The sequence below is a fragment of the Eleginops maclovinus genome, chromosome 9 (genome assembly GCF_036324505.1).
Source record: "Eleginops maclovinus isolate JMC-PN-2008 ecotype Puerto Natales chromosome 9, JC_Emac_rtc_rv5, whole genome shotgun sequence".
Classification (NCBI taxonomy): Eukaryota; Metazoa; Chordata; class Actinopteri; order Perciformes; family Eleginopidae; genus Eleginops; species Eleginops maclovinus.
The window spans coordinates 18,248,698-18,320,786 of NC_086357.1; the positions used below are offsets into that span (position 1 = coordinate 18,248,698).

Here is a 72,089-nt window from a genome sequence, read left to right on the forward strand (position 1 = left end):
CTCTGTTTCCGTGGTCTCGGTTGAGATCAATTTCATCCCATTTTCTGAGGACGCTGGAGCCCCGATAACTCCATCTGTGACTACTGGACCTTCACCACCAGGACTGTCGGGGTCTAACAACTTCCTTGCTTGAACTCTGGTGAGGATTGCCGAAAAGGCCTTTCTCTGGAGTTTGCTCACCATCTCTCTAGCATCGGTTGCCACTTCTGAAGCGGACTTCATGGGCCAATCCTCGACTGGACTAGACAGGAACTTGGGACCCTCCTGCCACTCAGAGTCCCCACCCAGCAGTTCAGGAGAGCACCCCCTCGTGACTAGATCAGCGATGTTGACCTCACCTGGTATCCACCACCAGTCAGTCACGGGTCCAGCCTTCTGAATCTCTCTGATTCGGTTTGCGAAGAACGTCTGGAATCCATAACTCTCTTTCTGGATAGCTCCCAGCACCGTCTGACTATCAACAAAGTGGTACCACCTCTCCACGTCCAATCGCCCATGCTTCAATACGTATCCCTTTAGACGTGTGGCGAAGACAGCCCCGCAGACCTCAGCCTTGACCGCGTCGCCTTTCTGGTCGAGGGGGGTTAACTTGGCCTTTGACTCCACCAGCCGGGTGACCACACCATCTGACTTCTCCCATCGCAAGTACAATACAGCGCCATAGGACCCACAGCTCCCGTCAGAAAACGTTATTCCCCAGGGCTTACCCTTCCAGCCGGAGGGCGTGAGGCTTCTATGGAACTTGATGCTACTCAGGCGAGCGTACTCCTTGAACAGCTCAATTGCCTTTCCTCGGAGCTCGTCAGACAGAGGTTCATCCCAGGTGTCTTTATTAAGCCTGCCAGCCTCCTGGAAGGCTCTTCTCACAAGGATCACTCCTTTCTGTTTCACAGGTGTTGCTAGACCGATTGGGTCAAACAGCCCGGCAACCTGGCTCAATAGAACCCGATGAGTCAGCGGTTTTGGTGTCTTCACTTCTACTTCTTCTTCCGCGAGGTCAATCTCAGTTCTCATCTTCTTCCTTCTGGAGAAGTTTATGGAGACCATCACAAAGAGTTTGTCCTCTTGCACGAGGTAACCAACCCCCAGGGCTTTATTGTCTTCCTCCCCTAGCTGGTTGGGCAACATCAAAGTCACCGGCTTGGACTCTGTTCCTTACCGCCTCCCACTTTGACCAGACCGGACCCAGGGCTTGAGGTAGAAGCCTCCTGCTTTTAATATCCCCTCCACTCCCTCTAGGACCTTGTCTAGGCATTGCGGGTCATTGTGGGACGTGAGGAGGTCATCGACGTAGGAGTCTTCCTCAATGACTCTTCTCTCCTCCCTCATATCAGAGAACTGGGGCAACTTTGCAGTCTCCCGCATGGCAACCTGCGCAATGCACCTCGCCGGTTTGTCTCCCATGTTCACCCTTACCACAGCGTAGTCCTCAATCTCCTCATTTGGTGAGTTCCTCCAAAGGAATCAATGCATATGAACTTCTCGTTCCTCCAGCCACACCGAATTATACATCTTAGTGATGTCTCCGATAGCTGCGTGTCCTCCCTCCCGGAATCTGAGGAGCACCGCTCTGATGGGATTGAGGACGTCTGGGCTACATGCTATTCATGCTCACCCCTCTGAACTCCTGACTGCTATTCCAGACAAGGCGCACAGGCGTAGTCACTGAGTGGGGGTTTGGTGCGGTTAGGTGACTCACCCACCATACGGCACCATCCCAGCTGTCCATTACGTCCTTGGTGAGTTTAACAGTAGCTCCCCTCTCCACCATCTCGTGAACTTGCCTTGTGTAAGCCTCTTTCCACATGGGGTCTTTCATGAGCCGCTTCTCAGACCTCAGGAACGTTGCTTCCACAGCCTTTCGGTTATTGGGAAGAGAGGCTGGGTTTTCCTTCCAGGGGTACATTGCATCCCAGTGTGGCTGGCTGCTGTGTGTGTCACACCAGAGATGGGGGACTCGAGTCTAGTGACTTGACTCGAGTCAGACTTAAGTCGCCAGATTGAGGACTTGTGACTTGCTTGATCAACAGTGAGAAAAGACTCGACTTGACTTGGACTTGCTACTCATGACTTGAGACTTGACTTAGACTTGCATGCAATGACTCGACAAGTCATTGCTGTCTTGGTTAATTGGTGAATAATAATAATAAAAAATATTTTCGATTGGATGTTTCCTGTTGCATGTGGGCGAACCTGGCAACCAGTAATCTCTACTAGGTGATGCGCCCGCCATCTACAGTAGAGCGGTCGGGGTTTGGAAGATGGAAGGTGCTACCAGTTCTGCTGCTACTGCAGCCAGTGTTCCCAAAATCATAAAATTTGGATTTAAAGACTATTCAATTCAACAAAAGAAACGATTCGCCGTGTGCAAGGGATGTAGCGCAAAGAAAAGTACTACACAAAGAAAAGTAAGTAATGTCTCTAGCTAATTTCACATTATTTTTAATCTAACGTTAGCTGGCAGCTAACATCCCATCTCCATCAGTCAAACGTGACAAGAGCTTACTGTTTGCATCACATTAAGTTTTAATCATGTTGACTTAGTTTCACATTGATCCCGCCTATCAAATAACAGACAATTTGACTGAAATACGGCAGTTTATCTGAAATTGCCAGATTGATTCACTTGGCAGATCAGGCCTAGCTAGCGCTAGTTGCTAGTCCAAAGTCTACCACATCAATGTAGCTGTTAGCTTGTTAGCGCTAGCTGCTTTTTTTTTGTTCAATCATATATAAAGTATAACAGCCAAACAACATGCACAAACCCTATTACTGTAATGTATGTATAAGTATATGATATATGAGAGATGTATGACATAAATGAGAAATGGGCCACTTTCAAGAGTAAATCGTAGTATATAAGTGTCTCCATTTCATTTCCGTATGGTATTTATTAATAGAATATTATGCAATGAAAACATGAGCTAAAAGTAGTTTTTTTGCACTTCTCCCCTCTGTCTAGATTTGAAGAGTACATCACTACTAAGGACACATTTGACACCAATAACAATGATATCGCAGTTTATGACTTCAAGAACTCCAAGCAATACCTACAGCTTTAATCATCCACAGCAGAGTGAGAGAGTGAGGCCTTTTTGAAGGAGTAGTGGACATAGAAGTTGTATTTGTTCAAGTTCATTCCTTCTTGCACTTCTTTGTCTTCTGTCTTTTGCAACACATTAAAAAAAAGGACTGTCTTTTGCAACATATTGAAAAAATGGTTGTAAATAAAAGGAAGTGGTTTGCTGCTGTTCCCAAGATAAACTACTGTGTTGAGTACTCTGTCTGGAAATTATTGTTTGGTACACCAGGCCCTGTAGTCGTTCCTAGTCATTCTGATCCTGCTGGTCCTAGTAAGTATTTATAATTATTCTTTAGCCTTATATCCCCTTCCTCTATTTGTTAGCCCTTTTTTGCAAATGAGGGCTACATAAAACTTAGGCTGCAGTCTCTTAAAGTTTTAAGATGGTTGTCTTCCAGCTTATTATATTTCTATGACTTGACTTGTGACTTGCTTGACCTAAGCTATGACTTGACTTGACTTGACTCGACTCTCACAAAAATGACTTGAGACTTGCTTGAGACTTGAAGGTTAAGACTTGAGACTTGCTTGAGACTTGCATATGTGTGACTTACTCCCATCTCTGTGTCACACTCTCTGAAGGTCAGGCCTGCCCTTATTATCTCCAGCTCCTTCTCGTCAGCCAGGGACATCTCCTTTCCTCCCGGTGGGCACTTTCCACAGCGACACCCACCGCAGGCAGGGTCACAGGCCGCTCCGATACTGTCCCATCTCAGCCACTCAATGACCTCTTTATTGCACGTTGCTGTCGTTCGAACTTCCACGCTGCTTTCTAGTTCCAAATGGCATCCCGGCCTTCCTACAAAGTGTTCTTCAACTTTGACGGCCACTGTCCTCATGGAGTGTGCGAAGTGCGTCTTTGAGTGCCATGTGGTCACCTCCACTTCTTCAAAGAGGTCCGGATGCATACCACTCACGGTCTTGCCTAGGGGACTGTCCCACAACACCAGGTCGCCGACCCTTTGCAGTCTTTGAGGAGCTAACCGGCCTTCTCTGGTACTGATCAGTAGATCGATCTCCTCTGGGCGGGCCAGTTCTCTCGGCTCAACTTCAGGAAAAAATTGCTCCAGCCGCTTCGATGTCACCACTCTGTCCACTTTAGCGATGTCTTCCATCCCGTAACAGATCATTTCGTGGAGCTTCAGGGTTCCTCGTGAGGTCCACACTTTTATTGTCACAAGATACCTTTTTGTATTAACTTTCACCTTCTTTGTGCCGACACCATACACAACAAGTGAGATCGGTTCACCTGTCAGCCCTAGTCTTTCCGCAGCTTGGTGCGTAATGTAATTGGTGTCAGACGCAAGATCGACCAAGGCGCCAAGGCCGTCTCCTCTCTTTGTCGTGACAGGTACGAGCATCATGAGGACCGGATGTTCCTTCAAGCCGCTCTGTTCTATCAGACTCTCACCGGAACACACTCTCGACGTTACCTTGTTAGTACAAGCTCTGCGGACAGCTTGTAACTGGTGGGGAGTCAGTCCCAACTCGGCGAACACAACCTCTTGCTACTCTGTCGGACCACGAGGTCCCCTCTTTCCTTTCGCTTTGTTTTCCCTCTTAACGGCATCCTCCTTTGTCGGTGCTATAGGGCAGAGGAAATAGTGGTGGTCCACAGGAGTGTCGCCCTTCTTACACTCCTCTTTTCGACAGAGAAACCTTGAGGTGCAGGCACCATCGACCCCATGAACATCCAAGCACTTTGTACATGCTTTTGCCTTTTTCACCTGAGCTTTCTTCTCTGACAGATTGGCCTTCCTGAAAGTCTTACAGCGAAACAATTTTCCTCCATGTTCTTCACCACCACACACAGTGCATGGCGACTGCTGGGAGTCTCTTTTGACCGCACTTGCTGTAGTCTTAGTGAACGACTTTTTTCCTTTCCATCTGTCACTCGGCTTCTCCCGGTAGCTTGGTCTCTCGGGAGCGTTAGCAGGCCATGGCTTGCTGGGTAGCAACTGCTCCAACCTCACAAGTAACGACTTTTGGTCTTCCAGGAACAGCAAGAGCCTGTCGAAACGGTTTCCTGAGTGGACACTGTTAACAGGGTTTCTTACATGAGCCACTCTCTTTTCATGATATCAGGGAGTTTACTCTCTAAAGACCGAATCACCAGCTGGTTCTGTATAGCGTCTACACACCCCAGGTCTGTGAGGTCCAATGCTGCCCTCTCCACTTATGCTGTCCTCGTGCTGCGTTCTCTAGCTTGCAGAACTAGACAGCTAGCTAACAATTTGTCGTCTAATAAATAAAGTTGATGAACTCAAGCGAGGCAAGAAGTGTTGGTTTTTCTTCCGTTTACTTTGTTCACCAAGCAAGTATTTATACAGGACATTCGTTTTTGTAAAACTGAAAACAAACAGAAACAAAGGATACATAAATTTCACGAAGATAATATCACAGTACATAGCAGGTAGCATGATACCACGAGAGCTAGCATAGCTAAGTGACATTATCATAGAGCATGTAGAAACTAATATTCATCGTATATTCCTAATTATTTACATGGCATTGAATGTACTAACAAATGATAGACACTTACAGACAAATAATGTCCAAAGCTCACGCGTGAAAAGGTAGCTCTTCGAGGAGGAATTTCGGCAGTGGCTAAATCCGTGTGCTCTTCTAACTGAGGTCAACTCGTCAATGAAAAAGAAACTAAACCTGCGTGACTTTGTAAATAATACTGTCCACTAGGTGACAGTATTTCCCCACATATAAAACCCAAAGCTACCAAAAGCTTATGGAGGGCAGAACACCACTGCTAGGATCAACTCTAACGTCTCCCGTGACTGGTAGTTCCTTACAACAGGTCGTGATTGTAGCTCCACCACGATCTCTTCTGCCGTTTGCGCTTTATCACCATACCGGTTCTCTAATTCCCTGAAGATATCGTTTGCGTCTCTACAACGCAACAGTCTGAGCTCATTTCTCACAGCCTCACCTATACTGTCTAGCAAATGAAGTTTCTTGCATTCCCGTGACCCTGTAGGTTCTGCCTGCGCCTGGATACTCTCCCATTCAGCCTTCCAGCGCCAATAATCCCTCCTGTCCCCGGAAAACTTAGGCAAACTTATGGGTGGGAGCCTTATTTTAGGTCGGGCCCACTGAGTTGTTACCCCACCCTTCGTGCACACCAGAGCCGCTATATGACCCGCTACTTCCTTGTCCCATGCTGAGATCGAAGGGCGGAGCAGCCCGAACGTTCGACAGTTGTGGCGTGCTGGCGAGGGTCGGAGGTGGAGCAAAACTAACATTAAGTCCACCGTCAGACTGTCGTGACTGCCGGGTGGGCTGTAATGTCTGTTGGGGAGTACTGTCTGTGGCAGCCTGCCGCATACCCGCTCGGAGGTTGACTACTGACCTTAGCAACTTGAGCAACGCTGGTAGTGATGTTTGCTCTGTCGCTTGATGTGACATCCCCACTGACTGCGTCATCATCTCCCGTGTCTTCATCCTCCCTCTTCTCACCTCCATCACCGCTGCAATCATCATCGTGTTCTGTACTGTTCCTCCTTACGACCTCATTTTCACGCCGGCATGTCCACTCATCCATCAGCTGCTCCTTGCCCTCTTTCAGTGATAAAAAGAGCACCCATTTCTCCTTTCCATGCGGCCGATAATCTCTCCAGGTGTACACAGTGTGTCTGAGCTCATGGAGTTTTCTGTCCAGTTTACTGCTTTCGACCCCTTGCTGCGTCCATGGCACTAGGCTACTTTATCTCTTCCAAGTGCCTCAGCCCGATCAAAAACAGATTTGAACTGCGTTACAAGAGCACCTATATCTAGTGCTGCATACTTGGACCACAGCATTTCCATGACTGTGTTCTCAGCTTCACGGAACTTTTGCTCACTGGCGTCTCTCCTCGCCAGGGCATCTCGCAACTCACCATCGTCGTCAGTTGGGTCTACCTGCCCCTGTGCGTCGATATTCATTACTGGCATCGAGGAGTTTATCATAATCGTCCTTTAATCTTGCTAACTCTTCTGACAACTCAACTTCACGTAAACGGCCAGCACTAACATCAAGGCGGTTTATTCGTGTTGTAAAGTTTCGTTGCGCATTTGAGCGCCTCCGCTTTAGGCTCTCTAGATCTAGCTTGTCTTCCGCCATTTTGTCCTTTCCAAGTGAATCAAATCACTACAATCACTTTAGCAAAAGATCCGTGCAAAAAGGTTCGACTCGCTTTGGTAGATCCGTTCGGAACGAACGACTCGTCTGCGAACGGCCTAGACGTCTCTTGCTGGCTGCTACGGCTGGAGCAGCGTTGCGTACAAAGTCACTTTATTAGCTCCGCAGTTTTTATGCTATCCACACAGCCTTACTTACGGTTGTGGAAGTTATTCAACCCTTTAACGGCCCCGTTAGCTCTTGGCATCGGCTTCTCCGTTGTAGTGGCGTTGTTGACGGGCGCTCCCTTCACAGACTCCGGGTCTCCGGTCCCGACGCCGGCCCTCAACGATGGCTAATCTCCGCTCGGGGTCCGTGTCCTCTCCGGCACGGCTCCGACAGCGGTTTACAACTGTCCAGATTTTCACCAAACTACCTGCTATAGTTTAATAAACTCCCCTCTGGAAGGGTTATCCGGACAAGTACGGCGGATACAACTCGAGTCACTTTACGAAGTTTTATTGCGCACACACAATAAATTCACCCACTGATTAGCCCAACTGTTTCAGCTACACTAGCCCGTTGGTAACATTAGTTACTTAGTGACATTTAGTTAGGTTGTAAACCTGCAATGCAAACACAAAACAAAACCCGAATTAACCAATGAAATTATACACTCGTTCATATTAACATTAATTCCTGATTTAACCTAGCTTAGTTTATAGTCACTCACCGACAAGGCGTACCAGTCCTGACCATCAATTGAATGAAAACAACAAAAGGGGGAGGCACCTTGTGGCGAGTCGTGCATATACACACACACAGGTCGGAAACCAAGTATGATAACAAAATAAACCTTAATATAACATGAAAGATATTACAGCAATCAGTTACAGTAACCTGGTTTGATTACAATATAAATATAAACATAACTCTTCCTATCACTTATAAATATATATATATATATATATATATATATATATATATATATATATATATATATATATATATATATATATATATATATATATATATATATATATATAAAGCAATAGTTTCCTCTGCTGGAAAGTTCTACAATCACTCACCACAAGACAAACCCTTTCAAAGCTTATATATCCCCTTGTATTTAAGGTTTAGCTGTCTTATCATTATCATTACCCACTGAACAAAATGTAATTGTGTTGAAATCCCTGACTCCACAACACTGTTGATTCTAGTTTTTGTTGTAGTCTGTTTGATCCTATACCCAAAACACTAGCTCTTCCCTTCCCTCAATTTGAACACTTCTGTTGCCTCAGAGGCAGATTGGTGACTCAATAACGTTCTTCTCTGCAATCCTACAGAGCATAGCCCTATACCCCCCTCAAAGTAATTAGGTTCTCTAGACTCAACAATAATGGAAAATTACAAATGCAAACCCCAGTATAAGATTTGCAGCCTGCAGAAAAACAGATCTTGTGACATTCTGAAAGCAAGCATTCATAATTACTTTTTGGATGTTCAAAGTTAGAGTATTATCTGATTGATCACCCAGAACATGGTTTGAAATACAGCAGTTATCCCGTGTCAATATATAATCCACTAATCCACTAATCCACTTTCTTTGCAGCTTTCCCTGTTTAGGGTCACATGAGGCTGGAGTGTTTTCCAGCATGCAATTAAAAAACACCCTTACTACAAAAAACTGCAGTTGTTGCAGCTCTGAAAGCTTGGGGCAAACACAAAAAATCACTAATTACATACAGACACTAAGGAACAGTTTTTTACTTAACAATAAACCACCAAGCTTAATTAACTGGCAACAATAAGGCTCTGTCCCACTCTTTTCTAAACTTGGGACAAAACTTTACAGAATGGTTTAATTTCCCGTTCATGTTATCTAAATAAGGAAAAATAAACACAATTACTAGATTTCACTTCTGAATTAACAATTATACATTTAAGCTGTCAAGTAAATACAGCTTCATTTCATTCTGCAGAATTTTGTACCATCACATTTTGCCATATGAAAACCTAAACAAAAACATACCCACAGCAATATAAATGCTCACTTTTGACTAATGTGCGAGCTTGAATTCAGCATTATGATTGAATATTCCACTTATTGTGGAAATATATGTCTGTAGCCTTCAGACCGGCTTGCTGAAATGAATCAGTGTCTACACGGGCTCAATGGAAGCTCTGTGTTTCAGACAGTAGCTATTACAGCCTGAGCCTTGGAAATCATACTTCAACCATCTGACCTAAGTTAGCAATTATTTTTATACAAAAGCCCCAAAGAAGCCCTCCTGATTTAATATTGTGGTGTTGTTACTTCACACAATGATGGCAATAAAACAGCACGGTAATCACATGTTATTATCATATTGTCACAGCAGTGTAAAGCAAGTCATGATCCTCTCCAGCGACATTTGGTTAAGTTGACATTAATGCTTCAAATTAAAGGGATGTGTTGCACAAAGCTTCCCAGTTTTGAATTAATTCTCAACATAAATGATCCAGAAAAAAAGATGGCACAACTACTGAAGTGCAGAACAGCAAAATATTTGAATAGCATGGCAACTAGCTCATGAGAATATGTGAGTCATACAACAGGCATTATGTCAGATTTTGAGCCTCTGGAGCTGTCAGGAAGTATCCAGGTCTAGGTGTGCCCACTTGGTAATGTCAGTGATGTAACCGGATCTCGCCCACTCATGTTTCACCCTTCCTACAAAACTCATTTCAGTGTACCTTAAATTAGAAGGGGAGACAGTTAATGTCGGATATGGTGCTGGTGAAAAAGCAATCCAGTATATTATATCTCTTACAAATTACCCGTTAGATCATTCGCTAATACTCAGTTCCCCGTGCTAATGGGAAATCTGTATCAGAAGACAGTGGTCTTGAAACTCGCCTTAACATAAACCAAAGTAATGTGTTTATTGCTTTAAAGATAGCATCATTAAGATACCGTGATAAGCCGAGTTTCCTGTTTCCCTCATAAGCATACAAATAATATTAACAGTCAGTAAATGTGTTTTCTATTTTTATGTTGGAATACATTGTGTCCTCTCTTTGCAAGCTGAAGTTGCAAGAACACTTTGATCCTGCCAAGACATATGTTTATTTATCCTCAAAAAGTCAACATCCACTGCATAGCACTCTCTGTGAACTGAGCAAATACTGGAGCCAGGATACTGGAGCCAGGTTTCCAGCACTGTGCCAGGAATATCTGAATGTCTGGTAAACACTGTCCTCTAGTGCTCACACTCTTACACACACACAAACACACTTTGCCTGCCCCATGATTATGCCCCCCTTGTTTTCTATTCCAAAAAAACGGACTTATGTTTCATATAATATTGTTATGCTATATTTTAAAGGTTTTCACTTAGGAATAAAACTCTTCCACTACATTGACTGTTCGAGCCTCTAACATTTACTAATGGCTTCAATTGGGCAAAACTGAGTGCAGCCATGGTTTATTATCAGCTACACTTTCATGGCTTTTAGCGGTGGATGGTATAGTCTGCCTAATGAGGCAAGTCACTATCACAGAGTGAGCAGCAATAAAAAAGGAGGGGTTGGCCTGCCTCTCCTCCTCCATATTATCTGATCAATCATTTACTAATGCTTTCCACCAGCTGATTTCACCTGTCAACACAAGGTCAGGGAGTCCTGATCTGCTATATGACAGGAGGTGAATCTTGGCGTTGGCTCGTCAGATTTGCAATCAGGCTGTCAAGCAGCACTTGAAAGCCCGCAGGATATTAGAGATGTAAATGGAACATAATGGTGCCATTATAATTGTGCTCATCCTGCTCAGCCTTTTGATGGAAATGTCTTCTCTGTGAGATTTAACACCATCTGGCTAAATCAGCGTAGGCAGCAGGAGCTGAGCCAGGAGTAGTTAGGACAACCAGTTTCTGTTTAGGATGCGATCATTATCTTTGGCTAGTGACACATCCAATTTGTTAACATTCAAAGTTGAGATTTGGTCCGACACCAGTTCAGGAGCATCAATTACTGTTCATCAAATCTGTCATCCATAGACAAAGTCATACCTCTACTTTTCAGATCTCCAAATGATTGGACTATATAGGTTAACTGCTCAATAAATGTGACATGTTTTACCTAAGGGCACAGAGCCAGTGAACTTTAAGGGCACACTGGTGACATTGTGTGCTGATATCTGCAAACAGTCCTGTTGGGAGAGTTGATCAAACAAACAGAGCAGGTCATACAGACCTTGTAAACATCTGTCTCTTTCAATAGAAACACTCCAAAAAGGGCATTTATGATTCAGTTTGCTTATTCCAAAACTCCCCCACAACTTTTACTATTGTGATAATCAAATGGGATATTTAGAGAATAACAGGACCTTGACTGTGTTTTTGCCAAACTGGCTGGTAGAAAAGATAAAGCTGCCAATTGGATTGCGTTTTGTTTCCACTCCATCTCTTGTTTATTGGAAGAAACTTTCTGCCAAATATGTTGTGCAAATTGCATTTAAGCAAACACAAAGAGTTGTTCTAGTACCAAATTTGACATCCTTAAAGGTCCCCACTTATGCAAAATACACTTTTGATGTCTTTTATACATAAATATGTGTCCAGGTGTCAGAAAATACAACCCTCTCTCTTTTCATCCTTACCCACATCTCTAAAAAGGGGGTAAAAATGAGCTGATACAGATTTGCTTTCCTTATGACGTAATAAGGAACATGTGGGCTGGCTTTACATTGAACTCAGGGCAACGTCCCGCCCACGTCACACGTCCAAACCTATCGTCCCCAATATACTGTGAGCGAGCTGAATCCCCTTCCGCAGCACCTCTGTGTGTCTGTTTATTCAGCAGGATGTCTGCAGGAGGGACTTGTTGTTGTATATCATATGTAATACATATAATGGCGTTTATCTAGCGGTAAACACTGGAAAAAGAACATGTTGAGCTATGTGCCGTATCAGAAACAATGCACAACGTGTATCAGTATCTCCCGGTAGAAAACTCTCTTCACAGATGAGAGAGCGGCATGTTGCTCCAAAGGGGAGTGGCCAGCTTCAGCTCAGCTCAAATTTAAAGCTACAGTCACAGAATCAGCACTTCAGGAACAGGGCTGAAATAGAGGGGGATGAGGCATGGCTACAATGGATGATCTGTTTGGTATTTTGAGCAAAAAGTTCACAGACATGTTTTGTATAGATATGGCCCTACAATATATGGTTCAAATATAGCATAATTGGTGACCTTTAAATGAAAAGAAAGGAGTTTGTGAATTGATAAGGATTTCATTAGTACTGCTGATCATTGTCTCATTCCAAAAACATTGTGAAATGTGTCCTAATGAGCTCCAAATGACCTCATATAAGGCTATGTCATATATATAACAACTTGCTTCTTAGTGATATCATATGAAAAGGTCTATGTATCTAAAATGCAGCTGCTTTAAAGGTTGTCTTGGTGCATTAGCAAACAGAAACCAAACTTTATGAAGACTCAATAAATGTTGTCATGGCTGCTCTGCATTGTAATCACAGATTGAACACAACATTTGAATGATCAAAAGATCGAACAGAATCAGAGTCAAAACAACAAACAGGTTTTGGTAAATCCAGTATTGTGAGGGTACAATCTGCAGGACATAATGAGAGTGTTCAAATATTAACCGGCTTTCAAATAAATAAATCAGGACCGTTACAGGTTATTTCCAACGGATGACTTCTAACAGATTACCGATGCATCTTTTATGATCTTCACTTTCATCAGGGTGGTGAGATTTTGGTTGCAGCATTATCACTGTCAGAAGAGACATCTGGCTCCCATCTGGGCTTTGTTGTCTTTCTGCAGCACAAAGCATATTTAAAAAGCAAGCAAAAATGGCATAGCTCTTTTGCTTGTTTTTGCACATCTGCTTTGCAAAGAAATCTGTCAACACATCCACTGCTGTACACAAAATTACGATGCATTTTTTATTTTATTTCTACATCAAATATTGTAGATAAGAAATTGGTCATATGTTGTACCCACTCTGTTACAGAAGTGTTTCAACACACAGAACAATTTGATGAAACACAATTAAGCCTAATCAGACTGATTTTATGTGTTTATTCCCATTCAAAGCTGTCTATTGTTGTGTTGCTGTTGTCCTGTTGAATGTCCAGAAATCTGGCAGGTGGCAGTGGAAATGGAATAGCATGGCGGAAGACTGTATACTAATGAAAACACAGAAAAAAAGACACATCCATGTAAACAAAGCAGCCAATACAGGTTTAGCATTTAAATGTAGTTTGTGAATATTTCCTTAAATACCTCTGGGAATTCAATATTCACATCCACGCTGTCTGCTGAGGTGGCAACCACTGATGCAGACACCTCCTGCTTGGTATTTCTCTCAGGTTGCTGGTTGAAACCGAGAAGCAGAGCCATGCCCGGGACATAACTTTCAATTCTTGTAGGGATAAAACATAAGTAAAAGAAAGTATTTTAACAACACTGGCCTGCATGTGTCATAATTGTAAACACTGAACATGTTCCCATTGTGCTCTGTAAAGAAAAGTAAGTAAATCAAATTCATCTATCCATCTTCTTCAGCTCACTCTCCTCGTCATCACATTTAAATCTTACTTGATTCAAACGTAACCTTTATTCCACTAAGGCTCACCTTTTGCCAATTTCTGCCATTTTTCCTGGAACCCTGGTCCAGTGTATTTTGGCCTTGAGAGTTGGTCTGGAGCCAGGCAGATATGCGGTTGCAGATCTCATTGACATTTCATAGGACTGACATTCAGCTCCCCATCTAATGTGTGCCTAGGCCAAACACAACAGATCAATCATGAAAGGAGTCTCTGCAGACAAGAGACTTGGTAGCAGCGTACTGTATACACTTGTTTTATAATGAAATACCTCAAGCTGACCATCAGTGGTACAGCTAAACATATAATTTAACATAGTGTATTTGTAGACAGTGCATATGAATTGATAGACTTAGAAATATACATATATGTTTCCCTGTGTCAGGCAGCTAAGAGAAACGTTACAAGAGTGTAATTGGCCAGTTTAAGGGAGGGCAATTGATAGTCATCGCGGGTGGATGTAATATATGTGGCTAATATGTTTTAAATGTTTTAAAGGACGAGGTTAGCAATCAAATATGATTGTTGAATTTTGTCTTCTCATGGAATTTGCTGATAATAGTTAAATGTAACAACACAAACAGTATTATCTAAACCTCTGACATTTTATACAGTCAGATAAAAGTAAAATAAGTATAATATATTGTGTGTTAAGTATCTACCTTTGCCTCAACCTGGGCATTAAGAGTGGTGTCCACGCACATCTTCCAGTTGGTGTCTTCCGCAACCTGGGACATAATCAGCTGGGCATTCTGAGTGCTTGCCTCAGGCGTGTAGTAGAAGGCAGCATCGTACCCCTCTGGCTTCTGGTTGCCACTCATGGCGAAGGCTTTGATACTAAACACAGCTTCAGTTGTTGAGTTAAAGCCCTGTTAAAGAAGAAACAGAGTGCAGAATATCTGATCATGGACCACTATTGTTATGGTGACGGGATCTTGAATTCTTACCACAGCTGACAAGGCTCAGTGCAAACCGCCTATTTATTGCAGCAAAACTAATTTTGGGTCGATCTCTGTGGAGCATGTTTAGCATTCATCCATTACCTGGTCAGGAGTCCTGAGATCAGATCCTGTTTCATTTGAAGCGTGATCAGTGGAAAGATGTATTCTCTGGGTGGCAACCTGTAAACAAAATTAAGCAACGTAAGAATGTGAATGATTAAAACACCAGAGCAGGTGCACAGATAATAACATTGCAAGAGTAGCCAAATACCCTGGAAAGCCTCTTCAGCGTCTCCATCAGTTGACGTGTACTCGCTGGGGGTTTACTAGGGCCGGCATTAACCTCAAAGTGGATTTTGTCAACAGCTTTGATTGTCTGAGCTGATACAAAGTGCACAGGCTACATTAACACAGGGTTCAAAAAAGGAAATGTATAGTGACACAATATCATGAACACCTGTACAATCTAATGCAATGCTCTGTCTGACACAGCTTTAAAAACTCAGAAAATAATGCTTAATCTCCCAAATAATAATAAAATAACAATAATTAAAGCTTCAATGTGCAAGACACACAATCATTCAAGGATGTTACAGAGTTGTGAAAGATGTCATTGTGTTTTTTTGCAGTGATAAATCGGATATAACATACTATCAAAGCGTTCATAGCAAGTATAGCCACAGTAAACACATAAATAGCCAATGTAGAAAACTATAGGCCGCTACACTTCAACACTTTTTATATAACAGTCGTATTTTGATTGCATCTGTTTCATTGATAAGATAAGATACAAAAAGTTAACCTGTATTGATCTCTATAAGGAAATCCAGGCATCATACAGTAGCAGAAACAGTTATAGATAGATGGAGGTTGCATTGCAAAAGAGCTGCAGATGGAAATGAGCTATTTGCTCGAATGTGTATGCATGGTCCTTGTTCAAATAAATACATTAATTAATTAAATGTTTGTTACTTTCTTCAAGCCATTTGTACATTTGGGTTGTGTTATGATTGCGCAGTCCTGTGTTGTGTCATGTGCGTACCTGGGACTACTTTGAGTGCCATGCGGGTGTATCCCAGGAAATAGTACAGGGGGTATTCCTCATGATAATACTCTCTCCTCAACTCGGACTCCACACACACACCAGCTCCATAGATGTTACTGTTAGCACACACTTTGTCTTTTGGATGCCAGGTGTTTCTTGTTGGGACCTGTTGGTTTGGATGAAAAGATATTAATCTGTATTGAGTTCTGGGAATCTTAATTAGTTCATCTCTAACGGGAATTAGTAACGGTTTTGACGCTACCTGATCGGACTCAGACCTCACAACTGTGGGGCTCATGCGGACCACCTCATCATTGGCATCAATAGCGTTGGGCATCATAGGAGTAATTTTAGCTGAAGCTAGATCTTCAATGTTCCTGGAGACTGCATACACGTTAGAGCTGTTGGTTTAAAAGGAAAATAATGATTGTTACATTTATGCAAATTGACTGATTTGTGATTGCATGTATAGAACGTAATCTATAGCAAAAAGCACTATCCATAGTCCATAGTCCGATTCAGTTACATTTGGATTTGGTCCAGTATTTTAAAGCTATTTCTCAATGAAAACTGGAGGTAAACGCTACTAGGGGTATCGCAAAACAAAAATGTAGTTGGCCCTACTTATACCAGTGTAAATCCACAATTCTCAAACCATGGTATACAAAAAAAGAAATGAAAACAAAAGAATAAATCCCATGTGTTTCAACATAATTGATTTTGTATTATTGTTTGAACACTGTTCTTGTTATAACTCCCTCCCCCGCACCATCTGTTATATGTTGCTGTGAAATCATCTCTTTTAAACAACTGTGAACTCCAAAAGCTAAAAATCTATACAATAATTGAACACATTGTGGTAGTGTTACATATTTTCTTGGCCCAATACAGATGTTTACTGAAAAGAGCTTGATCTACCTGTATTCCTGCTATTTCAACATATAATTGTGTTGTTACATGTGTAACAGGGTCCCCTGTCATTTGTGCGTTTACAGAATAAATCATACTACAAATTCATGGGCTGAGCATCTGTTTGTACAAAGGAGAAACTATGATCTTATGCTTGATGTACACAACTGTAAAAAACGTACCTGACTGAAAGGAGTTCAACCTCTTTTTTGCATGAAGGGAAGTCGAGTTCAAACTTCTTTTCCCTGACATTGATCTTAGCAGAGAAATTCCACGGGATAGCAATTGGAGTTTTGCTCTTGAACTCTGTTCCACACTGGAACAACTCGGTGTTGATCCCATAGAAAACCCAAAAGTCCTTTGTGAAACTAAAAAAAGACGTTAAATCAGAATTTGTTACTTCATACAACAAACATAATTTGTTGGTAGGCTCCCTTTGACAACATTAAAACATGATTGAAGTTGAATCAAATAAACATGACATATTTACCCAATATAACCATCAGTCTCCAGTGAAATTTCAGAAGTCAACAGCTGTCCAAGACTATCAGTCAGTGGTGGATTTACTGCAGCTTTGGCTACATAAGAACAATATTATTTTACTAATGTTATGTCATTTATCAGTTCTATGTTGACTTGTAATGTGGTCATGTCTGTAGTATATTACTCCTCACCATTAACAGTGATTCCATTGACAGTTTCATAATATTTGCTAATCTCCAGTGGGAGACCGAGGGTAGTAGCTTGGAAATAGCGAATCTCAAAGATTAAGAATGGCTTTGTCCGATGCCATGACACTCCTCTCTGTAGATCCTCGATGGCAGCCCACAGAGGGCTTTCTTTCCCTGCAGACAGTCTGACAGCCTGCAGGTAGGGTCGCATGAGAGCAGCATGTAACTTGGTGAACACATGAGGCTTTTGTTGACCAAGCTTAACTACCTTAAAATGTCTTTTTTTTCTCTCACATTGATGAGGTTCTGAATAGTTTCTTTGTTGATATCAGCTAAGAACCACTCTTGTCCAGAGGCGCGTGAATAAGCAGAAAGGACGGGCTGGTCATTTGGCAGAATTTCCCAGTTTTGAAGCTGAAAATGACAAAGCACAACAACAAGCATAATGTTCAACCAAACAAATAAAGCTACAGTAACTGTGCTGCCTTTAAATGTCATATTGATACACTCACCACACTGTAAACAGCCTGGAAGTCACCTGAACTAAGATCTCCTTTAAAGCTTTGAAGAAAGTTACCAAAGAGATCCTTTAGTCCGTCAGCACGGATACCAAACTGCAGCACGGGAAAAAAAGATAGTTGGTATTCACGATTGGGAAGATACGTTTCTCCTTAATGAGAGTTTCTATGTATCACGCCATACCTCCAGGAGCTGCAGGATTCTACCAATGAAGTAAAACTTTCCTTTGATCATGATTTCAGTAGGAAAGATGTTTGTTGCACTTTTCAGCATGAAGACTTCTGTGGCTGTACCAATGAGGAACTCATCTATTTCGATGTGAAAAAAAGCAAGTTTTCACTTAACGGATTCACAGAAGACCAGTAATGTTTTCTCGATCTTTTCAAGTTTGTACCAGAGGGAGCATTAAAGATGTGCCTGTTGTCTGTGTTGTTTTAAATCTTGTGTCACAATGGATCCCTTGTCTTTCAACTGGAAACCAAATCTAGCTACGGGTACAAATAAATAACGTGAACCTAATCTGTATTCGGGCATACCATTAAACCAGTCCATGCGCATTGCTTTGCTGTAGTGATAGCTGAGACGACCAAATTTAGGGGTCAGGATTTTCACGGCTACGTTGCAGGCTGTTGAGCTATTGTAGAGAACACAAAGGCAAAACATTACAAAACAGGAGAACATTGAACATGATTTAACAACATCTGTTCATTGCTTCTTTGTTTTCTCACAGGAAGTGGTTGTTTGGAGTACTGGATCTGGAAAAGCTGCTCAGGTAGGAGTATGCAAAACTGACAACATGGAGGTCTTTTTCCTCCTGCAGATGCATAGTCATTGTGGACACTAGAGCCATTGATGGTTTGGTGTCAAACAGGATCATGAAAGCCAGCATGCGGATCTCTGTGGGTAGGTTCTTCTGCAGGAACAGACTCATGGTGATGTCTTGTACCTGAAAACACAAGTATTTTAATGATCTTGAGTCCGGAAGATGAACATTCAACCATTCACTGTGATCAATTTCTTTTCTATTATATAAACTAAAATGAATCTTAAAAATTGAGATTAACTGTAAAAGCTGTTGATGTAAGTGCGGAGAGGATTATGTACCTCCACGATGACAATATCATGAATCAGAAAAAAGAAAGAACAACATTTTCTATGCCCTCCAGGAATAGAAGAGTGCACTTTTTTGTGTTAATGGTAAATGGACTGCCTTTTTAAAGCACTTTTCCAGTCTTAGCGACCTAGATTCAATTTGCTTTTGAACACATGGCAGCAATCATCCATGCTGTGCCCATTTGTATATTTTTGTTGCTGTTTTTGAGCACAGGTGCAGATGATTGGGACTGGGAAGAGCAACAGTTTTTTGACCGTGTAGCCATGCACACGCAGTTTTTATTTGGAAATAAAATGGTGTTGAAAGCTAAAAATGTTGTCGTTAATGGAGTTTACATGCGTCCAATTAGTTTACCAAGTTTAACCAATCCCTTGGTGATATTTAGTGGCATTAGTCACCACAATCCACATTCATACAGAGGCAAAGGCTTCCATATAAGGTGCCATCAACACACGTTCACACACCATTGAATGTGTGCCACGCCATTGTGAGCAATTTGGCGCTCAGTATCTTTCCAATTGCTTGATGTCAACTTTACGTCCTGAGCTGTGTGTTATTGTTAATCTGAATGTGACCTTATCAGACAATTACCTTTTCCACTTGACTATGGTGGTCAGAGCATGCCATTACCATAAACATGATTTCTATAAAAACCTAGCCTGGAGTTATGAGGAATGAGAATCTTTAAAGTGTTTCTTTCATTCCTGCGTGGTATGAATAGTTACACTTTGAGGGTCTCTGGCAGCGATGAGTCTCATAGACTGCACGGCAGCACTCAGCACTCGAGGTGGCAGATCCACAGGGTTCGCAGCAACTCCGGGGAGGAAGCGCATGATGGTTTTAATGCTGCCGGGATGACCTGCGTTACCCAGAGCCTTCAGAGCGAGGACCATGTCCGCGTCATCGCCCTTCTTTAGACTATCCGTGGCCATGTCGAGCAGTGGCTAATACAGATGTTAAACAAATATGCAAACAGTTGTCACAAACACTTACTCACTACATGTGGATGTTACATACAGATAATTTGTTGAAGTTACTACACAGCACTTAGTGTTCTCATCACGTACAAAATGAATTTGTGGTACAAAGTGATTCATTAAGCTGTTTGATTACCTGAACAGCTGCAACAGGACAGGGTGTGTAATAGTTACAGTGCTTGTACACCAGAGAGCCGTAGGAGAGCACCACAGTATGCCACAGATAGATATTAGATTTACTGAAGGGCATCTTCAGGAACATCTGTGAAAAAGATACATTTTAACATTTTCACTTAGTTTCATTGCACGGTATCATTCTCCAGCATACGCACATATCAGTATATACTCACTTTAGCCATCTCAACCAGATCAGGAATAGCCTGCAGGTGGTTTAACGACAGTAAAAGGGTTTGCCAAGCTTCAACTGCTGAAACATCTGCAGCCTGGAACCTTGTTTCCAGGAACTTCAGGATTCGTGCATCACTGACCTCAACAACCATGTCCAAAAACCAACGCCTAAAAATAAGTTAAAGAGGGATAAAATGGATAAATGATAGGATACATAGGATTAGAATTATCCTTCAAATGAAATTGATAAAGGTGTGAATGACACGTTCACTTTTCAAATTTGATTGCACTCGTACAAAATAAAAGGTCTTGGTGACAGCCTGAATCTCAATGAGCGAGAAAATCTGTCTTTCAGTCATGACTTTTCTGTAATCTTGTCTATCATTATAATAATTCACTCAATGGTAATGGGCCAAACTAAACCCCCTCTGAACCAAGTAGAAGGATACTCTTTAATTAGATGGCCTTGGACTATATTTTAATCACCATCCTATAATTTTATAATAAAGAGCTCGGCAAAAGGTTATTATGTAGGAGTTTCAAACCTTATAACCGGTTCACACTTCCAGCACATCAAGTACAGCAGCTTGTTCATCTGCAGTATGTCACTGAGATTTCAAACTTTTTTTTTTGGCCATTTTTTTTTAAAGCAGGATTTAAAGTGACATAATATAAGAGCAAAAAAAATGCTTAGGATGGCAGGTAGGTCCATCTGTGTGCGTCATACAAGAGGACATGCGTACTTCAGGACATTTTATTGATATAATGAAATAATGAGGGACATTTGGTCATGCTAATGTGACAGTGACGTCAATTTCAATCTCCCTAAAATGTGGTGTGTCTGCTGACATCCCTTTAAAAAATCTATCTAAATACCTCAAATGATGATTAATAATTGGTCAACAAACACCCATGTACTCACCTGTGCTCTTCATTTCCAGCCAATTGCTTCCACATTGATTCTAAGCCTTCATAAGGCGTCACTCGCAGGAGTTGATACAGCTTTATTGTGTCCTCAGTTGTTGTGCTGTCAACCTGGTAACGATTAGCCTCAGCCAGATGCTTGATCAACTCAATAGCCTGTAAAGACCAAACAGCTGAATGATTACTTGATCAGATTTATGCAGCTCCAGAATAAGGTCTTCTGCACACTAATTATTGTATTTCTCTGTATTTATTCATTTGTACGAATAATACTGAATGTTCTTTATTTCAGTAGATTTTTTAAAATGTCATAATCAATAGGCATGCAATTGATCATATTGTTTCCTGTGATTCTATGTTTTATTTTGGATTAAACTTGGCATAGCCAGTGATTCGTGCCTCTTTTTTTAATACATTTGATAGACCTATGAATAGTTACATAACAGCAGGATATCATTATTACCTTTGGGACAGGGTCGTCCAGGTTTTGCATCATAATGGGGAGATTAGCTTCTGCATTGACAAACTTGTAAACAAGGCTGCCCTTGCTTTCCATCGGCCCATATGTGAGGGCTCTCACTGTGTTGGTCACGCCTAGAAGCACCATTTCCTTCCTGCGGGAGAAGGTTTTTAAAGCAGACCATGAATGGGAAACAAGCATTGTGGATGTGCAGGGCGTAATGTTTAGATATTCTTGTGTCTTACTTGGCCTGCATTTTGAAAGTGCCACCTTTCACGTTGAAGGGAGTGAAGTGTTGTTGCTCCAGGCCATGAGCGCCGGTAATGAGACCTCCCTCTGCTGTGGGTTTGACTGTGTAAACGTATCTTAAGGTGGTTATGACAGACTCCCCTCGCTAGATTGGAGGGCACAAACATACAAAGCATTGACTTAAGCCTGTCCATTTATAATAGTAGAATCAGATGCATGAGATATATAGACCTGTTTGGAGACTTGGTCGAGCACAGCGGTAGCCATTCCCATGTAGATGGCTGCTTTCTCCTTGCAGTTACTGACATCCACAATCTGAGTGATGGTCATGTCCTTTGTTTTCACATCTTCTTCAGTTACATAGTTACTCTGACACATGCCATGGATGCTAACCTACAAACAAAAGATAAATCCAACCAATAATTACAATATTTTCCTCTTTTTATGACCTTTGCACTGAAGGTGCAGCGATCACTTTATCCGTCAGCAGTGAGTCACCTCTTCCAGCTCATAGATCTTCTGTGTGGTCTTCACAGTGACTTGGAACAAATCCAGGATCCCTCTCACAATGTTGACAATGGTTTCAGGGATCTCAGCAGAGGTGCGGATCTCACTGACGTGCCCACCAACGTAGTTAAACATGACAGGTTTGATGAGCTGGGCCGCAATACGCTGGGTGAGCTTTGGGGAAGCTTTGAAGCTGTTTTTCCCCGGGACGCCGTTGAACTCCTCGAAGACCAAATCGGACACCTTTGAACCAGAGGTGGAAATGAGCAGCATTAATGCTTTGAATGATCACTCATATTTGTAGAAAATAATTAAGCTATTAAAATCTTTTGTCAGATGAAACACAGATGACATTTGTAACTCAACCAAAGTGGACAACAACTGGCATGTGTCTGGAGTACTTCACTAGATAAGTAAAGCTATCTTTAATATAATTCAATAAAGTTCAAATGCACCATGTGTTTAAGTCTGAAAGATGTGAAAACGGTACTGAATGGTGACTATTTATGCATTACAAAGATACATACATCACATTTAAAGATAAAGATACATAAAGGAATGAGAACAATTTCACTTATTAGGTGATATGTAAAGATTCCTACCTTTTTTTAATGCAATTAAACCTTATTTTGGGTGATTAGAGGCTGTGCTGACCTTAAAATAATGTATGATACAATACAAAATAAATGACAACTACTGCGAACCCTATACTCAGTAACAGGTTTTCTAAACTATTTACACAAAACAGAGATGTTGTATTACTTTCCATTGTCTCTCTTACCTGAAGGAGGAATGTCTCTTGAGACACTCCTAGGATCTTGATCTTGCACGTCATTTTGACGCCAGACTCAGCAAGATTTGGCTGGCCGAGTCCAAACTGTACCACTCCTTCATATTTATACTCATAGGTTTTCTTAGGGTTTAGTCCAAGCTCTGGAAAATGGAAAATTACATGGTGAAATGTCACTTCACTTTTCTTTATGAAACGTTTTTAAAGGGTTGTATTGCATTTGTGATGATGACTCACCAAAATGGACAGTTTGGCTTGCTGAAGGAATAAAAGTCAGATATAGGGTCAACATTAGATCCGTAAATACAGTTGTCTTTTATTTTCATTTTTATGATCTAATTAAAAAATGGAATTCAGAGGAAAAGTTTTGAAGTGAAATAAATGATTTCCAAATAGGTCCACATATGTTATAAAACAGACAGAATCATAAGGAACAGAACAAGATTTTCAACTTAAAATGCAACTAAACAGGTAAATGGTTAAAATAAAAAAGTGTTAAACTTGTGTTAATAATACCTCACACCCTTCTAAAAGTCACTCATGTTTGTCCAACTGCAAGCAGATTAATATATTCCCTTAGACTGAATCACAGTTGCACAAAAACTAATGAACCTTATTATTATGAGTAAGTTGCAAGTTGAATAATTGATAATTAACTTCTCTACAAGTAAACTATTATAATATACTGGAAAAACACGTACCTGCCAGCGCCACAAGGCAACAAAGGAGGAGCCCCTGCATGATTAAACGGAGGAGTGGAAGTTATTATCTCAGATTTGTCTTTTATATTTGCCAGTGTGAGATTTCATTGGGAAACTGGTGTTGGGCTTAGGATCAGGACAGAGGTACGCTTTAGACAACTAAGGGATTTAAAGTAAATATGCTATCTGCAGCAGAGCCAGGCTGACCTGTGACATTGTCAGAGTGACACAATGAATATGTGAAAGACAACTGTCTAAATCAGGTTGTTCTTACAACAATACTTGTAATAAAAAGGCATTTTTTTGGTAATGCTCTTCAAGACAGTTTACATGTACAGGATAACTTTCAAACAACACAGTGTGATCTGTGATTTGAACATAGATGGATGGTGGGGTGTTGAATGTGTTTTGGGAGAGAGATCCAGAAAGAGGGGGCAGCTATCCCTTAATCAAAAAGAAGTTGCTATAACTATTAGTTTTAACTTTATCAAGCCAAAAGGGATTTAAAATAGTTTTTAGGACATTTCTGACATGAATTCCAATTCAAAATCAGCACATATGGCAATACAAATGTTTCACAGGACAGCATTGTAATTTTAAAAGGAACTACCGCTGTCAGGTCAGTTAAGTGATAGAATGTATGAAGTTTTACATTTTCCTCAGACATAAAAAGGAGTAGAAGTATAAAGTTGCATAAAAGGAAAATATTCAAAAGAAGCAACTTGAATTTGTCCAGTACATCAGTAAATATACTAATCTACAATCCACCACAGAATTCAAAAGATAGCTTGTTTGGAGCACAGTATTAAGAAGTATCAAAGTTAAAACCTTTAATTCCTCAGAAAGGACAATAAACACGTTTTTCGCAGCTGAATGAAGGCACAAAACCCAATGGGATCTGCCTCTATTCCCTCGGTGAGACCCAGCCGGTGGAGTGAAAGCAGAGCAGATGCAGGCTACTTTACTCTCTTACTTCTTGAATATCTGGGACAACGTTATGCTCCTAAAATGTATAGACTGTTCCCTGCCATCACAAAGCTCTCCTTCTGGATAAAACAAAATCAAACGGTGTGTTGAATCGCTGCTCTTCACGCCAATTTTACAATCTGCCGCAGCCGAGAGGGCTCGTCAAACAGCCCTGTTTGTATGCACAGTTTGAGAGTGATGACACCGAGCAGCAATGAACCAAAAGGCTCAACTCTTGGGGAGTTCAGATTGCTCAACACACGACTCCCTTGTGTAATCACACATAAGCCATCATAGCACTTTCATACCCAGGCCTCAGATCACACGACCATCTGATTTCTTTTCATTTTTCAGCCAGTAGAGGTCTCCAAATTCACATTTTAGTCCCAAGATTTGAATTGAGATAAATAGAGAGAGGACAATCTCCTTTTACTCTTCTTCTTTAATTTAAATATATATAAATATAACTCTTTTGGAATACTTTAATGAAAAGCCAGTTGGCGAACTGCATGATGTTTGCTTTACTTTATTGGCTAGCATCTGTTTGTTGATTACAGTGGTTCATTGGATGTAATACTGCATTTTGCTTTGATTAATTGTTCAGGAGTCAGAATATGAATAGGAAGATGCAGAATTACTGTTAGAATGTCGGTCATTTTGGTTTAATTTCCAGCTATAGGCTCCTTAAAGGCAATACAACTCCCTGCAGCCCAGAGACTCCAAGAACACATGCAGGAAATAAAGGTTCAACCACAATTTATTTATTTAAAGCTCAGTTTCACAAAGCCTTTGAATGCTACATCACAGGAACAATATGTTAAATACATGATTTTGTCTGATGAAGCAGACACATTTAAACATCAGAAAGTGGTGCCAGCTGTCAGTTTTTGTGAAATGTTTAGTGCTACAACTGTTCCTCAAAATGTCCAGCAGATGGAGCCATTGACCTACCAAACTGTTATCATGCGAGAGGAATTCATATCCAGTACACTTAGTCTTGTGACGATCATCAATGGGAGTTTGATAATGTATTAAAAACAAGACCTTTGATTTTGCACATAAAAGAAGTGCGCTGCACAGATATGTGTTAGTTTGCATCATTCATTTTTAATAATTTACAAATCAATTTGAAACACAAGAAAGGAACAAAGACAACAGACTGCACAGTAAGGCTGATTATTGCAAAGGCATAAATTAAACCAGAAACAATACACTACTCAGAGGAATGTGTTTTGTGAAAATGCTGATACAGTAGTCGACGCAAGATCGTAAACATGAAATAAACACACATGAAGAATATATGATAGCAGTCTTTAAAAGGGAAACATTTAGTAATTACAAGTGCTGCCTTTTCTCTTTTATTAGACATCTGAAGTTAACATATTCCTCCCACATGGATTTTTGCAAAACAAAAAGCACGAGTCACAGGATATTGCCAGGCTACAGTGTGGACTATTATTTTAGAAGTGCAGGTGATCAGCTTTATTCTCCTCAATTCATCTCAGGCATTCAAAACAACAGGGCATGTTTTTGAAAAGCCTGTAGTACTCCTCCTGAATCTGGAATGACACATTCAGGAAGGTTGGATTAAGATGAAAGGCAAAAAAACACTATGACACAATATACCCTAATATAATATAACATGTGTATTTTTTACAAAGGCAACCTTTTTCTGATCAAAAATGTATGTGTGTAGGCATTGGTTAAAGAATAATCTAACCAACAAATTAAAATGATACATATAAAACTAGCCCCCTCTGCACATGATGCTCATTTTATTGACTCAGTAATAATCTTGAAAACATATTCAGCTAACTATAAATAAAACACTCTGAATTATTATTATCATTTATCATAATAAGCAATATTGTTATTGATACGTTAGCTGCCTTTTGATGCTCATACTGGTGCACCTTTCCTACTTTACCTGTTAGTGGTTGTATTCCAGGACTTTTTATTGCCGTTTTAACATAAAACTGTTCAATACTTATTCTATCACCTTATGATAATAATAATAATAATAATAATAATAACAATAACAATAATAATACATTTATTTTATAAGCACTTTTACAGGTGCTCAAAGTTTCTTTACAGAGGCACATAAAAAGAAAGACAACAAATAAATAAATGAAAACTCAAATTAAATTCGAGCAATGTAACAAAACCACACATTATGATAAATATTGAAACTAAATGTTTTAAATGTTCATTTCATTTCATTCACTTCAACACAGACTACGACACCACTGTTGTGCAATAACACGTGTGTGCAATATGTACATTGGTAATGTATTACAAACGTGACTTAATTTAAATAACTTTTTTAATGTTTTGCTTTTTAATATTTTATGCATGCCCTTCTATCTTCCCTTTAGCTGTGACAATTTTATTTTCCTCTCTGTGGGACGAATAAAGGTATTCTGATTCTGACATACTATGATGAATCTGGCTGGCAGTAAACCTCCTTCCTCTTGATCTGAAAAGTTCACTGTCTAACTTTAGTCACTCAATAAATGTAAAGAAAAACAAAAAGGTACAACAATGTGAGAATCTTTACCTTTCTGGACAGGACACACAGGAAGATGAAGATGAACATCCCCTGGAAGGCGTTGGCGATGGTGAACAGATATGCAGTGAGGGTGGTCTCATGCAGGATGTGCAGCACCCCGAAGGTCCAGGTGGCCCCAAGCACGAAGAGCAGGGCCAGGGCCCCGCGGGCACAGGACCTGAGGGAGGGGGGGGGGGGGGGGGGGGGGAACGCTGACTTTAACAGAGTGAAGGCTCAAAGAAAGTCATCCAAAAACTAATTGTAAACCAGCACGCCACATGCTGAGAACATTTCAGCTTCATTTTCTTTAGTTTTTCCTTCGATCTTCCCAACAGCAGTTTGGAGAATCTTACCTGATGTTTTGATAGTGGCTGATTTCAGGCTTCTTCACAGCAGTATGGCGGTACACTTTGTAGATGATGACTCCAAAAGCCAAGAGATTAACCTTCAGTGGAGAGGGACCAAAACAAAAATAACAACAAACATGATCAATCTTTGAAACAATCCCTGTTTGATGATTCAAATGTAATTCTTTAAAGTCATTTTTAGATCTTACCAGAATGATCAAACAGGCCGGCCCAATGAAACTCCAGATAAAGTGATTTTCTGTACTCAGCCAGCACCTGTAATGCAAATATTGAAGGTGTTATTTATTGACTGAATGTGTGTTTAAACATCTCTTTGTTGCAATAATCCGGCTTTCTGCAAATCAATACCCTCTATCCTTCCACTCCAGTCTAATCAAGCCTTATCTTAATTATGACCATATTGTATGGTCCAGTAAACACCTTTCTTATCTTGCAAAAACAAAAACAATTTGTTCGAAAATCGACACAGGAATACATTTTCAGCTCTACTTTTGCATTAACCTGAATCTTTCTAATTATATTTAACTTTAATAAACAACAGACTTACTGTTATTTATAGATTTGTATTCAGTCTAAGCATCGTCTACTTCCTTTTTGTCCCTGCAGGCCGAATGTAATCTCTGTCGCCTTGTATTTATAATTAATGTAATGTGTTTATCTTCCTTTCCTAAGAAAAGCTTAATAAGTTTGAAGAAGAGGCCTTTGTTATAGCCTTTGTCTTCCGACTTCTCTTTCCACTCACAATTTATCAGTGCCGTAATACTTGGACCCGAGCGTCGCCGAGATGGCCACCACCACTGCCGGGCTCCCGTAGCCGAAGATGTAAAAGTTACGGTGCAGGAAGCCTTTGTTGTAGATGACGCCAACGACTATTAAGTACAGATGGATGCCCTCGATGCACATCCAGGCAAAGGCTGCGAGGAAGAAATAGTGCAGCAGCCCTGCAATCACCGAGCAGAAAAGCTGCCAAGAAACAGACAAAGGAGGAGAGAGGGAGAGAGGGGGACAGATTTCACAATTTTATGATAAAAAAAAAGTTCAGTTATTGTGCCTCTTTATGTAAGTACTGTCATTTGCACATATTTGTCTGCTTGTTTAGCCTAGTTCATGTGATATATTGCTAATTTATTCTGTCAAAAAAGGCTTTAAATTAACAGAAATGATCTCCTGTTACAGTAAAAGGCAAGCTAAAGCTGAAGTGAGAGTAATAAAAATGGGGTTTTACTCAACAAAATCTCAACAAAATCTTTGAATAGTGGCTCACATCTGCACACCCACACCCACACCCACACACACACACACACACACACACACACACACACACACACACACACACACACATACACACACACACACAAACTAACAGGATATTTCCTTTGTTTCCCCGCATTCATCCGGAGCTCACCTTGTGTGTGTTCATGTTGATCCCCACCAGGAAGATGAACTCAGCCATGAAGAGGCTGCAGCACAGGTTCTTGTGGATGGTTGTTCGGGTGCTCTGGATCTCACTGAAGAACCAGAAGGTGAAGATGCACATGGACAGACAGATGAGGGAGATGATCATCCCCAGCTGTGTGATCCGGGTCAGGACGGTGTAGTGGGCCACCAGCTGAGAAGCAAATGGAAAGGGAGGCGTTTCATTCACGGTTTCATGGTACACTGAAGTTGTAATTTGTTGTGTTTTCTGCCTGGGATCATCTGATATCACATGGGGGAGTACAGGCTGGGGTTACACCAGCATGTTGCAGACGTACTGGAAAACTGTGGTCACATTTCAACCAGTTGTTGCAGAAAAAAGGTTGGGAACATTTGTACTTTATTTAGCATGATTCATTTTAACTTTGGAAAATGCATTCTTAATTTCTAAATACACTGCTCCCTTTTGTTTAAGCCCATATTCCTAAAGGAAATGTAGGAGTTTAAGGGCACTTCTGAGTGCTGTAAAAGAAGTGGGTGCATATCTCCCACTCTTACTTTGACAATCAGTGTGCACAGTGAGTCACAGTGCCTTCAGGAGCTATTAAACACAGTTTCACTGTTTGTGGTTTGGACTTTTTGAGGTGCTTAAATTGCTGTCTCAGAACTTTTGAAAAACATTAATAATTAATTAATTAAACTTAATAAGTCCAAATCTAAATCAATGCCTTCAAATCAAACTAAATACTGGTGTTGGCTTTCAAAAATCTATTGGTTTATTAATAAAGGCAGACAACAGAGGCACATCTTTTTACGTATTATTGTCATTTTTAAAACACCAATTTAAATGTTCTAGATGAATGGGATATTATGAATCAGGAACATTACGAACTCTGAAGCTATCTTCTTTCTGAAATGCATTGTCATGAAAAAAGGTGTCTCGGTGTGGACTTTTTGTGTTGCTTAAATTGCAGTCTCACAACTTGGAGTGGAACTTAATACCTAGAAAGCCTTTGGTAGAAATAACTTGCTATATTTTAAAGGTAAAACACCGTAAACACAAAATACTGGCTTTCAATTACCTATCGTTCTATTGTTATAGGTGAAACAAGAGAAAATAGAGGCACATCTTAACAGTGTTTAATCTAAATATATGTTAAGTATTATTAGAATTTTAAAACAGCGAAGAATTTACATTTCCAGATAAATTGGATATGACTCGAGAACATTCAGATTTCTTAAGATAAATAAATCTTTTTTCTTTTCTTTAACGTTTGGATTATCTCAAATGTAATGTCGAAAAAGACGTTTAGCTTTAGACATTTTGGAGGGATTGGTTTTTCCATGAAAACAACAATAAAATGCCCGAGGATGAAATTATTATATAAATAAAAGGTAATTTACATAATTAGCTAAAGAAAGAAACAGTTAATATATTCACTTCCTCAGTGATGTTACATTCATAATTTGCTTTAAGTAACATTGTGCATTTTCATAGATCTAAGGTCTAATATTCAGTTTCTATCGTAAACTATTTCAATAAATAAATGATCTTCTATAAAGATCTAAATATAAGGATTCAGATTTTACCCTCTTTGAAAATAAATGTGTATCCCATGATTAACCTTTTTCTAAAACCATAAATAAAGAATGTAAATGCTCGGTGAATAAATGTAAGAAAAGGGAATAGCTTTACACAGTTGTATTTTTAAGGTATGATCGCTCACATTGGCTCGCCCCGAGGACATGAGGATGGCGAAGTGTGTGAGGTGGTTGCAGGAGCAGGTGGTTGCGTTGCTGGTGACGTGGACCGTCTTGCAGCCGTGCCTGGCCCAGCGGCCCTGCAGGCTGTCCGCCTCGTACTCCCAGAACGCACAACTGGTCACATCATCCTGAGTGTCGATGGGCTTCAGGGGAGAAACAAAGACACAGTTGACTCTTCATGGTGCCGTTTAATTCCTTTTTGAACGGCTGCTGCTTTGCAATGCCACCACAGGGGGTTATTACTCTTATTATTATTATTAATAATATTAATAATAATAAATTAATAAAAGGGGGAGGTCTGCCAGATTTATGGCAGATTTAGCTAATAACTAATACACACATAACAATTATAAACAGTACAACTATAATAATATGTCTTTCAACTTAAGTCTCAAATTACAGTCAAATTGCTCAATACCAATGTTTTGTGCAATGGGAATGTAAACAGATTAAGAATAAATAAATAACACACACAATTTTGCCTATCACATTTTAGTAATAATGTTCCTTTAGTGTCGTTTTGTTCACATTTTCATTTATGTTGTTCTCTATTGGCTTTTCTTACTTCGTATTGTCTCACATCTTTATAACTAATGTAAGAAAAATAAATACATTAAATTGCCAAATAGTTATCATGCACAACGTTGGGTCAACACCAATGTTTGGGTCATGTGCATTACTGCTCATTGTGGGTGTTTTGTAGAAAAACAACTTCATCAGGATGTACATTAGTACAGCACTCCAAATGAATATTAATATGACATACTGCATTCAAAGCAGAGGTCAATTTATTTTCCATTCATTATTATGCATAATTTCAGAGCATTAAAATGATAAACAACTACATTTCTGCTTAAAATGACCACCTCTACAATAACATTAAATGAAATACAGCTGTGTATTCATCAGGTTGACATCTATTCTCAAAATCCTTACATCATATTGGAATTTTAAAAACAAGCAATTTATACCCCTAAATGACCACATTTTCCCCTCAAATAAATGCATGCAGACTGTGTCACAAGAATACTGAACAGGTGTAAGCGTGAAAAAAAAAAAAAGTGCTTCAAGGGAAAAGAGTCTGCACGGAAATGGACCCAAAATTATTGATTGTTACTCTTTAAAGGCAATTTACAGAGGATTTAGCTGCTCAACATAAATCATAACCTCCTTTGTTAGGCTTAAGCCTCAAGGGTCCAACAAAAATAATGATTTCACTTTCTCATACATTTTAATTATCTTAAAAGAAAATACCAGTACATTAACTTTTAGGGTTATTTCCCTCATTACTCCGCTTTCCTCCATCATCTATTCACCTTTCCTCTTCCATTTCCCCTGAACATGGAGGTCATTACAAGAAATACATGGAATAAAGTCTTAAAATTTCATTAAAAAAAACTTACACGAAGCACTAACTACTCCTCCCAGGTGAGTTTATTTGAATTTGACTTTAATGGAAACTCTGGAAGTTATTAAGTTACTGCGAGAGGCAGTGTGGGAATAAGAAGCCGTTTTACACACCGAACGCTGGGCACTGATCGTCTGCAGTTTGACAAGGCATGATGGGATTACGATGTTTAAAAGTGTCTCATTGGAAGATTCTAATGTCACTGAAATGAATCATACTGTATGTGACACTTTGAAGGCAGCAGCAAGTTTAAGGTTGAAGGAAAGCGTAAAAGATGCCTAAATTGAGTTTGGATGTCGTAAAATATCTGCTTCAGTCCATGTTGAGTTAACACATTGTGCTTTTATACATCGAGTCAATAAGGGTTTGATAAATGAGGAAGATCCACCGGCTGCTGTAAAGCTGGGTAGAAACACTGACTCTCTGAAGAAGCATACATTTATGCTGTTTAGATAGTATATGATATTGTACTTCCTAAATATATATTGAAACATATATATCACAGTATTGTGCAACTCAAACAAATTCAGTCAATTAAAGTTGAAAACATTTTCTAACAAATCTAAGCCCAATAACTTATTTACCTATCAAGCTTGAAACATACCTTTCATATTTCCTCTTATTTTAAGAAATCTGAGGCTTCTGTTTAAAGGATCAGCTGCCATTACTTTTTGAAACAAAATAAATAAAACCCTATGGAGAGCTTTTTTTCTAAAACATATTTATGTATCAAACGTAATTCACCCAAATTTGATTGATTTTGCTAACTTATAACTTAACGTATGAGGCATTATACAGTACATCTGTACATTTTTCAGCATGTGGCCCTCAGTGAAGAATGTTTGGGCAACACTGGTTTAGATACTCTTCTTAATATAGGTTTGTTTTTACTGAATTTTTTTTTTTATATATATTGTTTGTAAATGTAAATGTTTATCTTTATTTTATTCAATTCAATAGTTCTGTAATTCCCGAAGATGTAATGCCTAAACGCTGCTGTGACCAAATTATTCTATCTATCTATCTATCTATCTAAAACCATGTAGGCAGCCTCAGCACTCTGTATGTATCTTTACCTCGTTGTGTCTCAGAGTGAAAGTGACATGGTCAACTTGGTAAACATCAGCAGGTCTGACGGCTGCTGCTATGACTTGGGAGTTGACAGTGATTTCCCCAGTCTCTGCATAGCGCGAGTAGTCGGTGACACCTGGGTCGCTGCTCGGCTTCAGGATGTCACTGATGCTGTCGTACCGCACAAACACTGCTGACACACTTCCTGATGGACCAAAAACAAGTTTAACAAAGACCGGAGGGAGTCAAACTTACGGGCTGTATTTGTAATCAAACTTTTCTATTCAATTAAAACTCTCTTATATCATGGATAAATATGTTTAGGAGAGTATGCAAATCTGACCAACTGTGTGGAGTTGAATGCATAAATTTAACTAGATTAGCACACTAATAATAACTTCTAAGTCTTGTAAAATCACTTAACATCCTTGATTTTACTTATTGGTTTCTGTTATTTTAACAGTAGCTGAAAAAGAAACTTTCTTTTGTTTGTGTTGTTGAAATTAGCAAGAAGTAGTCTTGCACATCTTGTGATAGGTGCCCCCGATCAAAGGTATCAGCAAAAATAAAGACTTATATAAAGTATTATATTTTGGCATATAGAGCATGACAGAGAAGATATGAATACTTAATTTTTCGCTGGCTTAAAACGCACTGTATGTGGCATATGGCAACATGTAGCAAAACACTACTCCCTGTACACCCAAGCACGCAGATGGTCACAGATTGTTGTGAAGTAGGCTTCTTTACCATTCCTGTCCTCCTCTGGTCTCAGTTTCGGAGTTAGATTGATATGATCTCCTCCCATTGAAACAGACAGCTTGGCTTTTGTGTGACGAACATTAAAAGTGAAGAGTTTCAATTCTGTGGTGGAGGAGAAAAAAAAGTCAGGTATGTCAAGGAATTAAAATATGAAAATGACAATTATCCAAAACCCCACTTCTTTTGCACACAGGTGGGAATAAATGGCAGGACAATTTAATATAATTGGAGAGCCCTGCGTTAATGATAATCTCACCCATTTCCGTGGCTTTGATTTCAAGCTCAGTTGGAGTCTTGTAGTTGTTAGCCAGACTCATAGCACTTTCTTCCACAGTGTGCAGCAGCTTGGTGATGGTATGTTCCCGGCGCTCTTCTTTTATTCGGCTCCAAGCCACCAGTTCATCTTTCTCCACCAAGTTGTTTACTGCTTTCACAAATTTCTGTAGAAAACAGATTTATCAGCATGACATGTGTTTGATAGCTAAACATGTAACATATGCCTATGCTGAAATTTGTGTTTAATTAGGTATGATTAAAACATCAGGTTTCTCCCTTGATGTTTTAATGATTGCTTGATATGATTTGGATTAAATGATGTTGTGCACATAGGAACCTATATCACAGAGATTTTTCTAATATTAAATTGAAGGATATGATTTTTTAAAAGCCTTTTAAATAGTGCAAGGGAGAGATAAGTGGACAATTTTGGTGTCCAATTATGGTTAGATTTTTCCGTTTTGTTCATTTTTGTATCTATTGATCTTACACATTGACCCAAGATAACAGCAGCTTTCATCTTAGATACAAAATTGCTAAAGTCTCTCAAATGTATTTCCCATAAATGCATAGCATACTGGCATAATTCTTAGATAAGTTGGAACTGGATTGTATACAGTGGCTTTTTTCCCCCCTAAACCAGTTCAAAGCATAACTTCTGTTCAGGCAGGACTCCAAACGTTGATTGAGAAAGGAGAATGGTAAACAAAGATTACTGTAAGGGTCGAGTTGATGACGGACGGTTTGACAGTGGAATCCTTTCCCTCCGCAGTCAGGATTGATGCAGATCGACACAAGGCCTCAACATATGCGATCACTTGCACTGATGTGAGCTCGCCGGACGTCTGCTTGACGATTTCCTTCAGTAAACTCTGAGGCTCCGTTAGGTTGCTCATCTACGATGGTAGGATGGGGGGGAGGGTGTTTAGTATATCACTTTTCTGCAACATTTTTCAACCTGTACTTTGATATTTTGTAGATTATGTTGGATACAAACTGTGAAAATAATGATCACTGATACACCTGTACCTTTCTTTCTCTTTTTTTTATTATATGAAACTGTGGTTCACTTATAAACTCAATAATGTTCACATCCAATTTTGCAAGTTATAGATTTCCCACAAGGGGGAGCTGTTTTGTCGGTCTCAGAACATATGTTGCCACCTATAAACAAGCAGTTAGGACGTGTCAAAATCACAACTTAATAATGAAAGCAATAGATAATGAACTTCAACATTTCCACTGGCAGGCATGAGTCGGACATGTGTTTATATTATAATTTCAAAACAATACCTGTTTTGCCTTCCAAATGTCTAGGAACGGAGCTGTACACTCAGTTGAAGGCCGGTTAGCTTTTGTTTATTTGTCTGTATACAGTGAATGGTTAGATATTTTAATTTCCACCTTGTACAAACATATTTTAGTTAAATAGGATGCAAAATGGCACTGTGCAGTGAAAACAAATTCTCCAGAAAATAGAACATGCTCTTGTTAAAACCTAATTAAAAAAGCCCTGAAAGGATAATGCGCTTGTACAGCAAGTCCAATAGCAGCGGCTGGTGTTGTGTCTATAATATACTTTGTCTGTTTCATTTCATGGTGATCCTATTTCTCTCCAACAGAGGGCACTCCCATCATATGGAAGTGTACCTTATTTGGCTGAAACCCTGAGGAAGGGTACTTACATATTCAAGTGTTTTGTTGACAGTCTGTGTGATACACCCGATGTTGTCGTGGCAGTATTTTTGGGGATGCTCTGGAAAACAAAAATTACCTTAAGTATCTCTTTGATGGATGATTTTATTTCCATTAGTTTACCATTATAAACCATGTCATAGTAAATACTCTAAACTGCATTAAAACCTGCAGACAGCACATCCCAGGACTCTCTTTGTTGTGGACTGAGCTTAAAACATCAGAAAACGGAAGATTGCACCGTTAACTTAACGTATTGCATAAAAGATTCACCCCAAAAAAAACTATAAAATGCAATCCTGTTTTGTTTGTGTAAGTGTGATATAGAAAGTTAGAAACAAAAACGAGTGAAAAGGGAGAGGGATGAAGAAAGATGTATGTCCTTGGATGTAAGAGCCAGTTTGTGTGTTGGTGTGCTTGTGAGCTCTTCCATCCTCATACCGACCTTTACATCTTGCGCCTGACTCTGGATGAAAGTGCTTAGTGCCTGAAGTTGGGATGTAATCACGCTGACAGGTGCAATAGAAAGATCCATTCGTATTATGGCAGCGTGAGTTTGGTCCACAGATCTGTCCTGGCTGGCATTCATCAATATCTGTAAGGTGCAAATGAAGGGTTCAGCACCAATAAAAGACCAACACAATATGATTAATGTCAAACCCACAACACAACATAAAGAAAATACCTAATAACTACAGAGGTTTAGTTCTATTTCCATCTTAAAATTTGAGAAAAGGATGCTGAAAGTGAAGCAAAGACCTCCTACAAATAAAGGCTTTTCCCGATCATTATATTTAATACCCTGTTTTATTGATATTGGAAGAGAAACTGAAATTCATACACGCATGTAACACATTTGAATGTTTATGAATCGGCTATAAAATCAGCTACGGCACGTGCTTGCACTGTAATCAATAATGTTTGCCACCCACTTGGATATCTGTAGGAATACTTAATGCTACAACATGGGATGAACGTGTAGTTTTTCTATTGCAAATGGAGCAAAAGATCTCGGGTGGTTACTCAGAATAGCAGATGGGAAGGAAGTGAAAGGCCGGGGGGAACAATCACCTCCAACACCTTTATCCTCTTCAGTACAGTTGCAGCGAAAACATTTCACACACACACACACACACACACACACACACACACACACACACACACACACACACACACACACACACACACACACACACACACACACACACACACACACACACACACACACACACACACACACACACACACACACACACACACACACCTGAATCCTTCACAACAGAGTGGTTACTGCTTTCACAAATAAACATGATATCCAGCCTATTGGTATGTGAGGTCATTTGTCAGTACGTGAATGTGAAGCCAAACCTAATGCCTTTACATTTATAATTCTGAGCGAATGAATTAGACATTACCGACGCATTCAGTGCCATCATTGGGCTGGAACTCGGCCATTCCTGTCGATGTGTATCCAGAGACACAGGTACAGTAGTAGCTGCCTGCTGTGTTGGTGCAGCTCCCCCTGTCCCCGCAGATATTAGTCACATTCTGGCACTCGTTGTCATCTGTGGGGAAAAAACAAGGATGGAAAGTAAACAGGGTTATTCGCTGTAGAAATTAAAAATAAAAATATGCCACAAAAAACTGAAAATTGGATAAGCAAAGACAATAAAATGCACTTATATTGGCTGCTTATTGTTGTTGTGAATAGCCCAGGCAGTGTAAGTACCCGCTGACCAGCAGGCTAATGACTACTTATAACAGTTCAACCCTTCGAAGACATTCACCTCTTTTTTGTTACAAGTACAAATTCATAAAAACATATTAAGAGTTACATAACCCTGAACATTTCAGCAATTTAAAACATTTATCCAACCCTTTGTTTTGACAAGGATCTTCTTTTTTAAAATTTGAACACTAGGTAACAGTGTAGATATATAATAGATTTATAAATATTTCTAGCTTTATCCACAGTATGCTCTTTGATTAATTGTACTGCAATAGTTTCCCATTGTACTTGTGTTCATTCGACCATGTGTCAGTCCTCCTTCTGCTACATTTCCCATAAGGCCTTTCAAGATACTCTAGAGAAATGCGTGGACATGTTGCAATTAGCTGATCTGTAAGTTTCTGTTGGGGAAATTTCGAGATAATTGTATTGAGTACTGACAAAGCAGCCATGAAAAACGACATATTTTGTTAGTAAAATACATTTTGGTCTGCAGCCGGTGAAGAAGACAGAAATCTTAGCTTTGCTTCTTTAACAATGAATGTCTTTAACATGCAAAATGGCTGGCCTATCATACAGGGCACTTGCAAACACTGATGTTAATCCTTTATGTTTAACTTAAAATACTGCAGTCAAGCTATTTCCGCTTGAGTTAAATAGAAAGATCTGCAGACCAGAAAACCAAAATTAGCATGGCATGCTTGAGGCATGGTGGCAGGATTGCCTACATGAGTGTTTTCTAAAAAAGGAAACCAGAGCAAGCACTAAAACCTGTGATGCTTTCAGCCGTCAATTTAGGAGTGTCTATTTGGTAAGATTATTATCTAGAGTAAATGTGGATATCCTATATTAATCCATGTATTAATATCCAGAAAACTAATCCCATACGATCCCCATGTCAACTTATTTCCAGGTTTTATGAACTTTATTTAGGAATACATTCAATCTTGTTTCTGGGTCATGGTGTTTATTTGAACTTGATGTTTTTTCACTGGGTTAGTTTGGCTTAATCCATAAAAAATACTTTATCATTCATTATTTGTTTTATATTGTGTGTATTGATAAGCTAACACTGGAAAACAACCATAACTTAAGCGGTGAAATGTCAAAGAAATGAAGTAAAGTAAAAAGTACAATGTGTGCCTTCAAAACTAACCAGAGTATTACCGTATGAAGTAACGTAAAGTACCTCAAAAGTGTACTTAAGAGCTGCTCTTGAATAAATGTACTGAGTTACATTACGCCAGTGGTTGTTTGACTTGATTTTGAGAAACTCAAATGAAAAACATTTTTTATTTCATTATTGCCCTTTGTTTAGAAAGCTCCATACAGAGCAGTTTGCTGTGAACACTGCCCGGGGCCCACGCATCACAGAAAGTGCTGTTCCAGCTTTATTCTCAAACACACCCTCCGTCTCGCTTCGCTCCGTTTATTGGAAATGACCTGGCAAGACTTTCCACTGTTGTTTTCAGTAGTCTGTGATGGACGCTTTTCTCTTCCTCTCCCCTGTACCTTTAGCACACATGTTGTCCGGGAAGGGAAATCCTTTGCTCGGAAGAGAGAGGTGACTGTATTCAAAGGGGAAATACCTCCATGACACACAGGACCCTTGAACTGTCATTACTGCGCAAAGGTTGTTTCCACATGCTCCATGAATCAGATTTAAGTACACGGTAGAGGGCTTTTGTCACTTTGTTCTAAACATTTAAAAAGAAACACTGAAATGATCTTAACTCTACTCTTACTTACAGTTGTAGTAAGGACTACCGACTGGGGTCCACAAGAAATAACTACTGTAAGAAATAACAAACATAGCAACAACTTAACTTATTTCCTACCATTATAAGTGATGCATTTAATTTAATCTGAAGACAATAAGTCATATTATTATTTTCAGGCATTTGTCTTCTGCATCTTTTTTAGTCCCTCCCCCCCCTCATAGTATGTAATCCTTTAAATGAAGGACCCATGGCAAATATATCAGATATCAATTCTATTTTATCCATTAAAACTGCATTTGCTGCAATTGGGTCCTTTTGATATTTCATACATTTTGAATTATTTTAAATCTGGTACTAGGAAACTTCATTCTGCTTTTTTCCCCTCTAAAATCATTCGCTACAGTGTTTGTAGTGCTTACTTTTTGATTTACTTTTGGCTCTTGAAATATGTAAGCAGTACTGTGATGGTGATCATGTTTGGTCAGGAAACTGAAAAGTGTTCCAGGAATTCTAATCAGCCCAGAAACATAACAGGATAAACAATGCTGACAGAGAGGCAGCGTGGGCCACTAAAAGCGTTCCTAATAAAGCTGTATCGTGGAGATATCTTTCTATATTGCAGTGCTTACTTTGAATTTAACTCCTAATGATTGGAGGAGGCTGGTGGGAAATTCAACCAAAAAGGTTGGACAAGAACACAAACAAGAAAAAGTTAAATAAATAAGTTGAATTTTTTACAAATCTTACTTTAACTCAAAAAAACAGTGCCTTTGTGTTTTGGAACTTCAGCTCAAGAGTAACAAGTTAAAAGCTAAATTTGATGGTATGTAAAAGGTATTAAGTTATTTAATTCCACTTGAAACATGTTGGGGTACCATTGTTCAACAAGGAGGTGAGTATTGCTTTGGGCTCAAATGTTAGAGACAACATTTGCGGAAGAGCTTTACACAACATGCTGATATGTGTTGCTCAAATGACCACAGATGGTGTTTTTGTGAAGGCAATTTTAAATGTAATATTTAATGTGATTCAAGTCATGGTCAAGGAAGTTCAACATATAGTGCCTCATATTTTTCAACTGCATAAAACCCTGTTTTTTGCTCTGAAATCATCCTCCAAATAAATGTAAAGTTAGCCAAGGAATGCCTGCCTCATACTTCTGTCTGCTTAAATGTTGAACAGCCATAAACGACAAAGGCTTCCAAAAATAGTTGAAGCTTCAATGACAGCCACACACAAGGTTATACTCATGCATCTTTTGCTAAACTCTCAGTGAAATACTGTTGTCTTTATATGTTTATATTCACCGTTGCAAAACGTTGTTCCATCTCCAGTATATCCATGGTTGCAGAAGCAGCCATCATTTGATCCGTTCTGGGCCTTGCATGTTGCAAGTCGGTGACAAGAATCGCAAATGTCAGAGAGGCTGCATGGGTCCATCAGACTGGAAAGCCATGCTGCGTAGACACAATATCATATACAAGAGAATGTAAGTTTAAATTATAGCATGAAATATATCGTCCAAATCCTTTCATGACGCCACTGCCGCTTCTTTAAGCATGTGTGGTTCCAGTAAAAGATCGCATTTGTATCTCTGAACCACACGTGATCCACAGAACTAATCTATTGAGACACAGTACATATACATTAGGGATCAAGCTTATGTAGCAAAGCAAACTGTGAAAAAAACCTCAATTATAATCTCTAAAATGATTTGCCAATCTCATATCAAGCTCAACTGCTGCCCCATCACTAGCCCAAAGTCATCATAGCCAACATATAGACATCATAAACACAGTTACATCCTCCCTATAAGACACCTGCCATGCTAGAGGAGATAATAGCTCACGTACCTGTCAAAAGTATAAGTTTCATTGGGGACTTGTGCAAAGACTCCATACTTGCGCTGGTCTCGATTCTACTTTTAGCACAGACTGTAGTGGGCTGGCTGGTGACGTAGTCCATTTCCTTGCATCAGTTTTCCTGTTTCCCTAAACCTGGCCCTTCCTGTCTTGATCTTTAATCTGCTTTGGAAAACATGCAGCCTGGTCCCTTTACTAAACTGCTCCAACACAAAGCACCCAACACACTTTTTTAAACTGATCTAAATATACACCTACTTCAAAAAAAGTGTGAGCAGTGATAAGCCACTTTTTTGTTTCACTGTTGACACTGTGACCTGTCGCCATTTTGGAAGACTCTACGCCATTGTTCTCAGTTGAACACGTACGGTAGGCTGTGTAAACACAGGCCAAAACAACAGCGACTCACTCCACGGAAGGACGACCCCCTCCCTTCCGCGAAGGACTGTACACAAATTCACACACACATTCCTGCATTGTGTGTGTCTTCCAGTAATCATTTCAATGTTCTTCAGACAGAAACCCAAATATCTTCGAGTCTTACAGGCTTTTGTGGTTGAAAAATATTGGGAATGTTTGTGTCTCACTGCTGTTTAATATTATAAACAACTAGATGATTGCCTTATTGTGACATAGACAGAAACTTTGACTCATACTTTGTTCTGAAAGAAAAGAAAGTGAAAGAAACTATTTCAAGCAAAATTCTTCTTTAGATTCAAAGATTCAGTGTCTTTTAAATTGTATTTTAAACTGTGTCATCGTATGCACTTTTCTCCTAAAATTGTGTTCTATTGACACCATTTGCCGTTTATAAAGTTGTTGAAACATCGTGCAGTTTTCTATTGTTCACATTTCTATGCACAGTGCCTTAAAAGACTGGCTGAAGTAACAGTGTTGTAATATGCTATATAAACATCATTTTAGGGCCCTTTGTGCTGCAGTTATATAGACCTATGAGTGTGGCTTTGAAGATAAGCGATAAAAACAACAAATTTTACTTTTGTTTCTTTAACAACTGTCATGGATTAATGACCCCATTCTCTTTGCAGGAAATGAGCAGGGCTGGGTGTTATTTAGTTTTTTTCTGATGGGTTACTGACCCCCAGAAAAAAACAAAGTTGTGTTACTTATTTGCACATGCATCTCAGGTGCAGAATTTATAATGTTGATAATCTACAACATCCATGAATTTCAATAATCAGTTGTTGTTTCAGGGTAGACTTTTACTGGCAAAGGCTGTTAGGTAAAGGTGAATTCAAATGTGAAAAAGTTACAAAAGACAAAAAGTACACATTCAGGTGTAACTGAGGTCTTTTCATACTACTTTCTACATTTTGGCACAAACACATTCATTGATGAATAGTTTCACTTTGGAGATAAGTTCTTTGTTGACTGTATTGCAATCTGTGGAGGCGGTTTGAATTGCTTAGGCAAGGCGTTCAGTTTATTGCTGAGAAAGGCAGCTGCTTTGAATGACACTATTAGAACTGCACAGCATTACTGTCCTGGGAAAGTGCTTGGTGAAAAACACATCTGAAAGTCTCGCTCTGACACTCACTTAATGCTAAGGAAGGAAGGAAGTGATGTTTTCTAGAACAAACCTGGACTGATTGCACCACTCCTTCAGCTTTTTGGTCTCAGGAAATCTCTCATCTAGTGATAAATTTGTAAAGCTCACGGGCGCTTGCTTGCTCCACAATGACATTGTAAAAAAAAAAGACACCTAAGAGAAAAGACCTCTTCAACTGTGTGGAGGCAGTTTTGTGTAAATGTTTCCTCTTTTCCTTTCCTCTCCTCTCTCATGAATATGGAAATTTGACTCGGCAGCAGCAGAAATTTGCGTGGGTTTGAGTGTGTGTGTATATGTGTATGTGTATGTGTGTGTGTGAGCAAAAGAAGAGTGTTGTTTATGCTATTCAGGCGATATTGAGATTTGCAATACAGAGCACACTGGAGGATCTATTTTGACACTTCTCACACATATCTGTTCTGATGTTGGCCTTATGTTCAGCCATGATGGGAGGACTGAACGCTGGGGCACAGATGGCAGCAACTGACTCATAAACTTGGAGCTTTTGAATATTTCAGTACACAAGGTTGTAGAGACAAAGTACGCCCTCTGCCTGGGTTCAGAGTTGCCAGCTGCTGTGTGAGTAGAGAAGCCTTCAACATTTACATTACACTCAATGTAGGTAAAGACCGAGCTGTTTTCACAAAACAGACTGCAGTTCACTCAGAGGAAATATCCACCCTAAAACTGAAATAACACCTGACAGGCAACACAAGAGCAAAAGTCAGTCACTTCAATTTTGGTTGAAAATGAGATTTAGTCACTTTGTCAGCGTTTGTCAGAGGAAGATAAGAGGATCAAGTATATCCTCTTATAAAGTCAACAAATCACCACAATTTCATGAGTCTTTTACAAGTAATTTGGCTGACCAGTAAAAAGGAAACCTTAGAAGCAACTTGGTCAGCTTAGGCATTTTAAACTTTACTTTTGGAGACCAAAGATTCAACCTGAAATACACATACAAGCCTACTGCATTATTAAATCAACCAATAAATAAATAAATAAGCTGATCAAACTGGGTGAATAGTAAACTAGAAGGGTTTAGCAAAGCAGGGACTCTCCACTGGAAGCAGATCATTGTTAATACCCCAAAAACAATTTGAATGAGTAAAATTACTTCAATTGAAATTAAATAGCAACCCATTGGCAGACTTTAAAGCGTGCTTTAGCCTTGTTTACTTGATGATCCAGAGTGGCATTTTATATATTTGTTTATTTCTAACTTAGAAATTATGTCACACACAACCATTAACTGTTACAAATGTATCCGGCAAAATAGCTTACATTAATCATATTATTTCTCAGGTTCTTTTTTCGCATTAGTTCAACTTTTTGAACTTTGACACCGAATGTGCTCGATCGACCAAAAGCAAGCCTTCACGGAAATGGCGATGACCTTTGAGATAAAACCACAACGGAGGAAGCTATCATAGCATGTTAGCTGTGTGTCACCATCCAGTTCATTTGGCCTTCCACTCTACAAATACAAACTCAAACGGAGGAATGGTTTTGCAGAGTGATTTGAGAACGGTAAGATTAACATAAATCCTACCTATTTATTGTGCTTAAATGAGCTTGCCTCGATAGCGTTTTTGTTAAAATCCTATTCTGTAAACTCTTTATTTAATCTAGTTATGTACAGTCCTTGAAACGGATAGATAACCATTAACGGCCCAGAAGAGAATAATACTAGAAGTAAGTTACTATAACCGTTAACCGTTATTGTAAGCGCTAAGTGCTGGCATGTTCGGCTCGCTAGCATGTTAGCTTTGAGCTCGCCAGCTAAAGTGACGTCCACGTTAGCTAGCTCAAGACAACGTCAGTCCCTATGTCTTACAGATGCTAGCACAAGCCTTTTTATGGTGTAACCGGGATTTAACACCCGGAACATGATTATTTAAGAAGAGGTATTATGAAATGTATTATTGTGCATATGCTAGCGAGTTTAACTTGCTGTCTAATTGCCAATCCATCTAGCATTACATGTTCCAAATACAATTACCTTAGCATTCTGCTGTCTCTTCTGTTTTACTACCAGAGGAAATAACAAGATGGAAGCATCGGTGGACTTTTATCAACAGAAATGGACCAGATATGATTATTCACAAGAGACCAACATCATGGTGGTAAGATTAAAGCAGTCTTAAAAATTGACTTTAACTATGGTGGGAAATATTTATGTTGCCACCTTAACAAGGTGTGTGGGTGACTACATAACAGTGAGGGAATGAAGTTCAAATGTTGTGTAATTTAACTAAATACAAAGATGCAATAACATTATTTGCCTTGGTCCTATTGTCAGTGCAGCTACACGATCCAACATGTATGTTCGTCTGGCATTTCAATAGTTGTACCATATTATACAACTTTGCATAAAGTAAGAAATACTGAGGCTAAGATGAAGAGCTTGGAGATATGTAACCAATAGCAGCAACTACCAGCAATAGCAAGGAAATGATTAAATGTGTTTGGCATTTGTGTGAATCTTTCCATTTTAACTAAGGATGCAAACCTACGAAGCTCATAGCCTGGAGGGTGCGGGGGATAGCTACAGGGCAAAAGTAAATTGAAATGCAACAGAAAAAAAAAAAGATAAAAGAGAGCTGTAGCTAAGCCTTGCAAACTGTGAAATGTATGCCTTATGTAGCCCTCTAAAACATTCCTATATTAGACCTCGCACAAAAGACGCTTTGTCTGCATTGGAAAACGCCTATGGAATGAAAAAACCTGGTATCCAAAGCATGGACTTTCTCATAATGCTACCACAATACAATATCTCACATTATAAAGATGCACAAATATTTAACACATTTACAGAAATGCAAAAGCTCACCTGTTCGTAAATTAGGAAATGTATCTATTTGTCTCTGAAATTTCAAATAAAGGTTCACTTTAGCTTTTAAATGACAATTTTATAGAGTAGTGAATGTGTGAATGATTTCAGACACCAGAGGTTATGATATTATGCTGTTGTCATCCTCTAACATGAAATATTCTTTCTAACATGACCGTTGTTACACCTTCGAACTTCGGTTGATTAAGTGTTTGCAATAAGTGTGTGTTAGCCACCTATACACTGTATTGCTCTCAGTGATTTAGAGATGGAGTGGAAATCAGGGAGGGGGCACTCAGTTCAAGCAGCTGCCTGCTGGTCAGGAGTCAGGTTATGGACTGCTTCCTCTCACATCCGGATAAAGCCCACAGCATTTCCCCCCCTCAGCATGAGAGTGTGCCACATGGCCATCATGTGAAGTGTGAAGGGCCTCATTGGTGTATTTTCTAAATAGTAAGGGATCCTGACTCTGCTTGACAATGTTTTCCTCTCGATAAACGTTTTATTTAATGTCAGATAGCACAGATGAATTTGAATATAATGAAATTAACTGAAATAAATTATAAACAATATTCTGCAGTCCAATGTAATCCAGTAATATTTAGTGAATGTTGTATAGTAATATTGTGGCCCTTTAACATTTTGTTTACACACATTTTCCAAAAGCCTGCATGATTTAAAAGTAGCGATTCCTCAAATGAGTTAGGTTTAAGAGGTTTCCGGGGCCACACTTGTCCATGCGTTACACTGGTGCGTTGAAGGCCAGTGAAGCTTCAATTTGCTAAAACAAAATAAAGTATTTTCTTAATTTTAAAACTTTTTGTCTTCTGTTTCACTGTCATGTTGTAGATGACTCCCGTATGCGCATAGACTATTCATGTCTTGCTAGATATAACAAAAGTGCTTTATCAAACGTTGTCCCTCCTAAGTGTGTAGAAGGTCAAACATGTCATCAAGGTTAGTGAGTTAAGGCAAAGAAATCAATGTTTATCACTGGGACTCAAATAACAGGCAAAGAATACTGCTGTGAAAAGTAACTGTAAACAGTTTAGTTGTGTGCTTGTTGCACTATTGGCAAATACTGAAATAAACTGAACTCAGATGAAATCCCTTGTTTATAGAAAATAGACTTTGTTCTGTGTCAATCCTGCATCTAGACTGAAATTTGAAAAGGGAGCAGTCCCTCCAAAGATCGGGTGCAATTTACAAATGAATTTCCTTCACGCGCTACTGCTTCATAAAGGAATTTGTCCTGACTCAGATTGAACACAGTTGAATGATCCTATCCATATTCCCGACTTCTTTACGAGACAATGTTTTCCATTTTCTCAAACACAGAAGTTTAACATTTCCATGTTCTCAGGTGCAACAAGTGTTACTGATTGGGCCTTTTTTTTCTGCCACCAACCCCTTGTTAGGTTAGCGACTGGAACAAAATGACACTTGAAAGAGCTTGTGCTCTTTCAAGTATAAAGGGGACCCTATTGAGGTGACAAGCTTCACACTGTCACTTGCAACAACTGCACACATAAGATTATCAATATTGTTTTTATGTTCAGTTTTTCAAACTATATTGTTAAGGAAATTGCATTAAAGTCTGCATTGTATAGTATAGTTTAACCACTTATGACAAACGCATTTCCACTAAATAATTACAATCCATCCAGTAGATCTACACCTTTATGTGTACGGTAAATGTAATGTACGTGCACAATTTATTAGTTTTTATATAAAGTAATTAACTAACACTTATTTTCACTGTTCATTATTCTGTTTATTTGTTTTACTTTGAATGGAAACGTTATATTACTAAAAGAACATCAACTTAAAAAAAAGGAAAAAAGTATTGTCTTCAAATGGATCATTTGCTTCATTAACTCCAAGAGAAAGTCAATTTACAATTTTATAAGACAAAAACAGCAGTCAACATTCACATTTCAGATGTTTGACGCAAAGGATGTTAACAAATTGTAAGGTTTTTAACATACTTATAGATTTATTGTATTATAGGTGTAATTTAACCATGTACTGTTTACATGTATCAACCCTCAAAGCCAATATCCCTTTTTAAATGAAATACAGTGATATGTTTAGTTTTAAAGACCAGATTCTGTGATCATAGCTGTGTGCATAATGCAAGGACACAAACTTTGTAACGTATGACCTCATACACCTGCCATTGGCACTTCCAAATGTACTACATGTTATGATGTTGGAAACTGCATTGATATATCCTGGCATGATGTGTTCTAACCTTTGGTGCAATTGATTTATGCAAAGCTAAAGGTGAAGCCATTAGTTTCTGGTATGAGATCCCTCTGTGAGGCCGATTCTGAATTTATAAAATTTCAAGGAGCTCTGATAATTTAATTTGAAGTGCCCTTTTATAGGTTAGGTCACCTGCAGCGCGCCCTGCAAATTGAATAAAGAACAGTAATAGAAAACAGGATGTCAGGTGGGCTCCCTGCTTATAAAATCATTAACAACAGTGTGTCTTTTCTCATAAAGGAGCCCATTTATTTTGAGGAGGAAATGTTATGAAAGTGTAGGGAGCAACTCAATTTATTTTTCATTAGAAATTAACTCTGGAGAATCACTGTGAGGGTTAATAGCTGTATGTGTACATCAGCAGTGTGAGCTAATAGGGTGGGGAAAGCCTGTTCAGGAGACTGCTGTACATTTTTAAAATAATGCTCTCACTGAATGTGCATTTTTAAACAATGTGCAGACCCCATGTATAGAAATAATGATACCTTTTAGTCGTAGCAAATACATGCTTTTACAATCTGTTGTTTTAAAGTGTAGTATAATTTCCATTCTGCACGTAACATTACCGAGATGTTCTTGTAAATGCTGTCTATACATTCATCTCCTTTGTAAGAGGGAGAGTAAGAGACAGACAGAGACGTCACCCCCTACTCTGGTCCCATGCTGATGGCTTTGTTTGGGTCATATCAGAATAATGCAGCCGCAAGGTCAAATCCTCTCCTTCCTCCGCAGACTTCCACAGAGCTCCTGGTGCTCGCAGCAGGACTCAGGCCCTGGGCCGCAGGAGGTAGAAAACCCTGCCTAATCCCCTCAGTGCTTTTACAAATATCTATATTTCCTCACTGAGGCGATCTGAAGATTACTGCCACAGCCCATGTATCCATGGACAATGAGTTATTATTGTACCCACATGGTGGTTTTTAGTTGGCCCAGCAATCTGTGTTATGGTTAAGGCTGCATTTCCGCCGCTGTTGTTGGGGAATACCGGCAGCTGCACGGCTTAAAGTGCTTCTTGTTTTTGGTAAATATTGCCTATTTCATATTGTTTGCCCAAACACTACAGCATTACTTTTTTACTCTTGACCTTGGGGTGAATAGATTAGATATATATATAATAGATTAGATATATCTCTATCTATCTATCTATCTATCTGTCTATCTGTCTATCTGTCTATCTGTCTATCTGTCTATCTGTCTATCTGTCTATCTGTCTATCTGTCTCTCTGTCTCTCTGTCTCTCTGTCTATCTGTCTCTCTCTCTCTATCTATCTATCTATCTATCTATCTATCTATCTATCTATCTATCTATCTCTCTATCTCTCTATCTCTCTATCTCTCTATCTCTCTATCTCTCTATCCGTCTATCTCTCTATCTATCTCGATATATATATATTAAAAAAAAGGTTCGGGAATTATTTTATTTTAAGTCACAACTTTGGACTTGAATACTAGATACATTTTTTGCCTTAAATTAATATTTTATTTGTGTGGAAAGTTAACTGCTTATTGCCTGGCATGGCTGCATTATTTTTGCCATTTATTATTTACTTTTGTTTGCATTTTAAATGTTAAACTTGTCAATGACCAGTCTTCATAATGGACGATCATTGCTAACTTTAGCATTTCTGTTGTATAATGTTTTTAACTTACTTACGGGACACATCTGCACTTTAAACTTGCCGAATTATTGGTTGGGTTTTTTCAAATGATCTGCTGTAATGGTTTGAACACAACATGCAGATTACACAAAACCTTCAGCTTATAAACAGTTAAAATATATTTTCTTTCAGTCATTTTTCGAACAAAAAGGTCATATAGTTTCTCAAATATGAGGAATATATGCTTTTCTTGGTTTTATATGATGGTAAACTAAATTTTTGGGGGGTTTTAGAGTAGTGGTAAAATAAAACATTCAAAACAAATATATCAGTAATAAATAAAATGTATTTCTTGAATAAATCAGTAAAAAATACTGTTTTAAACCTGAATTGCATTTCTAAAGGAACCAAGTTACAAAGTTTACACTGAGATGTAGCCATGCTGTCTTCATCACTAACTGTATGTACTCAGTTAGTGCATCCACACTGAAGGGCTCATCCATAATGCCTGGCTTTATTTCCCATGCCTCCACGGATGAACTCTTCTATCGAGAGAAAAGAAAGCTGCGTAAACATACACAGATGTTTTACACACCGGCATCTGCATACATCATGATATCGAGTACAGCGGAATCCACTATTCCCCTGAGTTAATACATGTAGTATATTGTGCAAGGTAAGATATGATTCTAATGTAAGATTGAACACTAGTATACACATATGGGTTTTTCATTCAGGTTGTGTATTAATTAGGATAGTGCCTCTCTGGTGTGTTTCATTAGGGACTGGGCTTTTGAAGTGTTTAAAAAAAAAAAAAAAATTACCAGTAGAGGATGCTTACGGCATTACTGCCAACTCTGAAGAAGAACAAGAACAAGAACCTTTCCTACTTCCTCCTTGGAAGTTCAGCCACAAGGGAAGCTCTGCTAATAGGTTCCCTTGGCTAAACTCAACCTGTTTTCGGCCTCAATCACTGCAACGTAGAGAGAACTAAAGATGTATTTTGCTCTTAAAGACATTTCACTAGATGTCCTAACGGTTGAACAAAATATTCTGCTTCATAGTTTTGGACTTTAATAATGAAGTATTTGTATTATAAAATATAAAAAAAGACTTGTCTGTAGCAAAATGCCTCTTGCAGCTTCGGTTCTCTTTCCTCCCCACCTCACAGCGGTGAATAAGGATTAAATAAATTGCCTCAGTGAGGGCTGGGCCATTTTCTGCTTAAATCTGAAATGGAAATGAGAGGCAATTATAACAGCTTTTAATATCGCCATTATTACACAGTGACCCTTCATTTCACACTGTTTGGGCTCTTTGGTTAAAGCAGGCGTTTTGAAAGTCACCCAGACTTTTGTTTTTCTTTCTGTCTGAAAGGAGCACGTCTTTTCACTCTGACCTCTCAGAGGATGGCTTTGTGTGCTCTCTGTACTATGTGTTTTTTTTTTTTGTGCCTTTTTTAGTAGTTTCACAGTGTCTGACTGTCCAGGAACAGTCACCAAATCTGACCTTCTGAAACAGAAGAGGGCTTTTGCAGGGGGCTTTCTCTGAATCTTTTTGTTTGGGGGGGGTCATTGCTGGCACCTGTCATTGTAATTTCTTTTCTGCTGAAAGAATATTTTCTGGCCTTAACCAGAGATTTTATTCAAACTTATTAGTAGAGTCCTTACTTTCCAAGCATTAGACTCCTTTCAACCTGTCATTTTTTGGGATGAAAATGATCGATTAATGTGACATCTTTTAATGTTTTCAGACAAATAAAATACAAAGGATTTTGTGAATGAATCCAGAAATAATCTGAATCTGAATAGATAATGAAAATAATCGTTGCTTCCAACCATAGTTAAAATAGAAATACATTCTCATGTGTAATTTACTCTGGCATTATAGAAGCCCTTTTCTATCCTAAGCTCTACCTTTGTTCCTGGTTTGCTCTCAGTACATTTCTGTGAGCGTGATGCTTGTTGACACATCTTTGGACAGAGCACAGCCTTTTCTTTCATAGGTAGGTGTCCACATGCCTGTGAAGGCATCACCTCCAACAGATCAAAGACAGTTGGCACATTATTTATGCATTGGTGAAAGCTGAGGTATTCAGTTGAAGTGGAGCAGCAAAGCATAGCTACCCCTTATTCTGAAGTAATGACTTCCTCTTGATTGAGTGCTCCAAGTCGAATTCAAAGCCACAGAAAGAGCCACAGCTTTCTGTTCTTTTGCTTTGTGTATAAGGCTATGGTATAGGACTTGAAATAATGATGAAAAAGTACATTTTTATTCAAAACTGCCGCAACAAACATCTGTATTTAGTAGGTCATTAAATGTCAATCATATGTACCCTGACTTTTCTCAGAGACACTAATCTCTAGAGTTATCAATATATATTAAGATCACAAAATTGTTAAAGATAAGTAGACTTTTCGAATACATATTCTAGCCAAAAAGTCAAACCCACTTAGAGAAGTAGTTGTTACCTACTGTGATGATTTCAGACACAAATGAAAAGTGTCAACAAAAAAAAACCAGGTCTAACTTCGAGGTTACATCCTCCTGAGTGTGATGATTCTCATAAAAACATTGCGTTGTAGAGACAACACAGCGGACAGCCCGAGGCTTCTCTTTTGCTCCTCTTTACTCTAAGGCCTAAGGCAACAACCTTGGTCGGCACATTTCTACAGTTTTCAGTATCAGACTAGAGATACATGTGTCCCGTGCCTTCATTTATTGATTATTTTTACTGCTACATTACACAATTTTCAAGTTATTACGAACCCTCAAGTCAGGTTTGTATTGTGTAGTGCAGGTAATAAGAGTACAAGTGGATTTGCTTACTATTTTGTTTATCTCAGCACTTCCTACTCGTAATGAACCAGCATCAAAGGATCTGTGCCGCTTTAAACAAATGTATTTCTGACGACCAGTGAAAGCACATTTAAGCAACTTGCTCACTAAGGACTCTTTCCACTCAAAGGTCATACCGGATAAGTGGGGAGGAGAAGGTACACCTCGTCACTTTTTGAAGGACTAAGTGTTCTGCACTGAAAGACACCATGGGGAGACTCAAATGACTCAAAAGGCTATATCAGCGAGCACTTGTGGTCGACGTTATTTATTTATTAATTTGAGGCCTGTCTACTGACACATCTGAGTGGTCTAATTGCTGCGAATTGACACCGGTTACTGTCCATAATGGGAGCTTGGGAGTCTTTCCTAACCGCGGTTCATTCAGCCGCCCCTTGCTGCAGCTTAACTGCCCTTAAAATGTCTGATTGCAACACGGGAGCTGTGGGGCGAGACAGGATTATCAGTCTTTGTTGTGTGACTGTGTCTATTATCCTGACCTCTATTCACAGTGGGCCCTTAGGAGTGTCGCTTCCAGCCACACAGCAAACTACCCCGTCCCCGACAAACAACAAGTGAACCAGAGATCTCCCCCTGTCCCAATGCACTAGACACTTACAGCTCCAACACTGGGCAAAGAACCCCACTGCAGGTAAGGCTATCAAATCCATATTGATTTAATAAAGATAAATTGGAGGCACTTCCTTTCAATGTTATTGCAGCAGATGCTATTGATTGTGTGTGATTGTAAGCGTTGATGTTTTGACCAAGCTGCGTGATTACTGTTAGTTTGTGAAGTTCCTTACTAGTGAAGAGCTGCTGAGGGAGCTAACGCTAGTGAGTCTGTGCTGCTCTCACTGTATCTGTGTTTTTAAGCTTGGAGCTGTGCTTGTGTGTGTGATTTTGGCAGATGGATGCAGACCTTTACATCACAATGTATTTTGCTTAATAGCTAGCATGTGGCATTTGTTTAATTTATGTTGGATATGTTTTGTTTTTTATTTCCATTAGCTTTTTTTTTGTTATTATAAAGATCATTTAAATGTTTTTTTAAATGCATGTAGAGTCACTAGGTATTTCTAAATAAACATGTATTTGTGTTAAATAGAAAAATGTAATATATTTTGAACGTAAAAATGGTCCACATTTAAAATATATTATTATTAATATGTTCTGGTGACAAACATTTGATTTGACATCTGAAAATGGGTTTTAATAGATGGCAGAAAATAATAATGCTGATAGCATGCCCCAGCTTGAGGGCAAACGTATGAAAATCCTGCATCAGGAAATTAAACGTATCTCTTTTTAAAATGTTGATAAAATAAATATTAGGTGTGAAAGCCTTTGAAGTCACATTTAATATAGTTATTTTACCGGATGAAAATTGGGTTGCTATGCAGAAAAAATCCCATTCTTTTTTTTTTCTCTTTGTGCCACTGACGTACAGCAAGAAAACTGATGAACAATGCCAGAGGACACCAATGGGGATCCTCGTTGTTAACCCAGAGGCTTGTGATTGAGGTCTGGCACAGGCATAGTAAGCTCCGACAGGAAGTCTCATAAATGCAACCATTAAAGCTCAACTGATTAATTCATCATGTTCATTTTCATGGTGGATGTTGTGAAGCCTAGAAATAAACACTCTGAAATCATAAAGACGTCAAAGTGCCAAGAGTCATGAGGGCTTCTACGGCATATTTTTAGTATTACATTTGACCTAAAACCTAAATATGCTAAAGGATAAAAAGAGACTATTTTTTCCCTTCACCTTTTGCTTTATCGTATCTGCCTTGTTGATAGAAATGTCTCTGTTTTCCTGGCAGGATAGAAGAGGAAAGGGAATGTAGTTAATATCCTCCTTTCTTAAGCCTTTTGTAAAACCAAGTATGGTGGTGCTTTGGTTTGTCTGATCCTCTCTGTCGGAAATATAGTTTGAGGATATTCTTCTCCATCTGCCTTGAAAAGTTTCAACCACAGCAAGTGTGCATTCAATTTATTTCTGTGTGCCCTGATTCACCACAAATTGCTTAATGGTTTGAATCTCACTCCTGACAGCACCATTAGAGACTTGAACAGAGATAATTTCCAGTGAGAGCCATTAGAGATGTTTTGTTCTTTTATGCATTTATTTTTTTACTGAAAAGAATTGCAATGGGGTCACCATATAAATGCACTTTGGTAGACTAGAGTAAAAGAGAAAATGCAATACTACTTAATAAAAGAGCACATTTTAAGTCCACTACCTTTTTTGGAATGAAAAATAAAATGATCTTGCATTTTGGGTGTGTTTGTGTACACAATGTGATTAGACACAGTTTTACACAATTAATGAGAACAACATTGGAATTATTTGACATCAAAAGGTTGCAGGAAACTATTCTTTACTTTTTTAAAATCTTACCGCTTAATTTATCTCGATCTGTCAAACAGAGCTGGTCCGCTGCCTGCAGAGCTCTCTTATCCTCCCTCAGCCCACTACATCAGATGGGGATGATTGCAGTCTTGAAATCAATGAAACCACAAACCTTCCTGATAATATTCCCTCCTGGGTCTGGTAGCAGTTACAGTTGTGGCCCTAGTTATCCGTCCATGGGACTCTGTACTGGAGACATCTGTGGGTTCAATCTGTATTTAATGGAAAAATGTGCGTGTTAACCAAAACAGTTCAACTCAAATTAGCGGCATTTATAATTTCATTGAGGAAAAAGCATTTTATAATACGGAAATAGTAAATACATGTTTTTATTGACAATCTAATATACATTACAGTGAGTTAGCAAATTCTCTATATTTCTACTTTTGCTCTTTAGTTCTTTAGTGTGGAGAGGAACCACTCGGGAACACTCGTACATGATGACACAGTTGTTCTTTGGATTGTGAGATCATGCCCCCCAGAGAGGCATCCACAGATCTGTAAATGGACCAATTTGACAATATGAAAGTCTCTCAAGCTGCCAGATCAATCTTTTTCTTTCCACTGCATTATTCCCCAAACAATAAAAAGACAATATCAGATTAATATATATAGTCTGTTCCTGGCCGGGATTTATCCTTGTGGGGAGGAAAACGTATCCTTGTCTGAAGTCACCAAGCAGTAAGAGGGATTTGGTTGACAGAGCACAGAGGACCCAGAGATGTCTCTGCATTTGAGGTCACTGGTGGATAGCAAAATTATCTAAAGCTCTAGTTTGCGGCGATTTCCCCCCCCCCCTCCAATCCCAGAGTGAGTGTCAGAGATTAGTGGTGTATCCATCCTCCGTGACCTCTAGGAGCTAAAGAGATACTGCTTTGCCATCTTGTGACGTGTCAAACAAAGCAAGGGCAAGACTGTCATTGCAATGCCATGCTACGCCATTCAACGGCCCTTTTGTTAAATGCTTCAACATGGACCCCCCCCACACACACACACACCGTCCCCTGAACTGGCTTTCTCAGATATAACTATTTTGTTCTTCTGAGGCATGTTCTGTAGTGGATAGGTTGAGCAGAATGTGCGTCTCTTCGGAAATCACAGGGTAGTTTTGGGAGAGAGGGAACTATATTTGGTTGTGATCTACCGGTATGGTTATATGTATTTTCTCATCTTTCTAAAGCTTGATGTTCCGTGTTTGCAACTCTTTCTCATAGAAATGCAATTTCTCCTTAAATCTTTGTCATTTCTACAATCAATTCCGAAGCTAACACAAAGAAGCAAGCTTTTTACTAACCTTCTAATTCTTACTAACCTAAATGTCAGTTCTAATTGGATAGAACATGGCCATTGTTAAAAAATTATTCATTTGGGTCTTTTTTTATAAGCGTAATTGGTTATTGAATAAAGGTCCATATTCTGAAAATGATTTAACAGACCTACACGCATGATTAATCAACCGTTATTAAACCTGAGATTTCAGCGTTCATCTCACCTTGAGTGACAAGCTAGTGTTGGAAATGGACAAAGCTAATAGAACTAGTGTCAAAATGTCAAACGGACCCTCTTTGAAGCATCAACAAAATGTCTGTATTGAATCTCTCCAAGGCCTCAATATTCCCTCACCCAAACCACAGGACTCAACACAACCAGAAAACTGGCATAAAAATCTCAGTCAGATATCTGACATTCCCATTTCTGAGGCTGTCAGGCTTTCTCTGGTTCAGGCGTTGTGTGATGTTTAAATCGTTCCCCTAAGGAAGAGGAGTTTCTCAAAACACCACAGATTCCATCCAGCATGTTAGAGAAAGCGCCCGGTTATACCAAGAGGCAGGTTGTACAGTGTTTTATACAAATCTGTTGAGGTTTATTGGGGTGCGTATTGGGATGGTTAAAGCTTAACGGTTTCACATTCTCGATTCAGATGGTAAAACCTTCAAAACTAACACACATGGAGTTAGTCTAACGAACAAAATGTAGAGGGAAGAAAGTCCCATATTTTCTTAACGTCACCCCTAAAGATGAGTCCATAGAAGTCATTCAGTCTGCTTAGAGTGACTGTAAAAGTCCACCATTGGTTATTCTTTGATTCTGTTTCTATAGTGTGTCTGTTATTTGTTCAATGAAAGTAGTATGTAGTGTTTTGCATTAGGAAAGCTTTGGCAGCCATATACTTGGCTCAAGTCAAACTCAATAACCCATCTCAGAACGGACATGCAGGGACTACTGAAGAGGCAAGTGCTTCAATAAAAAGCAGGAAATCCCCTTTCCTCCAGCGCTTTTGGAGCTTTTCCACATTTTAAACATCAGCGTACAGTTGTTTTCTTTTCTGCATGCATCTGATAAGCATTTCTTTCCCTTTATCTTGATCTAGATCTGAATAGTAAAATGTAGTACTCTCAAAGTTCTGTATGTATTTTAAATACAAATCATAACCTCAGGTCATCTCATGCAATACGTTGCATCTCCCGTCAGTAAACTGTTTTTGTTTTTAGCAGTGAGTTTCTGAAGAATAATTGATTATGTTTCAAAGAGTATTATGACTTTGGATTACAAATACTTCAGTTTCAGAGGTGAACTTGAGGTTTTTCCGTGAGTAACATGTTGAGTTTTAGCACTTCTTCAGAACATGCACAGTTCCTCGCTGCTTGCTGTTTAGAGGGCAGAAGTAATTATTTGCCCAGACAAATTAAATGTGGCCCGTGATGCAATACGGGAAGGCAGCAAAGGTGTTGAATTTGTGCCCCTTTTGGTCATTATTTACTATAATTGCTGATGAAAAACGGCAATTAAACTGTGGATGGTGAATTATTTAGTAAGCTCAAGAAGGATAAGAGGGACATTGTCCACTCTTTGGAAATTGTTTTCAAGCTGAGTGGTTTACTTGGACGTTTTTATTTCCTTTCTGTCATTCTCCTTCGTGGCGATGCAAGCACACTGATTTGAAAAATGTACCAAACCTTTTTTTGCTTAACAAATTACATTGATTTATTTTATATATTAACACGATAAATAATACACTACAATAAATGTGCATTGATTTCAGATCTACATATGCTTGGGTCATCCAGGTTATTTCAATGCATGTGACACAATGTTTGCATATACAGCAAAAGAGATTGTGGATCCCACTCGCATGAAACAGTATTTGTGTGCTAGTTTTTATCGATAATAATGGTTTGAAAGTAATCAAATGTATTCCTCTGACTGATTCAGTTTGTGGAAGAAAGGACAGGCTTCAGAGCATGCTTCACCTATAGTACAAACATTATGTATGTAAAACAGGAGTTCCTTTTCATTATGCAAATGCTCCCAACAGGCCAAAAGGTTGCTGTGTGATGGGTCATGTTTATTGTGCAAGTGTCTGAAGGTCCATACTGCCACACTGGACTGGTCTAGTAAGCATATAATTCAAATTGTCAGCCCCTTTCCTTGTTGCAACATAGAGAAGGAGCTGTCCATCAAGTGCTGCAGCTCGCCTTTAACTGTCCCTTTTCTGGGGATACTAGCCACTCGGGCACTTGCATTCCAGTTTCATGCATGGTGTTTTCATTATATCAGAATTTAAGAGCACTTTGCGGGCTGTTTAAGTAGTGTTTCAAAGGAAACTATTCATATTATTTTTAACTGAGTGGAACAGTCGGTCAGTACCTAGGTCATACCTTCAATGATAGGGCCTAGCCTGAATATAGCCTCCTACAAAATGACTGGCAGTCAGTAGTTAATGATGAGTATTGGAAGGAATGGCACTATCTCCAAGAGTGCTGCTACATAATATGCTTCCAGGCCCAAGGCAGAATCAGTGTTGGAACCTCGATAGGACCCCAGCTGTGTGTTCCGAGGAGATAGCAAAGCACAAAGGTAGCCATGACCAACATGCTGATAATAGAATCAGTGACATTTGATGTGGTACTTTAATCCGCACACTTTGAGACTCCATCATTTTATTTATCAATCCATTTTGTGGATTTGCTACACCTTGGCTGAGAAGGGTTTGGATTTGTGGCTGCAGGAGGACTTTCGTTTTATTGATATGTAATTCATATAAAACATGTCCTGATGCAGCGTTTAATAACTATTCTGCCCTCTGTGACCCTATGTTCAGGTCCCAATAATGTCATGACGCACTTGCCAACAGTGGTGAGAATTAGTTTACATGTGAGGGGCAATTATCATTGCTTATTGGTATTATTATTATTACTGACTTGCAGCATAGGTCACAGACTACCAGCCACCCTTAAGAGATAAATTCCAATCCATTTCTCTGAAAGGCAGACATAAATTAGCCATACGTTCATTCATAATAGCATCATTTATCAATGTAACAAAACACCATGAAAAAAATAGTACATCTACATTACAACCAAATCCTTCACTGAGAAGAGCAGCCGCATCAAGGAAAGGGAAGATGCTGAATATGAGGAATCAATGAGAAAGCTGTATACACGAGCCCAGATATCATAGGCTGCTGCTTTTATTTGAGCTGCATGAGATTACTATGCAAGAACAGTGAGCTTTCTTCCTTGAATCGACTTCAGAGCAGACTGTTTTCAGATGCCTCTCCAAGTTCTACCACATGCCATGATTTAATTCAGCCGTAATGTATGTTAATGTATGTTAATCTCTGTCACTGATATGCTAATGAATACCTAACTCCCACAATCCAACTTGGTGGCAACACACACTCGTTGGGAGAGGACATTTTGAGCAAGGATCCTCTGTTCAAATTGTATTTATACAGGAGGCCTGAGTTGCCTGTTGCAAACATGAGGCTTGCCTTGAATGTTGTCAAGCGTTTCTAAAATATGCGAAAATGGAAACGCATGAAATGATGATAATAAAAATGTATATGTTTATGAAATGAGTTCATGTAAGATTAATTCAACCCATATTATTTGTTTGCTTACATTTTATCATACAGAAACAAATGTCAGTTCTTTTCTGTTTTAATACTACGCCGATGTTGATTTGTTTTTGAATCCGGAATAAAGTATTGTATATGGTAGTTTAAATATCCCATCATCCTACCAACATTTGATAAACTGGGTTCTTTGGAGGGCCCAATGTCGTAAAAAAACAACAACTAAAACATCATAGCAAAATCTGAACTTATCTCCTAAAATATTAATGTAAAAAAAAAAAAACGTATTATTATTAAATCAGAAAGGTGTTTTTTATTTGTATACTGTGCAAAACAAAATCAAAAAATACTGTCTGCTGTATTTGTTTCTGTTTCGAAAGGACTGACAGACCGTTCGTACCTCCACTAATAAAAATAATAATTATAATATTACAAATAATGGCAATGATGATGAAAAAATCAACTGTAATACTTTAAACTAGCCAAACTTTACCCAATAAATACTTTCCTATCTATTAATTGCATTTGTTGATTTTTGTGCCTTTGACGTGGTTAAAAAAAAAAGAAGCACAAAACAATAATATGACTTCATAAATAGTTAATTTAAAAAGAAATCATGAACTTTTACAATGATACAAAATAAAGCACCTGAGATTTGAGAAAGTATTCCTCTGCTGTTGTCAGATAAAGGTTAAAACCTGAGCTGCCCCATTTAAAGCTGTTCTCTTGTTTTGAATGCATACACTCCCCAAGCAATATGATATCTTTATTAACAGTAGATGGCACCAACTCATCATGATGTAAAGGGTGATGTATATCTCCCTTTTTTTTTAATCCTGTTCCACCATGAATGTTTGGCTTCTTGAGGAATGGGGGAAATGAAATGCACCTGGCCAACAGATACATGGGGTGGATTCATGTTTTAGTTTTTACACTTCCATATTTGGAAATTAAGACATGACATACCAGTGCAGTTCATGGCTCATTTGGAGAGAATCCACCCCCCCCTCTCTGTAATCAGATCAGTCTGATACAGTTTGGGAGCCACCATGCTGATATTGTTATCATGCTGATGACGTTTATTGGAGATGAAAGCTTGTTGTTTGTGTGACTACATTTGTCGAGTGTAATCTGCTCACTAGAAGGGTTGCAGGGGTGTTTTCAGCTACACAAAATACAATGCTAGGCTGGAAGAAATGTCAGGGACACAGTGGAGGTTTTTGTTTTCTGGAGATAACTCTCTTTGTCCTGCAGGCTACTGGCCGCTGTTACCTGCTGAACTTTAAGAGGCCTGAATGCCTTGATGGTATCTGGTTGGAAATTCTTAAGCTGTGATGCATGTTGTAAGCAGGGGGAAAGAAAAGGTGCCGCCATGTAGTTATCGTCCATATCTTAAAGTTCATTGTCAGATTATATTGTCTCTAACCACGACACCTGCATCCTTGTAAAAATGACTTTGAGATGAATAATTTTCAGGCGAACACTTAATATTTTATGATTCTATTCCACTCTATTTGTCTTGCTTAGTGACAATCAAGCCATTTGAAAACAGTCATCAATTATTCACATTTGCTCGACTCATCAAAAGTTATAATAATGGTCAAATGAAAAGACCCCTGCTAATACAGGGAAAAAGGTGTTGAACATTTTTGTTTTCATAATTATGTTTTTTGATGACATGAAAACATAATTAATGAGGACAAGATACAAGATGTTTGCTGGTATTGGATCAGGGGCGCAATGAGTGGGAGATATGATGAGTGAAGTGTTCAAGGTCTGACTCACTGGTGGTTAATGATGTAGAATATACAGAACATTGTGATTTTCTTTGTCAATTCTTTTTTTATCTGACACATTATGACTCAACCTATTGTTCTGGGCATTAACAACGTGTTTATTTAAATCTTAACAATTTGGAATTTACATATTTGAAAAAGCAAAGAATTATGCTGCGTATGACTTGGTATTTTCCGCGTCAAATACTACAATGGTTTATCAAAGGTTAGATATCTGTACATTTCAAATATTAATATAGAAGGTTTACTTTTGTGCCAGAGTTAGCTAATAGGCTATGTTTCATCTGTAGTCCCTGGACTGATTTTGTAAGTCACCCTAAAGACAAATTCCCTTAAAATAACAAGTAAATACAATCAATAAAAACATGCAACATACAATACTGGAAACATTAATAAAACAGAACATACATATGACACAGCAATACATGAACAGCTTATAGCACAGGCAGTGCAGACAGACAGTGGGTTGTAAATGAACATTTGCAAAATGCAAATTGTTAAATTAAACTTCTCTGTAAGAAGATTAATACATCTCCAATGTTTTCTTTCTTGTTTCACTTCTCTTTAACTTTTATGCGAACAACTAATGATCAGGAACACACAGCTAGCATTCGTACTCATAAACACTGGCCAATTGCTTAGTCAATGTTGTAAAAGATAATGACATGTTGAAAATAAATGAGCCCCGTCATAATCATGCCTAATCTGCCATTGCAGCCCTTTTTGCAACAGACATTAATCACGTCTGCATGCACTGGGATGTTTTATTTGCTATGCCTCAGGATAGGTAAGTGAGTGTAGACACTTCAAGCAGATTTGAGCTGCACTTACTATAATACAATGACCACTAATTGCTAATTATGAAATTCTCTGATGGGCAGAAGCGCAGTGGGTTGGTCCCATTATTGTTTATTTCTCATTATGTTGAGCTTTGTGTTAATGATACCCTTTTATTCACAGCACATACACTGAACAGTGTACCTACAGTCATGTGCAATTTATATGTATACACTTTGCTGGATATAGTCACTGCACATAGGTCAAGACCGCACAAAAACAAAGCTTTAGAAGGATTGTTTTCAACTGCACCATTTCATTGTGTTAATTGAATTTAAACGATTGTTTGCTTAGAGAGCCATAAAGTCCCTCAACAAAATGTGTCTAGAATGGAGTCATAACATCAAATGAAGTCTTTAAAACCGTCAAGGAAACATAACAACAAATCTCTGAACAGCTCAACTGTAAAAACTAATTGTTATTGTTTGTGGAAAACACTTCCAACCAGCAATTCAGCTTTGAATCAAGACGAGATTTAAACAAATATATGCAATGTAGTTTTACAGCTTAGTTGTCTTCTTGCAATTCCCAAATGGTCACCCTCCGGATAGACTGAAGACTGCACCGCAGCAGGGCTACTAATGACTTTAATAGTTCTGGTGTTGTGAAAATACTGCTCAGCAACCAGCACTGATCATACTATCTGAGCTTTTGAACATGCAGCGCAGGCAATTACTGCATATCAATGGCTGATACGTAGTTTCACTGTAGGTCCATCCCCCATGCTCTCTTTCCAGAAAGTTCAGAGTCAGCCAAGACAGGCAGACCGTCCTCGCAGGCCCTCGCTTCAGTATCATTACTAATGACTCCTAAACCTGTCATCAATTTCTATTGGGCCATCTGCTTGGTGCCCGTTACACATTATAGGACCATGTAAAAGTCATTAACTCTGTTTAGATATAGAGAAGCTTGAGTCAATAAAATTAATGTGAGTGGGAACTATGTCTCACTTAAGTAAGCGGTGGTCTACCTTAATTTGTACTTTAAAATGTCATAATTGTGTGACGTGATGTGGTTAACGCACATGAAGAGCATTTTGAGTTACCCTCGAGTGTATATGGGCTGTAAATATGATTGAAATTCAGAAATGATGCTTCATAAAAGCAGTAATTCTGATACCCTGAATGTGTCCTAAATTGACTCGCTACATTCTGCAGTTACATGAGTACATTTGCAGCTCTGATGTTCTGGGGCAAGTGGTGTCTTTGCAAGCATATGAGCTTCAACTCATTTATTAAAGTAGGACACCCCCGCTCATACTGCCGCTCTGCTCTGCAGTGTTATTGTACAGTACAAGAGGTGTGACGTGACAAGAATAGCAATTTGTTGAAAAAGACATTTTGCGCTGGGATTGGCAGTAACTGCTTATTAGGTGTATTGCCTCATGCGTGTGAATGCTGTTTGTAGGACATCTATCAAGTCTTTAAGGGGAAACTCCTTCAGGTCAGGTTTTGTCATCCAGTGTTAATAATTTGGCAAGTGAAGAACAACACTCCATCTTGTGAACCACTTTACTAGATAATATTTCCAAAGTCATTGATGCACACCCCTTGTAAACTTGGATTCAAATCCTAAAACATTTTCATGAAGCATTACATTTTGATTGCTCTCTAGCCATCAATCAATGTTACAATTCTGGAAAATGCATCCTCAATTTTTATTTATCAATAGTTTAACAATACAACGCTCAGATAATGTGATGTATGGGTGTGGTTTCATCAGATTTAATTGACATAAGCACACGCAAACAAGCTCTCGACTGTCAGATTTTTACACGTTTAGCTAAATCCTGATTGGTGCATGGCAGTATGTGTCGTCTATTTCCAACGGATCCTCATCTGCTTCAAACCAATGACAAAAATGGAAATAAATACAGGAATCGCTCCTATGAATTAACCAACATTCTGTGTGTATTTGTACATCACTCATAGTATGAAGCAGAAGGGAACCAGGTTTTCAGGGCATTAAAAGGTTGGAATGGCGCAGGAGGGAAGGTGCTTGTTTGCCAATTCAATTCTCCTCACAGTTCAGGCTGGTTATAAAACAGCTTTCAAACCTGTGCCCTGCTTGAGTCTGCTGAAAGCTGGATCAAATAATACTTCTTTTTTTTTGGAATTTCGATTAAAGTAAGACCAAATTTAATTAGAAAGTGAATTTCTTAAGAGTTTCTTTGTGAAGAACATTGGAGGATCACATGGTCCAACTTAAAGCTCCGGACCAAAGCTACAGTACACATAAAGCCTCACAACCCATGGGATTTCCTCAATCAATTTAGTTTCACCTGACCTATTTATTTTATTCAAATGACTAGGGAGTGAAGCTAATTTAAATAATGGACAGTTGATTTTTGATTTACTCTTGGCTATTGAGTGGTCCTTAAATTATTCATCCTCTTCAGCAGTGGCTCTTTGTTGTCAAGGATATGGTAGGGTCAGAGGGGTCCTATTGCAAAATCTACACCCCCAGTCTTAATAAAATGTATTGTGCCGTTTTACCACCCGTTTTCATCTTATTTTAAATTCTGCACAGTAGTATTTTTAGTTTGAAACATTTTCTTTACAAATCAAAGTCATAGGTCTATCTCTAGAGCTGTGATTACTATATACCATATTTATTTGTTAGAAGCGGTGCTCTAAGTAGTTTTGAGACTGCTTTGTTATGTAGAATGACAATGAACCTGAATGAGAGTGGCTAACAATTATTTCATATGGCATTTACAACTCAGTGAGATACAGTATCTCTTTTTCTACCCTCAATCATTTTTATGTGATGGCTCCAGGGTAAAGCATGAAAAAGAACAGAATTCAATTGCAGTTTGATTTTTCAGGTTTTTATTATTTTGTGTTTTCAGGAGTAGTCGTTTTTTATATCAAGTTTGCAATGTCTATAATTTGATTGAATCCCCACCATGGTCTCAACTATTTTATTCCAAAACACTTCTGTTTCTTCACTTCTATACTTCTTCACTTCTGACATTCCAATTATCTTTTCATCAATCATTAAAATCTATTCACATTTAATATTATCTTTATGGATTATCATACGCTTCAGTTTTAGTTTTTTCTGACTAAATAAAAGTTTTACTACTCATTATATTTGATTCTGTATGTCACTATATCAGGCAACATGGAAATGGACTCGTACACTTTGTCCAAGTCTTGATAATAGCAGTATCATGTATTTTATAATATGCAGCTCTAATGAAACTTTAAGAATGGATGATTAAAAAGCATATGTATGTATTTTTCTCCTTTTTATACATATTAGAGGAAAGTATTTTTGCATTTTTGTCTAAACTTGTGGCCTTAACCGTATGCAGTAATACATCTCAAAGCATTGCCTCATGTCCTACACTGCGCCTGAAACTATCCACCAAATCCTAATCATTTAAATCCAAGCTAGTTAAAACTGCTACTAATTATAAATATTCTAATCATCAGTTAAACAGCTTTTTTCCCCATTAATTGTTATGACAATTAAATGTCAGAAAATGAGAAGAAAACAGTCCAAGGGAGGAGTTTTTAAATGTCATGTTTTGTCTGACCAAGCAGTCCAAAACCCAAAGATATTAAATTGGCAATGATACGAAACGGAGCAAGCAGAATTACATTTGAGATGCTGACACCAGAAAATGTTTGGCATATTGATTTAAATTTGACTTAATTCATCAATAATTAATGCATTTGCCATTTTTATTGGTCAATAATAGATTAATAGTCTAGTATTTGCCGTTCTAGAGTAAATGCATTTAACCAGTGGAACCCCTTTATTTGAAAGTGTATGCATTTGTGATATTATATGCCAAATAATCGTTACCATCCCATAATTGAATAAAGATTTACTAGTTTGTTTTAACTTCTGCGCACCCATTGATTCTATTGTATGAAAAAAAACATTATTTTTCCTATTGCTTCTGAAGCTGTCTCTCTTTGGGTTACTTTCCAGTGAAACCCCATGGTAAGATTCATTACAGCCAGGAAGGAGATCAGTGCTGAATAACTTGCTCATGGTGGCTTTTAAAGGCCTCCAACCTCCGCAACAACAGGAACCTGAAACTCTATACCATATCCATTAAGTGCATAACTTAGAGTCGACAACACCTCCAATAAATGAACTTGATAGGATTATATTTGTCAGCAGAGGATCAGTGTCAGGGTTAGACTTGGGTCTTATTTCCAGCATCGGGTGGATTTTGAGTCTACGATTTTTCCTGAAAAACTCTGAAAGTTAGAGGATAGCCAACTGTCTGCCAGTTTGGACACAATTTGAGAAAATGTGAACTTTTAAGTATTGTAACAATACAAAAAGATGATATTGTTGCTAACTACAGTATCATTTGGTTGGAGTTCCCTTGCTCCTCTAAACAAAATCACTGTACATTTCCTTAAGTACGCTAACAACGTACAATTTTCAGAGATACTTCATTAATGTGAGGACTACTGTAAGTAACTATACTTGTTTTTAGCAAGTCAGATTAACTTGATCCGTATATAAAAATAATGAAAAATAAGACGAGTAGTTAAAATGGGCTTCACCTTGAGAAACAACATTAAAAGGTTTCTTATAACAAATTAATTATGTAAAGTTTGCAAAGGCCATTTTACATATTCAGGGCTTATACATCAGTTACTTGAAGGACATGTTCAGATTATACTGGTGCTTTTTAAAAATATATATTTTGAATGCATACACTTTTCTTGTAACAAAGTACTCTTAATGTGGCATTGCTACTTTAACCTACTTTTATTCCGCTTCTGCACAATACTAAAGTTCCATTCCACGCTAAGACAAGGTTGTATTTGTCTTTAAAGTACTTGAAGGTATACGCGAGTTATAAGATCTCCTTTCTCTCTACCATACTGATGTTTCGAGACTTTGAATTAATCGTTAATGCCTTTCATTTTCCTCCATACCTTTACACACATTTCTTTGTCAATGGATTCCAGCTATTGTATCAAAGAAAGTCCACAGAGGTCTTTATCTGAAAAAGAACAACTGTAGATTTTCTGCTCAGTTATTTTATACAAAATTAGAATGAAAGAAGGTCCTTGGAAAATACTGCACTGTATTTTTTACTCATGTATTGAAAAAACAGCTCAGTGCCAGTCAAAGAGATTGATTTCCATGTTCACAGGGGGGTCAGCTTTCATATCAAAGACGCTGAGATGTGATTTTGATTATGACTGCTTCAGTGCTACCCTACTGAGATGATGTTTTTGTTTGCTGTCTCAGACATTTGAAATTGCTTAAACAACAGAATGAACAGGCAAACAGAGAGAGCGACATGCAAACATTCAACAGGGCAGATAAAGGTCTAAAATCAATTTCTGAAATAGATACATTTCAATTGTAACTTCAGTTGATAGCTGCTTCTTAAAAGTGTACAAAAGTTGTGATGTCACTGCAGGGCAACGGTGGTGTTTATGGGGAAAATGAAAGGGCAGTGGTTTTCTTAGTTTCCTACCTTGTATTGCAACAGAGACCTCTCAATGCTCCTGTGAAGACATCCAATTAAAATCTGAAATATGACCGTAGAGCTGGAGGTTACTGCTCCCAATGGTGTTCTACAAACAATAAATTAATGAACAAATGTCTGTCGATGGAAATAAATAACCTTCACAGTGTTAGGTAAATTGAATAGCTTCGTGTGTGACTCAAAGTAATGGCAGTCCTCATTGCTACTTTGTATTTTCTAGTGTGGTTGTAGAGTTTGGTATGGTAGCAACCTAATACTTTGATGACACGCCAGTACGTAGTTACAGGTGGAAATCTTGTCAGTTTTGCGGCCCAATGAGATGTGTTGATAAAACGCTGTAGTAATAAAACTGAGACCAAAGAGGATAAATGTTTAAAAACAATAACGGCTACATAAGTGTGGTCCCTGATTAACTTCCTTCTCAAGTTTCGTGGCCTTAGCTGAGAGTATTTGTGTGTAATAAATCACCTCAAATTTAAATTCATGGGTTTAAAGTCATTAGGAGACTGATCATTTTAAAAAGCGTGGTCACTGCCAATCAGTGAAGCTGTCACAAATATCTCAGTCATAATGGTTATGGTAAAATTCAACAGGTTTTTCCAAAAGTAAACTGGCCGACATTTGGTCTGCGAATGCTTTACACCTTGTATGAATTAGTTCAGCTTTGCCTCTGTGCCTGTAATTACTGCCCCCATCTGAATGGCTTAGCAGGCTGGTGTGAAGGAGTCCCAGTGGGGCCCAGCGTGGGTCCTTTCAGCTTTGTATATTCCAGCCGTGCCATTTCAAAAAAATGTATTACCGCCTTGCAGCTCTGGTAAATGTCATGCCATTCTCTCCTGTGTGGGAGGAATTGCAGCCATGGCGGTGGCCAAAGAACCCCAGCCTTGAAACCAACAGGAGGCCGGGCGTTTTGAGAAATAGGAGTGGATGAGCGACAATAGATCTTGTTCTTTTTTTGGAAAATGAAACAGAAAGAGATTACAATAAAAAATGCATAGATGTGAAAGAATTTGCACATAACACAGGCAGTAATAATAGCTCTACGTTGTCATAGATTGTGAAATTTGCATGTTGTCTTTTTTATGAGGTATCAAGTCTGTAAATTAATTTTTATAGCACTCTACATCAACACAGACTGTCTCCTAGATTTCATTACATCTGTCTGTCCTGGGAGAGGGATCCCCCCCCTCAGTCTCTCCCTGAGGTTTCTTCCATTTTAAAGTAAAAGTGTAGGAGGTAAGGTATAGGCTAATATCACTTTAATTACACGTAAGAACATGTCTTGTGCTTCATGTCAGCATTTACTTTTTTGCCTTTTATTCATGACCAGAATTCTTACTCAAATACATTTGCTTAACAACAATGAAGAAAATCTTAATAATTTAGTTCAGGGACAATGGACCATCAATCTTTATCTGCCGATATTCAAAACGGTTGTGAAATAGTTAACCTGGAGCCTTGTTTACCAGCTGGTAAGGGAATCTGTAGTTGCTATGTACGAACCTTGTATTGTTTTCCTAGGGAACCATGCAAAGAACAAATAAAATGCGTCGTCACAAATGGTTTCGATATCTCAAGTATGAACATTTCGCTTCTTTGCAGATTTTCCAATGTTGCAGATCTAAATTGGAGCTACGGTTAAAGGGAAAATGAAGTACTTTGCCAGAAAATCAACCACATTGTTTTTGTAGTCAGTCAGTCACATGCTCAGGCTCTCCTGTCAGACTCTTGAAAGCAGTCAGAATAATTTTCTGTTTTTTTTTCCTTCCTTCAGTTATTGAGCTCCTCAGCGTCTGTGACACCAGCAATTCTTGGCAGTTTGACAGATTGCCTTGTCCATTTTTATGTCTGCAGGAAAGACAACCATTTTTTATTTTTTTATTTCCACAGATTTGTATTGCCTCCAAATCACGTTGCATGAGCAATCAGAAACTTGTTTAGGTTTCACTTAGCTATGTAAACAGTCTAAACACTGACTTACTCTTACTGACACATTATAAACTGACTTGTCCCACAATATTAACGCTACAAACTACCCAGAATGCACTGGTATTCTCTTTTAAATATTAATGTTTTGAATATTCCCATATATTTTGGGTTTTGCTACTGCAAATAAGAAGTATACAAACAATAATTTAGTTTTAGTACAGTCTACCAGACGGCTATCAATTACATCGTCACTGAGACTTCCCTGGTGTATATTAACAGATAGATGATCACTCTCCAAAAGATTGGATGTTGCATTTCAGATGATCTTTCTATCTCATCTCATTTGACTATCACTGAACATTGCATTGGAAACTTGAGTTTTCCTCATTATCAAAGTTCCCCCACCAAAGAAGTATTTAGAGTAGCTTAGCTCTGTGGATGATGTATGTGTTTATATCATGCCACACTGAGCCTGAGGAATGACTTGGAACCAGAATGAATGAGCCGTTGTGGTTTACATAAAGACAAAAAAAACCCACCAGATTGCCGGAGGTAATTGCAGTATTTTGACTGCTTCATATTCTCTGAGTACACACAAAAAAATCATCAGTGTGAGATATCGATATCGGTCAAACATCATTAAAAATAAAGCTAAAAGTTTATTTGAAATGTAAAGTTGTAGATGTGCTCCAGTTAGGAAAATAAATCAGCAAGATCAAATGAATCATCTTTCTATGCCAAGGCAATTAGGCAAGCAAGAAGGTATCCCATGTGCCAAAGGAGTGTGTATTTTAACTTAAAAGAGAGCATTCATCATGGCACAGCTTGGTTTCCTGATCAGCTTAAAGTGTCCCTTAGGTGAATCTTCTTTAAAGACATTAATCATGCATGCTTATTACACATGACCTGCTGATACCAGGTTTCTTCATTTATCGCAGGGAGGAAGACTCCCCTTGCGCACGGTCAAATACTCACACCTGATCCCTCTGAACCCCAACAACACCTCCCCCCCTTTATGCACACATACGTGTGTATATTTTTAACAATACGGACTCCAAATGTATATGCACACTGTAGGTCTGGTATTTGAAGTGCTAGATGTCTCATTTTATACTGCTGGAATTAGGGCTGACAGTACCACAGTTAGAAAGCAGGTTAAGACAAAATATTCCGTCTGAAGGTTGTCTGAAGTGCTCGTTGAGGAAGTGAGTGGAGAGGTACCCATTTGGATGCAACTTTACCACTAGATGCCACTAATTCCTACATACTCGCTGGGTATCATAGCATGAGGGCATAGTGCAAGCAAGCGGATGGCACAAACGAAAGGGTTCTGGAAAAAACCAAGCAAGTGGATTTATAAATGAATAAAATAATCAGTGTCACCGCATTGATCCGTTACTTACTACTCACACCATGAATTTATGCGTGTGATTTGTCCAGAAGCTAGGGTTTGGTTGTTAGCAACATACAGAAAGGCTTGATGCAGAGATAAGACCAGACCTGCAGGGCCAGTATAGGTTGTGTATGCTTTAGGAAACAATGAGCAGAATACACTAAAATAAACTGTTGTTATTCAGAACCTGTTCCTGATGGCTAACACAGAGCTTGTAAAAATTGAGTAAGACCTCTCCCCAACTTTTCTTTGTAAGGATGATGCATCGGCAGGAAGCCTTTTGATAATGAAGCTTTCGGTTTCATTACTTTCAATTCATATAATAGATACACAAATGTCTATTAGATGGTAATCTGTATGATAAACAACGAAACAAAGTGTTAATAATCCCCTGCTTAAAGTGTTCCATTTGAAGTGTATTTAGAAGTGCTAGTTTCCAACCCATGAACCTACTGAAGTAATGACATCAATGTAATCCCAATGTAGTCAGACCTAAACGTTTTCAAGAACTGCCATAAATAAATAGCTCTCTGACGAACGCACTGTACTATTTACTGCAGTGCTATTTCACTTGCATTTTATCACAAAATGTTCCAGTTTCTTATTCTTCTCATTCCTTTTTCTTTCGGGATCGTTGGGAAATTCCAGTTTAGTATTAAGTGTCATTAAGCTAAATGAGTGAAAAGACACTGCTGCCACTAGCTTGCATCTTCTGCACCTTCA

At 38.8% G+C, this 72,089-nt stretch overlaps 2 protein-coding genes and 1 long non-coding RNA gene across 4 annotated transcripts; 1 reads left to right on the top strand and 2 right to left on the bottom strand.

Annotated features, from left to right (window-relative positions):
- Positions 1-12,689: 12,689 nt before the first annotated feature.
- Positions 12,690-24,005, bottom strand: vtg3 (vitellogenin 3, phosvitinless). Of its 2 annotated transcripts, none has more exons than XM_063891583.1 (27): positions 23,966-24,005; positions 23,502-23,522; positions 23,256-23,407; positions 22,466-22,717; positions 22,199-22,360; positions 21,964-22,112; positions 21,722-21,872; positions 21,257-21,414; positions 20,337-20,502; positions 20,123-20,248; positions 19,735-19,953; positions 18,624-18,841; positions 18,432-18,529; positions 18,079-18,203; positions 17,889-17,990; positions 17,671-17,790; positions 17,380-17,569; positions 17,196-17,283; positions 16,888-17,073; positions 16,059-16,197; positions 15,794-15,962; positions 15,023-15,132; positions 14,854-14,931; positions 14,473-14,679; positions 13,840-13,985; positions 13,488-13,626; positions 12,690-13,390 (listed from the first exon to the last, which is right to left on the bottom strand). In XM_063891583.1, the coding sequence occupies exons 1-27, from the start codon at positions 24,003-24,005 to the stop codon at positions 13,283-13,285; spliced, it is 3,819 nt and encodes a 1,272-aa protein (XP_063747653.1). In that variant the 3' UTR covers positions 12,690-13,282. The 2 variants fall into 2 exon arrangements, with proteins under 2 accessions (XP_063747653.1, XP_063747654.1); XM_063891584.1 differs by having other exon boundaries at positions 14,473-14,681; positions 14,847-14,931.
- Positions 24,006-25,670: 1,665 nt separating this feature from the next.
- adgrl4 (adhesion G protein-coupled receptor L4) lies at positions 25,671-41,695 on the bottom strand. Its single transcript, XM_063891522.1, has 16 exons — positions 41,546-41,695; positions 41,000-41,149; positions 37,658-37,807; positions 36,688-36,837; positions 36,233-36,303; positions 35,264-35,443; positions 34,528-34,711; positions 34,260-34,373; positions 33,515-33,714; positions 30,994-31,173; positions 29,256-29,459; positions 28,593-28,813; positions 28,039-28,105; positions 27,836-27,927; positions 27,492-27,660; positions 25,671-26,490 (listed from the first exon to the last, which is right to left on the bottom strand). Exons 1-16 carry the CDS (start codon positions 41,655-41,657, stop codon positions 26,428-26,430), a joined length of 2,307 nt encoding a protein of 768 aa, XP_063747592.1. The 5' UTR covers positions 41,658-41,695; the 3' UTR covers positions 25,671-26,427.
- A 2,795-nt stretch (positions 41,696-44,490) lies between these two features.
- On the top strand, positions 44,491-54,883 carry LOC134870044 (uncharacterized). Its single transcript, XR_010166491.1, has 4 exons — positions 44,491-44,654; positions 45,163-45,250; positions 53,174-53,313; positions 54,112-54,883. It is a non-coding gene; the product is annotated as an uncharacterized LOC134870044 (long non-coding RNA).
- The last annotated feature ends 17,206 nt before the right edge of the window (positions 54,884-72,089 follow it).

What these genes read in the sequence shown, in the direction of transcription:
- vtg3 (XM_063891584.1), bottom strand. Translation starts at nt 24,005, where the DNA reads ATGCAGGGGCTCCTCCTTTGTTGCCTTGTGGCGCTGGCAG. An exon ending in CTATTCAGAACCTCATCAAT is followed by an intron (nt 17,570 to 17,670) that starts GTGAGAGAAAAA and finishes CCCTACCTGCAG; the next exon opens with GCTGTCAGACTGTCTGCAGG. An exon ending in GACTCCTGACCAGGTAATGG is followed by an intron (nt 14,682 to 14,846) that starts ATGAATGCTAAA and finishes TTCTTCTTTAAC; the next exon opens with AGGGCTTTAACTCAACAACT.
- adgrl4 (XM_063891522.1), bottom strand. Translation starts at nt 41,657, where the DNA reads ATGGACTACGTCACCAGCCAGCCCACTACAGTCTGTGCTAAAAGTAGA. An exon ending in TCATCAACTCGACCCTTACA is followed by an intron (nt 34,712 to 35,263) that starts GTAATCTTTGTT and finishes TGTTTTCTACAG; the next exon opens with AAATTTGTGAAAGCAGTAAA. An exon ending in ACCAGAGGAGGACAGGAATG is followed by an intron (nt 33,715 to 34,259) that starts GTAAAGAAGCCT and finishes TTGGTCCATCAG; the next exon opens with GAAGTGTGTCAGCAGTGTTT.